The sequence below is a fragment of the Callospermophilus lateralis genome, chromosome 1 (assembly GCF_048772815.1).
Source record: "Callospermophilus lateralis isolate mCalLat2 chromosome 1, mCalLat2.hap1, whole genome shotgun sequence".
Taxonomy (NCBI): domain Eukaryota; kingdom Metazoa; phylum Chordata; class Mammalia; order Rodentia; family Sciuridae; genus Callospermophilus; species Callospermophilus lateralis.
The window spans coordinates 213,405,766-213,463,735 of NC_135305.1; the positions used below are offsets into that span (position 1 = coordinate 213,405,766).

General features: G+C 46.9%; 2 protein-coding genes and 2 pseudogenes across 2 annotated transcripts; all 4 read left to right on the top strand.

Moving 5' to 3' along the window:
- Window positions 1-344: 344 nt before the first annotated feature.
- Window positions 345-1,295, top strand: LOC143400342 (olfactory receptor 7C1-like). Its single transcript, XM_076857613.1, has one exon. It carries the CDS (start codon window positions 345-347, stop codon window positions 1,293-1,295), a length of 951 nt encoding a protein of 316 aa, XP_076713728.1.
- A 5,625-nt stretch (window positions 1,296-6,920) lies between these two features.
- LOC143411687 (olfactory receptor 7A17-like) lies at window positions 6,921-7,813 on the top strand (annotated as a pseudogene).
- Window positions 7,814-11,916: 4,103 nt separating this feature from the next.
- On the top strand, window positions 11,917-36,485 carry LOC143410323 (adhesion G protein-coupled receptor E2-like). Its single transcript, XM_076871130.2, has 18 exons — window positions 11,917-11,974; window positions 13,567-13,620; window positions 13,795-13,917; window positions 14,425-14,580; window positions 20,166-20,282; window positions 20,521-20,651; window positions 20,763-20,840; window positions 21,247-21,424; window positions 24,415-24,522; window positions 24,852-25,075; window positions 25,268-25,444; window positions 27,518-27,715; window positions 29,045-29,280; window positions 31,520-31,586; window positions 32,136-32,227; window positions 33,199-33,367; window positions 33,450-33,560; window positions 35,390-36,485. The coding sequence occupies exons 1-18, from the start codon at window positions 11,944-11,946 to the stop codon at window positions 35,396-35,398; spliced, it is 2,259 nt and encodes a 752-aa protein (XP_076727245.2). The 5' UTR covers window positions 11,917-11,943; the 3' UTR covers window positions 35,399-36,485.
- A 403-nt stretch (window positions 36,486-36,888) lies between these two features.
- On the top strand, window positions 36,889-37,835 carry LOC143400353 (olfactory receptor 7A17-like; annotated as a pseudogene).
- The last annotated feature ends 20,135 nt before the right edge of the window (window positions 37,836-57,970 follow it).

The following is a 57,970-nucleotide window of genomic DNA, read 5'->3' on the forward strand; positions in this document are numbered from 1 at the left end:
AACATTTTACCTAAATGGTGGTTATTACCAGGACATTTAAAAGTGAAGCACAAAGTCATTCCAAAGACACCTGAGAACAGGAAGGCTCTGACCAGGTGCAGGAGAGTCCCCAGGTCCACTCAGCTTTGGGAACTGAATTAGGTTTGCTGACTGAGATTTCCAACTGGTGGTGGCAACAAAAGGGAACTAGTGTCACTAAGGAACCCCAGTGTGACCCACAGCAGAGGAGGGGCCACCAAGCCAATGCCTCCTAGAGCACTGGGTCCACGTCCCAGGCAGCCAGGGTCCTGAGGTGGCCGTGACTTCCTCTAGCTGTCCTACTCCCCTGGGGACATTTACTTTACATGGAACCAGAAAACCACACGGGGACTCCAGGATTTCTCCTCCAGGGACTTTCTGAGGAGCCAGAGATGCAGTCGGTTCTCTCTGGGCTGTTCCTGTCCTTGTACCTGGTGACCATCTTTGGCCACCTGCTCATCATCCTGGCCATCATCTCAGACGCCCACCTGCACACACCCATGTACTTCTTCCTCTTCAACCTGTCCTTTTCTGACATCTGCTTTACCTCCACCACCATCCCCAAGATGCTGGTGAACATCCAGACACAGAGCAAGGCCATTACCTACGCAGGCTGCATCACCCAGATGTACTTCTTCACTGTTTTTGGACTGCTGGACAATTTACTTCTTACTGTGATGGCCTATGACCGCTTCGTGGCCATCTGCCGGCCCCTGCACTACACGGTCCTCATGAGCCCCAAGCTCTGTGCTCAGCTGCTTCTCCTGAGCTGGCTCATCAGTGTGCTGGGAGCCCTTCCTGAGAGCGTGAGTGTACTGAGGCTCTCCTTCTGCACAGACGTGGAAATCCCACACTATTTCTGTGAATTCCCTGAGGTCCTCAAGCTTGCCTGCTCCGATACTTTCATCAATAATGTCATATTGTACTTAGTGACAGGCATCATGGGGTTTTTCCCTCTTGCTGGGATCATTTTCTCTTATTCTAAAATTGTGGCTTCTGTCCTGCGGATATCCACAGTGGGAGGCAAGTACAAGGCCTTTTCCACCTGTGGTTCTCACCTCTCAGTTGTCTCCCTGTTCTATGGAACCTGCCTGGGGGTCTACCTCAGCTCCACAGGGTCACGCACCTCCTGGACAGGGGTGTTGGCGTCCATCCTGTACACCCTGGTCACCCCCATGATGAACCCCTTCATCTACAGCCTGAGGAACAGGGACATGAAGAGGGCCCTGGGAACATTTCTGTGCAGCTCCTTGTCCTCCAGCAGACAGGAATACTGACCCTGTGCCTGCACAAATGTGGTGAAGAGTGACGGAACAGGGTGCTTCACAGTGTGGACGCTGCCTCTCCTGGCTGGGCTCCAGTGCAGGTGCTTTGCTTTTTGTGCTTCTTGGTCATATTCACGGATTTTATGAAAAAGGGTGTCTATAAGTCTGTTGCCAATTTTGTATTTTTTTCTTCCTTTCAATCTGTAGAAGCAATTACTTGTTGGTTTGACTGTTATTGTTGTTATTTTCTTTTGTTTTTGTTTGAGACAGGATGTCTCTGGGTTGCCCAGACTGGCCTTAAACTCACGATTCCCCTGCCTCTGCCTCCCAAGGAACTGGGATGACAGGTGTGCACACCATGCACAGCTGCAGTTAACGTGCTCTCAGATTTGTGTGTGTGTGTGTGTGTGTGTGTGTATGTGTGTGAGTGTGTGTGTGTGTGTGGTGTCTTTTTCTAACCTGGGGCCTTCCTTTTCCAGTATGTTCATGGCTCACCTGTACATTTTCAATGAAATCCAATGTTGCTCCAATTTTAAACTTACTTTTTCATACTTTAGATCACAATTTCGAATCACAAGAACTATTTGAGCTCAGGAGGTGATAGACATGGACCCCAACTGTGGGGAGCCCCTCTGAATGCCTTGCACCTTCCATCCTGAAGTGACAGGCTCTGACCCATCACTACATTTCCTGGTGACTTGGGCATTGTCCCAGTTCAGGAAGTTGAGGGCCTGTCTTCAGATGTAGGTGATGCCCCTTGGGTTGAATCACACCCACCTGTCCCTTGTAACCCTGCCCCTTCTGGCCTTTTTGGTATAGAACTTTCTAAGAACAAGGGTCCCTCCAATACAATCCCACTTCTGAATGTGCTCGCTCTCTCTCATTTGTGACTTTCTCTTGCTCTCCCATTGGGAAGCCTGAGGCCAAGAGTGGAGAATATGTGGGTGTGATGACTAATTGTAAAATTTGTAACCAGTTCTCTGTGGTGCAGAATCAGAGAGGAAAACAGTTTATATTCCTGGTGACATCAAAAGTTTATTGACTAGGGGCAGGCGTCATGGCTCAGTGGTAGGTCGCATGCCTAGCACGTGTGGGGCACTGGCTCAAGCCCCAGCACCACTTTAAAAAACCACATAAACAAAATAAAGGTATTGTGTCCAACTAGAACTAAAAATCTCTTCTTAAAAAAAAAAGCGTATGAATTATACTTTACGGATTTGAACCAGAAATAGTAAGATGCAATGGGGAAATAATTTGATGTGCCAAGAAACATCAGTTTTATACATTTTCCCAAGAGTGGAACATGTTAAAATAGCATTAAAGACTCTGAAAACCCTTACTGTGCCTACTTGGAGCCTTCATGAGTGGTTCAAGATGATGTCCATGAGTCTAACACAGGTGGTGGACAAAGGCTCTGAGCTGCCTGCCTGGGTCCTAGGACGCTGTCCCCCACACCACCACCTCTGTCTCCCAGGAGCTGCTCAATGCTGTACTCCCTGTGCCAGGAAACCCTTGTGACATCACAGTGACCTGGGCCAATGAGGAACAAGGTGATAGTCACAATGACTGCTATCCCTGGAGCATCTGATCTGGGCAGGTCATTTCCTGTGAGCTATAACCTACAGCTTAGTTCACACAGAAACACCATAAAGAAGGGGGAATGACCCAGTTTGTAAATAAGGAGCCAAGGTCAGTAGGTTGGACTTCCTGTCATGAGGGAAACATTCAGGATGCAAATGTCAAATTGTTTAGGCAGAAGCTGAGCTCAACAGGGTCCACATCTGACCACCTAAATTCAGAACTGAGGTAGTGGAGACGTTCACGGTGGAGACAGCCTCAGAACACCTGCACCTAACCCTGACGCTGGACCACAGCCTCAGTGCTCAATAATGGAACCACCATGTGACCCCGCAGTCCCACCACTGGAAAAGGTCACCCAAAGGAAGTGAAGGTGGCATCTCAGAGACTTCTGCACTTCCATATCTCTGCAGCATTGACCAGAGTAGGCAGATATGGAATCCACTTAGGTGTCTATCCATGGATGGATGGATACAGAGAACGTCATAAGTATACTCAGGGGAGTATGGTTCAAGTACAAAAATGGAAGAACTTCTGTCAATTGTGAAAGCACAGATGGAAATTCTAGTTTACAGGGAAGTGAAAGTGAGTCAGCAAGACAAATGCTGCATGATCTCACTCACATGTGTAATCATAAAATGTTAATTCATAGAAATAAAAAAGTGAAATGGTGGTCACCCGGGACTGATGTGGTTGTGGGGTTGTGGGGAGAGTTGTTGGTCAAAGGATCTGGGGTTCAGCTAGACAGGAGGAAGAGTTCAGAAGACCTACAACCTGGTGACCATAGTTAGCAACAGAATCATTAACAGTGGTGAGTGGACATTGAGTGTCTCAGCACAGAAATAATAACCACATGAAGTGATGCTCATGATGATTAGCTGAAGCAGTCACTCCACAGTGCATGTGTTCTTAAAACATTCTGTTATAGGCCATTATCACAATTTTTCTGTGTAGTATCAAAAAACAAGAGAGTTCACCAGCCAGGACTGGCAGACTCAATGCCAACTGGGAGCTCTTACAAAACCACAACCTCTGGCCACACCAACCTGCCCCATCACAACCTGCATTTCAACCAGATTCATATTCTCACTGAAGTTGGAAAGATTCTGGTGTGGAAAAGTGTTTCTCAAACTCTCCACTCTCAACCTGTTTCTCTGAACTATTGCCTTTTGCCCTTTGGTTGGTTCTGTTTTCATGAGCAGCAATCACCCTCTGCCCTTTTGTAGAACGCACTCTATTGCATTCAAGTGAACATCTCCCGTGTCCTTCTCATGAGCACATGTTTCATACACAGGAGTTTCATTACATCTGCAGAGATGTCCTCTCTGCACAGTTGGAATAGGCACCTGGCCTCATGGGATTCCTGCTGGGAATAGGTGGGAAGATGCAGGTGACATTCCTGGTGGGAACTCATGAAGGGAGCGGTGGTGATGCTCTAACCTTGGTGGTTACACTCCTTCGCTCCTGCCACTATGTCCACTTTCCTAAGCACATTTGTACACACTTATGCTTTTACAGGATGAAATTGTACCTTTGGACTCCACTTCTTTCACTGCTCCTAAAAACGAATGTTTTTATCATTTTATATCCGGGTGTTTTATATTCTCAAATTACTCATGATGACGGAATTAAATAATTATTGTTTTAGTTCTTTGATAAAAAATTTATTCTATTTTTTAATTAATTTCTTTAAAAATAAATGACAGTAGAATGCATTACAATTTTATTACATGTATACAGCACAATTTTTCATATCTCTGGGAAATTTTATTTTAGATTTTCAATCAATTTTGTTTAAAGATACTGTTTTGAAAAGATGTGTTGATCTGGGTAGAAATCTATATTTCTTTAATTTTTCTCTATATAAATGCCAACCTTTGAAAACACAAAATAAACAGAACATGGAGAATCTCTTCTTGTTTGGACCTTACATTATAATGGAAAATGTAGAATACACAAAAATAAATGCATGTATGTTATGATGTCCCTAGGGAAAAATCCTCTGTAGAAAGATGACAGAATGTCAAAATAGGTTCAGGATTTTATGGAGATCAGTCTAGATCAGGGGCACTTCAGCTCATATATTCCAAGTTGGGAATGATCCTTTTAACACATCATTGAACTCATTTTTGCAATTCTTTTGTTGCAGAATCTAAGCTTCAGTGTTCATCAAGGATATGGGGCTGTAATGTTTCCTCTTGTATGGTGCTTGTCTGCTGAACTGAAACTTTGATAATACAGATCCCTGGTCCTAACTAACAGGGAGAAACGAGGAGGCACCCACTCTGGTCCACAGGATACCTTTGACATCAGAACAATGCGTGATTATGCATCCATGAGATACCTCAAGTTGTCAGACCCATAGATACACAGAATAGAACAGTGGTGTCAGGGCCTGGAGTAGGGGACATGTGGGCTGTGTGTCCATGGTGTAAAGTTAAAGTTGTACATGGGATTGATATCCAGACACCTGCTGTACAACATAGAACCAGCACAATGATTGTAATGGTATAATATCATAGAGGAGAAAATTCACTGTTGGTGTGGACCTTAGGGTAAGAGGTCCTGCCAAAGGGAAAAAAACACAAAATAAGAAGCACAAGGGATCTGAGGACACTTGTGGAGGAGATGGGCACATCTATGACATTGAAGTGGTAAAGGGACAGCCAGGGTCACGTGTGTCTGAATTTATCTTCTCATCCACATAAAGTATGCGCAGCTGCTCAGGGGTCAGCCACCTCAGGAAAGCTGCCTCCAGCAACAGTCACAAGAGGGCAGGGGAACAAAGGCCCCTCCTGAGGATCTCAGCATCTCCACAGCAGCCAGGAGGCAGCTCCCCCCTCAGCATTCGCAGACGGGGCCTCCTGTGCACCCACCAGCTCACGCTTGCTGCCCCCGGGGCTCCTTTGAAACTTGGATGTGCCAGGCCAGCGCCATCCTCAGGACCCTGCCCTGTCGCCCCTCCCACCAGGTGCAGGCCTATGCAGACCACCTGAGGGACCCTCCTCTCCTGCAGGCCTCTGCTCAAGGGTCACCTTTTGCCGCAGTCTGACTGGGCACAAAATCACGAGCCACTCACAGCTTTGTAGGTTCAAACAGCAATTCTTTATTCCCGAACTCACACCGGCCCGTCTACAAACACGTTCTGGGGAAAAACACGTTCTCTCCCAAGTTCCACGTTCTGGATCTCAAATACTCTCTGAATCCCAGGAGAACTCAACGGGAACTACAGGAGCGGGCACGCCTGAGGCAGCAGGATATGCCCTATTCCCAGCAGGGTACACCTTAAACCTGGAACCGCCCTGAACCCAAGGAGAGCCCTAAACCCTGATCCGTCCTAAACCCGGATCCGCCCTGGTCCTTGAGCAAGGTCACCTTACATGCAATGTCACTGCAAAATGTCCAAGGCAAGTCCTATTTCCACGAGTCCTTCCTCTAAGCAACATGGGGTACGCTGGCAAGGAAATTGTCATACCTACTTGGCTAATGGCTCTCAGCAACCTTTCACCTCTCCTACTGGACCCCCAAAGGACAAGCACCTCCATCTTCTTCCCTTCTGACCTCTCCATGTCTGATTCATAGTGGTTATACCATCTGACATATTATGAGAATTTTTTTTATTTTTCACTGTTACATCCATTTACGCATATGCAAGGCATCATCACTCCAAAAGGGATCATCACTTTATGGAGAAAACATTGGAAATCCTCAGCTAGAGCTGTTATTTTTAACAGCTGTCTTTGTACGTTCTTTCTCCATGATGGGATCTTAAGGACTTTTGTTTTTGAGCATGCTGTGCCCATGGCCAAGCCAGTGCCTTGAACAGGATCAGAACTCAAGGCCCTTCCCCAAGGACATGGAAGAATTGCTCATTGAAACTGAAGAATACACAAAATCATGACAAAAAAAGGTAGCGAAGCTACCTTTTTCCTAATTCCAAATTAGGAATGAATCAACTAATTAGAGAAGGAGTCTCCTAAACAGGAATGAAATTGGGGTCACCCCAAAGGGGGCTAGGTGCAAAAACTACTCATGTGTTATTTTTTCTCTTCACAGTACATGGAACCAAAAAATTTCACAAAAATACAGAATTTCTTCTGCTGGGATTTTCAGAGGATCCAGATTTGCTGCCCCTCGTCTTTGGGCTTTTCCTGTCCGTGTACCTGGTCACTGTGCTGGGGAACCTGCTCACCATCTCAGACTCCCACTTGCATATGCCCATGTACTTCTTCCTCTCCAACCTGTCCTTTGTGGACATCTGCTTCACCTCCACCACCATCCCCAAGATGCTGGCGAACATCCAGACACAGAGCAAGGCCATTACCTATGCAGGATGCATCACCCAGATGAGCTTTTTTAAATTATTTATGAGGTTGGAAAACTTCTTCCTGGCCATGATGACCTATGACGACTTTGTGGCCATCTGTCACCCCCTGCACTACTCTGTCATCAGGAACCCCAGGTTCTATGGATATCTGGTTTGGGTGTCCTGGATCATGAGTTTTCTTCATTCCCTGTTACAAAGTTGAATGGCATTGCGACGGTCCTTCTGCACAGATTTGGAGATACCACTTCTTTTTTGTGAAACTAATCAGTTGGTTTATCTTGCCTGTTCTGACACTTTTTTAAATAATATAGTGCTGTAATTGTAGCCGACTGCTCCAAGTGGTCCCCTGGCTGACATCCTTCCCTTTTACTCCAAGATCGTGTCCTCCATCCGTGCAGTATCATCAGCTCAGGGCAAGTACAGACCTTTCTCCACCTGTGCATCTCACCTCTTCGTGGTCTCCTTGTTCTATTGCACACTCCTGGGAGTGTACCTTAGTTCTTCCATTGCCCAAAATGCACACTCAAGTTCAACAGCCTCAGTGATGTACAATGTGGTCACCCCCATGCTGAACCCCTTCATCTACAGCCTGAGGAACAAGGACATCAAGAGTGCTCTGAGATGACTCTGTGAGGAAGAAAAAATTCAAAGGCCCATTTTCCTGACTCTTAAATATGGCTTTTGATCACAGAGCTCAAGACTTAGAGCAAAAAATAAATTATAATATTTTGATCTGAGAGAGAGAGAAGTATGACTTGTTCCTTCTACTTGTTTTCTGGAGTTTCTCTTCCTTTAATTTCAACTTCCCTGTGAAAATAATAAAGGTCACCCTGCTAAGCTCTCTGCTCCGAGATCTGAGCAGTCTTCCTCTCTATCATCTGCATACTCTCTCAAAGTAATTTTCAGTCCTGGGTTAGAGATATTGGAACTTCACTTTCATCTCACAGGATGACATGCATTTCTGAAAACCATTTCTTCTCCCATAATGGTTCATTTCTTTTATTGAAATTAAAACACACAGTCGTGCATGGTACTCCTGTGGGGGAATGCATTTGACAGTTAAGATGGCCTGTGTAATAATCCTATACTGGAGGGAGTCCCACCAAATGGCTTTGCCCTGTGGGTCCCTCATGCCTCCATGCGTCCCCATCTCAGCTGCTCTTCCTGATGAGGCCAATTCTAACAGACCAGTGACCTTCATGGCTGAGCTTTGGCTTTTCTTCTCACCATTGGGATTCTTTTCTCTTGCCCAGCTTGGTGTCCACAGTCTCTACCATAATCACTGACAAATACATGTATTTTCAAATACATGTCTCCACTTGAAGTCTAGATGGAAAGAAAAACTTAAAATGAAAGTTTCGTTACTTAGGCCTCAGAATCAGAGAAGACTTTAAATATGATGATAAAAAATGTCTACATTACACATATTGCTATGTAAATGTGCCTTTTCATCTTGCAAATACAATCACTGAGGTGTGGAAGGTTGGTGTTCTTGTGTTGGGGGGATTTGCTCATTGACATTGGTCAGCATTTTGTAGGTTGCACTATTGAGTCACTGATATGCTTGAAAATGTCCAGTGCTGCCTAGAAATATTAATCCTTCCATTATTCTAAGTGAAATATTCCTCCCCTTTCTGAATTTTGCCAAAGCACTAGAAGGGAACTGAATGAGCAATACCTATATCCTCCATTATGTGTTTCCTTCAGTCTCAGAATGACTTCAGTACTCAAAATCAAAGGATGTCTCACAATGGAGATGAATTTCCTACCCATCATGTGATTTCTGGCCACAGACTCTCCTGTGAACATGCATATTCTTTTCCTGAGCCAGACTCAGAAAACCCCCAACAGATAGTCCCATTGGGTATTAAAAACCTTATTAAACCATTTGCATTGAGGACTGCTTGTTCTGCAGCAATAGCTAGACCTTGCAATAACTAAGGGAACAGAGCTGACGGTAATTGTAATAAAGTGCCAGTGCGCGCGTGCACACACACACACACACACACACACACACATACACACACTCACTAATATAGTTCTCACCTTGACTACTTGCTTGAGTGGAGGGCCCAGCAAACTTCTGTGAAGGGGCAGATAGACAATGTCTTAGGCTTCACAGGCCACATGGTCTCTCACAGAGATTCAGCTCTGCCATGAGGGTGGCAGCCATCATAGATAACAAAGGAGCGGGTGTGGCTGTCTCCAACGAAACTTTACTTATGGAGACCAAAATTTGAATCTGATGCAAAACCACAGTGAGATGCACTTCACAGCCCAGAATGAACATAGAGAGGCAAAGAGTGCAGAATCCCCCTTGAGGTGGAACCCAGAACTCCTGGTGTCTGGGGAGCAGAGAGGAGACTAATGGTTACCAGGGCTGGACAGGGAAGAGGAAGGGTAGTAGAGGTTGTCAACAGGCATAAAGTCACAGTCAGGAGGAATGCGTTCCGATGTTCTGTTGCATACTAGAGTGACTAAAGCTAATCAGAATGTATTTTTTTTTAACTAGAAGAGAAAATTTTGGGTGATCTCAACATGAAGAAATGATATGGATACATATCATACATTTAGGATACACAGATTGGCAATGGCCCTGAAATGATCATTACACATTATTGACAATCCTGTCATGAATAAGTAATATAAAAGTAACATTTCTTAAAAAAGAAAATAATAATAATGGTGAGGATGGGAAGAATCTGGAATCCTCATGCACTACTCCTGGGAATGGAAAATGGTCCAGCCAGTGTGGAAAACAGTTGGGCAGTTCCTCAGAAGGTTAAACATAGAATTATCACATCACCCAGCATCTTGACCCAATCCATGTGCACCCCAAAGAATGGAAAACTGGGGCTCAAATGAATGCCTACACACCAATGTTCATAGCACCTATTTAATGCTGAGTTGCAGAGGCTGGTTTTAAACTTGCAATCCTCCTGCCTCAGCCTCCTGAGCCACTGGGACAAAGAGAAATTTATATGTTATTTACTGAAAAAGAAAAATGAATGGCAAATAAATACCCAGCAATCAAGGAAACTGAAATTAATTTTTAAAAGAGAGCTAATATTTCAAGCATTAGTTCAGGAAAATCTGCCAAATTGATTATTATGAATAGTTGTTAGACCAGCAGTGAAATGGATATTCTTAAATGTTAGATTGTGGAGTCAATTTACATAGACGCTTTATTCAGCAATTTGGTACCAGTTATGAAAATTTAAGTGGTGCATACCTAAGGCCCAGCAAACACACTTCTTTTAATCTACATCACATTAAACAATCCCACTTTTACAGAAAGCTCTAAGGTTTGCTGCAGTATGTTTGCAAGAGTGAAAATTTTCATAATATACAAGCAACCATCAATAAAGTATAGCAAAATAAATAGGGTATGTCAGTATAGATTTTAAAAATAGCACATACCTGTCCAGAGTATAGATCATATTTTTTAAAATGTCCAATACAGAAAGTTGAATGGGAAAGGCCAGTCGAAATATAATGCATATGGTTTTATCAAGTTAATACTTACAGTATAATATTGTATCTTTACAGGTGCAAGGTGAGGAGCCTGAGTTTAGGAGAAGTGATTTGAAAATATAACAGTCCCCTTTGGGAATATAAGATTTTTTTTCAATAGTGCATATACTTATTAATATTATTTAGTTGTTACAAGTGTCAGCTTAGAGCTTATAAGGGAGAACAGACATCATATTCACAACAGATGAGATTTCTGCAAGTGAACTCAGATTGGGCCAGGAAGCAATACAAAATTTGGTGTATGCACGGCACACTAGCACAGTTAACAATAAAGACTGCAAAAAATAAGGTGTCTTCTGAGTATTCAAAAGAATAGTCTGGGGCTGGGGATGTGGCTCAAGCGGTAGCGCGCTCGCCTGGTATGCGTGCGGCCCGGGTTCGATCCTCAACACCACATACAAACAAAGATGTTGTGTCCGCCAAAAACTAAAAAATAAATGTTAAAAATTCTCTCTCTCTCTGTCTCTCTCCCTCTCTCACTCTCCTCTCTCACTCTTTCTTTAAAAAAAAAAAAAGAATAGTCTGATTTTTCACAGCAATTACCCATTTTTATTTCAATGTTATTATGTAAAGATAAATACAGAAAACACAATACTAAAATTTGTAACAAACAATTTGGGGGACCAGGTGGCTCTGCAGGACCTATCTTCTCAGACTTTCCAGGTGTGAGTGTTGGGAATGCCAAGTCTTGCCTCTGTTTGGGGACATGGTGCTTTTGGTGGAAAGGAAACAGTAAGACACAAACTTACACAGACACACCTTCTACCTGCCCCGGAGGAGAGTCATGTGTTGGGCTGTTTGACTTCTCCTGTCCCCATCTACTGAAGCCCTGAGTTCTATATTTAATCATGAGCCTTGTTTTCATGTAAGTTACACAAGTAAGTCTAGGGACAGGTAATAAATATATAAGTCTGTTCTGGGGCAAGAAGACCAGGAGAATGATCCTTCCTGCTTGAGCTTCTAATGCACAGTGTCCTACCTTCCTGTCTCAGAAGATGGGAGTCACCCCCAAGGAGATCTTCACCATGATTATTACCCAAACTAAGCAAATATTTGGAGTTCTGAGAAATTCACAGGGAACTGATCAGAGGAAGAAAGCATCCAGACTGAGATTTCCTCCCTGTGGTCAACTTCGTCACGAGTCATATTTAAACAGGAAGCATTCTGAACTCCAACCAGAACCAAATGTCCTCCGTCACTGGGCTGGCTGGTCTTGGCACCATGAGGAGCAGATGTCTAAGACTGCTCCAAGGTAAGTGGAATTGTGACATGTGACAGGCAAGAAAGGGAGCTAGGAGCCACCAGCAAGTCCTTTGCTTCATTTCTGGCTGGTTTTCTCACTGTCCCTTAAGGGAGAGCAGGGAGGGTATTTGTAAAGGATGTCAGCTCTTTTTTTTAAATCATTAAGTTCTCAAAGAAGAAAGTTATTCCTAGAAAATTACTCCCTAGTGCAAACTTTAGCACACGGGGGGGGGGGGGGGGTTCTCATTTATTCCCTGATGCAGCAGGGCTCTCCGGATAAATGAGACCAATGGGGCACTACAGAGAGAGGGGAAGATGGTTATTTTAAGGGCATGGCTCATGCAATTGTGCAGGCTGAGAATCCAGACTCTGCCAGGTAGGTGCAGGATGGATACCAGGGAGGAGGTGGCAGGATGGAGACCAGGGAGGAGGTGGCAGGATGGAGACCAGGGAGGAGGTACAGGATGGAGACCAGGGAGGAGGTGCAGGACGGAGACCAGGGAGGAGGTGCATGATGGAGACCAGGGAGGAGGTGCAGGATGGAGACCAGGGAGGAGCTGATGTTCCATCTCAGGTCCAGAAGCAGTCTGGGCCAGAACTCCGTCCTCCTCAGGGGGCCGGTCTTGGTCTCTTAGGGCCTCCATGGGTTAGATGAGCCCACACAGGAGAGGGGATTCTGCTTTACTTGCAGTCTTCACATTCAGTGGGGTCTCCTCTGGTGAAGGCCTCATGGCAATATTTAGAGCCTGACCAGCTGTCCGGGCAGCGCATTAGATAAATTGACCAGGAAGGAACCACCAATCCCCTAGACTTTATTTTAGGGATTGAGAACCAGACTCTCTTTGACTCCTCGCCTGTCTCTCTGTTGAACAGCAAGATGCTCATGTACCTAAGGCCCCATTGACTTGAGAAGGGTCCCCAGGATGTGCCCTGGGAGGGGGCAGCTGCTGAGAGGCAGGAACAGCAGGAGGAGGCCCCCAGCCTGAGCCCAGCACCTGCCCACAGCACCTTCCTGTTGGGGGGTAATAGGGCACCACAGGGTCCCAGGACAGGCCATGGGGCTGACAGTGGTGGTGGCAGATGTGGCTCTCAGGTGCCCCAGCTACAGCTGCAGTGTGGTGTGTGTCCCCGAGGAATGGGACAGGGCCAGAGCATCTGAGAGACCAGGCAGGGGACCTGAGAGACCAGCTGGCCCTGACCCTCCCTTCCTACGTAAAGGTCAGCAATGGTGGTAAACACCCTGACACACTGGGGTTTGTTCCCATGTGACCCTAGGACGTGGGTGTCATCTTGTCCCCACTCCACAGAAAGGGAAACTGAGGCCGGCAGTGAGGCAGCCTGCCTGTGCTCCAGGGTCTGAACCAGGGCCACCAGGCTCCAGTCCACCACCCACAGGCCAGGAGAGGCACGGCTGGAGCCCAGAGCTTGCCAGGCTCAGCCCCCTTCCCATCCCCCAGACCCTCTGGGAGGTGCCACCTGGGCTCCCTCTGAGGAGTGGACCAGGTCCAAGCCCAGGAGGGTCCTCAGCCCCTGCCCTGCAGTGCATCACCTCCGGCCTCCTCTGCCTGCTGGGCACACTGACCCGCCCTCTCTGTGTCACAGGGCTGCTGTGTGTCCTGCTGAGTCTCTCCAGAGCTGGAGCCCAGGGCTCTCAGGGTGAGTGTGTGGGGAGCAGCGTGTCCACAGCCAGAGCCTGGGAGGGGCCCTGCACCCGCAGCCCAGGGAGGAGAGGCCTGGGCAGGGAGGCTCAGGGCAGCTCCCCACCTCCTGGGACCTCCTCTGGGACCACATTGCCCCCTCCGAGCCTCTGACCAGTCTGTGTCCCCGCAGCCTGTGCCCCCTGGTGCCTTAGCAACTCCTTGGAATGTATCGTGACCCCCGCTTGTCGCTGCAACCTGACTTTGAACTCTTCGTCTGTAGAGATCTTCTCCCACCCCCTGGAGATCTGTCATGGTAAAGATGTTGGGGGAGGGGCCAGAGACTTCGGGTGCCCAGTGCCAGTGGGGGTCATGGGTAATGATCAAGGGCTGAGCCTTTGACCTCAAGGCCATCATCAAAGACAGAAAAGAGAAAGGAAAGAGTAAGATGGCAGAGAGACCAGGGAATTGCATGGCTTCTTGCACAGAGAGGTCCTGGGCCCTAGGATTTGGTCTCAGCCTGCCCTTAGGTCTGCAGAGGATGATGCTGATCTTCTAGTCCAACCCCCAACTTGGCATTGTCCCTGGTGTGCAAACTGGAAATCTCAGCCAGAGGACTGAGATGAACAGAGCAGACTGTGTGGTCTTCAGGAAAGGCTTGCTCCAGGCAAAGCACAGACTCAGCACTGAAGCCCAAGATTCTCTCCAATAGATACTAATTTCATGTCAGACCCCATACCGGAAGGCCAGTAGGGGACAGGAGTCTCTTGACTGAGAGACCACACACCTTTGAAAGGTGACCCTTGGTCCTTTTATGTTGCAGACATCGATGAATGTTTCCAGCCCTCGATGCTGTTCTGTGGATTTTCTTCTTACTGCCAGGGTGAAATAGGGAGAACCTACTGCACGTGCAGCCATGGATTCGATTTCCTTTCTGAATTAAAAAAGTTCACTGAAGAGAATGAGACCTTTTGTCTAGGTAAGGCCCACCCCTCACCCCCACCCACATGCAGTTCAGGACACCGGAGCTGATCTGGGGACAGCACCCAGTTATACCCTCAGCACCTGGACTGTGAGATGGGGCAGTTGTGCGTGCACCCGTCACCAGCACCAGAGGCGGGGAAGTGTCAGGGCACTCTGGGACCAGCTGCTTGGCCCCATCCTGATAGCTCTGCCTGTGACGATGGCCAGGGTGCTTATCAGGAAACCCTGTGGACATGAGAGATGTAATGACATTATGGTTGTTTTCTGTTTAAAAAAAAAAAAAATAGGGCTGGGGTTGTGGCTCAGTGATAGAGCCCTTGCCTTAGCAAGTGTGAGGCACTGGGTCTGATTCTCACAGGACATATAAATGAAGTCCATTGACAACTCAAAAAAAATTAAAAGAACAAACCAGGCACCTTGGCCTGTGCCTGTGTTCTCAGCTACTTTGAGGCTGAGGCGGGAGGATCACTGCAGCCCTGGAGTTCAACCCGGCAGGGGAAACAGAGTGAAGCCCCATTCCAAGGGGGAAAATGTGGCAGGGGGAGAGAAAAAAAAGAATAACCCACAAGAAGGAGCCCCTATCTTCTAAAGCTATAAACAAATGTAGAAGCTGGGGTGCAGCTCCCAGGCAGAGCCCTTGCCTGGCATGAGCAGGGCCCTGGGCCCCCTCCCCAGCACTGCAGAAAATCAAAACCAAAACCAGAGGTAGCTTTGCTCTTGGTTCACTGTGTGACTTCACACAAGTCACCTCACCTCTCTGTGTTTCAGTGTGTCCATCTGCAGAAGGGGAGTCCTGGACTGGGGCGTAGCTCAGTAGTAGACCACCTGTCTATCAGGTGCAAATCCCTGGGTCAGTCCCCAGCACCAGGGAACAAAGTAGGGGAAGGGAGAGTCATAAGGAGGGGAATGAGATCCAAAGGCACTGAGCAGGTCCTGGCTCCCAGAAAGTGCTGTTAGCAATGGCTTCTGAGCTGAACAGGGCCTGGGTCTAGGAGTTGTGCTCACCTGCCCTTAGGTCTGGGGGGTGGAGAGCTTCCAGCCCATGTCCACCTCAGCATTGTCCCCTGGGTCCAGATCCAGGGGTGTCAGCCAGAGTACTAGGACAGAGGTATCCTGTGGCATCCAGGGGCCAAGGCCCTGGCTGACACAGGTGGTGCCCACTCCAGGTCACTGTCCCACCAGCACAGAGAGGGAGGGTGGTGTGAAGGCCAAGGTCAGAGGCAGGGATCAGCTCCCTGGGTCCAAAGCCTGGACTGGCCACCCGTGAGCAGCATGGGATCAGCAAAACCACTTCCTCTCTTGGAGCCCTCCTTGCATCTGCCCCTAGGAGCCTGGAGCCCAGAGATCCCATGAGGTGGTGGCTCTCAGTGGCTCATTACTGGGGAACCCAGGGAGCTGGGGGGAGGCTGAGCCCAGGATGTGGGGAAATGTGGGAGTTGGTGGAAGGTCCCCTGGGGGTGCTGCTGCACCTCATTCCCAGCTGTCCCCATGCGACCCCACCCCACCTCGTCCCCTCCACCTACGGCACACCTCTGCAGCCATTGCTGCCAGCTGGGAACAGGGGAGGGGACTGTGATCGCCCCGTGGGGGCTGGACAGGGGCCCTTAGGGAGCATCAGCCCTGTCCTGGCCCGTCCTGCTGTTGATCCACAGCCCAGATGAGGGGTCCCAGCAGGGCATCCTCAGGTGCAAAAATGGGTCCAGGAGACCAGAAGCCCTCCCTGCCTCATCCTGACCCAGGAATCCTCTGGGCTCCGGGAATCTTTGGCCCCTTTCTGGGACACCCAGGGCCATCTGCCATGAGCTGTCACTCCCTCCTGTCCTGGGTTCTCTGAGGCTGCTGTGTGGCCATTCACCTCAGGCCTCTGTCCTGTGGGTCCCTGTGGCACTCAAAGGGGACCTGCTTCCTGAGCATGTTCCCCTCACGTTTAGAGACCAGGAGAGATAAGATGCCAGGAAACACCCCCAGGCCTCAGCTGGGAGCTGCTTCCAGAAGCTTCCTCATTTCGTGTCTGTGGCCCTCTCTGATAAGGGGGAACTTCCTCCAGGGGTGGGGACAGCAAGACTCCCCGGAGACAAGCTGGGCACCTTGGAAAGGCTGTCAGTGTCCACCCACAGTTCTGAGTGCCACACCAGGAGCTGGGGGATTCCTGGGGACGGTGGAGGGTGCATTTGTGTCACTGTGAGGAAAGGCAGGTGGGACCTGCTGGGCCTGGGCACCTGGGGCTTTTGGTTTTCTAGTTGTTTGTTTGTTTTGGTCCTGGGGGACCTAACCCTGGGGCCTTACCACTAACCACATCCCTGGCCTCCTGAGTCACTGGGATTACAGCCTGTGCCACCTCACCTGCTTGAGCACCTCGCTTTAGTTCTTCTTCTGCTGCTCAGTGGCAGGGTTTTTAAATTGTGATGAAACCTGCATCCATATAATTTATCATTTTAACCACGTTCCAGTATACTACTTCTGTGGCACTGATCCTGTTACACAGGCATCTCAGTCATCCCTCTCTACGAGTGTTTTCTTGTTTTTTTTTCTTTATTTCTTTAACTGAAAAATAAAAATACTGTACATATTCATCATGTACAGAATGATGTTTTGAAACATGTATGCACACTGGGATGGCTAAATGGAGCTGATTAGCATATGCAATGCCTCAGGTGCGGTGTTGATTTGGGGGTAAGAACACTTCAAATCTAATCCCTTGGTGATTTTCAAGAATACAGACCATTGGCCAGACCCAGTGGTGCATACCTGGGATCCAGCAGCTCTGGAGGCTGAGGCAGGAGGATCACAAGTTTCAGGCCAGCCTCAACAACTTAGCAAGGCCCTAAGCAACTTACTGAGACCCTAACTCAAAATAAAAAATAAGCAGGGATGGGATGGGCTGAGGGAGTTCTATTTTTATATCTGAGGACCATCCCCACTGCCTTCCGTCACAGCGGGGCTCACTTTCATTTCCAGCCATGGTGTGTACAGCGTCCTTTGCTCTGACTGCTGGCCACCCGTGTGCCCATCCGGCTTCCCCAACAGCCACCAGCAGGTGTGAGGTGACATTTCATCACAGTTCCTTTCTAGTCCCCTGAGGACTGGCGATGGCGGGGGATTTCTCCTGGGCCTCTGGGCCCTTCTCCTGTTGTCCTTTGAGAAGTGTCTGTTGAGGTCACTTGCCCATTTGCGGATGGGGTGAGCGGGTTTCTTACTGCTGAGTTGCTTGATCAAGCTCCTCATGACACTTTGCATATTGACACCTAATAAGATGCATGGCTTGTGAGTGGTCTCCTGTTCCCTGAGTTGTCCCTCACTCTGTCCAATATTTCCTTTGTTTTTCAAAAGCTGTCAGTTGGCTAGATCCCATTGGTCCATTTGTATTTTGCTGCCTGTGCCTTGGGTCCCGTCCAAACCACCACTGACAGGCCACCGTCCCACAGCTCTCCCTGTGCTCTCCGCTAAGCAGCTGGGCAGCTCCAATCTGACCTTCACTATTTAATCTGAGGTGATTTTTATGTGGTGTGAGGGGAGGGTCTGACGTCCTCCTGGTTGGCATGTCCAGGGCCCCAGACCTTTTACTGAAGAGTCCTTCCCATTGTGCGCTCTTGGCACCTTCATCAACAATCAGCTCTAAATACGTGGGGTTTTCTGGGCTGTCTGTCCTGCTCCGTGGCTGTGTGTCTGTCCCCATACAGAACCACACTGTGTTGTCACTACAGCTTCCCAGTAGATTCTGAAGTCAAGTCATGGGATGTGCCCAGCTTTGCTCTGTTTCTGAGCACCTGGCTTTATCCTCAGGTGTTAATGATGAGTGTCACTCTGGGAAGCCCTTGGCCATGACCTCCCACCCCCACTGCTTAGGCATCAAGGGTGGCCATCACTGCCACCTGCTCCCTGAGCGTAGACCACCTGTAGGATCCCAGTGGTGCAAAGATTCCCACAGGGGAGGGTCCAGGGAATGGCTGGGCCTCCCTCTGCCACTCCAGGAGGGAGAGGAGATGTAGATCCCTTGCCAGACCCCACCATGTCACAGAATCTGAACCCACATGTCCTTGGGCTCTGCTCCAGAGAGCAGAGTGGTCCTGGGACTTCCAGAGCAGCCCAGCCTCAGGAGGTCCACCTGGGGTCTTAGGTCTGTGTGTGTCTCACAGCAGGGTCAGGCTGAGCACCAGGGTCTCTTCCCTGAGAGAAAGCACAACTTTGGGAGGTGAGCCTCTGACCTGTCGTATTGCAGACATCACCAAATGAGGGCCATGAGAGTGCCCCGTGGAAAATCTGCAGACGGCCAGGTCATACAGGGCACAATTGCTGCACGTGCAGCCCAGGCTGTGTGCTCATTTCTGGAGCCAAGAATCCTTTATTAATGAGAGGAGAACAGCTGCAAGGTAGGCCCTTCCCCCACCTCCCCATCATCAGGGTTGAGGTTGCCAGACCCTTTCCTGTGACATCTAGACGGCAGAACCCTGGTTACAGGAGTGGTGCCCTGGTCTGAGGCAGGTGTGCATGTACCTGTCACCCAGCACAGAAGCAGGGTAGCATGAACGTCAGGGGCAGCTCTGTGACTGGCTGCCTGGGTCTAAAACCTGCCTGTGCCACCTGTTATCTGCATGTTATTAGTCAAATCCCTACCTCTCTTTGAACTTGGTCTACCCATCTGTATCATGAAGATGATCATAACAGTGCCTACCCCCTGTGTCTTCCAGGAGGATTATGAAATTTACAGGTGCCTGTAAGAGAGCCTGGCTAAACTGAGGATCAAGGGGACTCTGACCAGACAGGGTCCCCATGGGTGCACATTGTGTCATATGTACAAGCCTGGACCAAAGGGAAAAGGCTTTTTTTTTTTTTTTTTTTTGAATTTTCAAAAAGCTCCTCATCTCCAGGTGGACACAGCCACATCTGATGAATGGAAAGTGGGTTGGTTTTCAGCCCCTGCTTACCATGTGCTTGGGTACCCTGACGCAATGAGCAGCCTGGACAACTGCACTAAGGGTCAGGATCCTCCTAAGTACAAGCCCTCGGCCTCAGATGGTGGCTATTGTTCTTGGGGAGTGTGTAGCTAAGTTAGAAAGAAGCCAGGGCTTGTGGGGTGAGGAAGCAGAGCTCATTCAGGTGGATGGGAAGAGGCAGGGGTGAGCAGGGGTGAGGTGGAAGACACCCCCATCCCCCATGGGCCCCACTGGGAAAGAGCAGACTTCTGGCTTGGAAGACCCTGGAGGTGAAGCCTCAGCTCAGTGAGGGGCTCAGCTGGGCCCTACTCGTTCCCTCCTCACCCTTCAACACAGTGGTCTTTACTGCGACTGAAGATAGGACCACTGGCCTCACAGCCCATGGAGTCAGTGATGGGCAGACCTGGTACCCACTCCCTGGGCTCCTTGCCCCATCTTCTCCAGGCATCTGAGGACTGTGCAAGACACCTGGCTGCCCATCCCTGTTCACTCCTCAAGACTCAGAACTCCCCGCAGAGGGCCACTCTGGACCTTGAGAACACCCTGTTGCCCATCCGTTTTGCATGTACTGCAAGGGGGAGGGATCAAGATAAGGAGCCCACAGGGAGCTCATTCCAGCACCACTCTGTCTTCTCTCCCCTGCTAGAGACTGTCTGGATAAGTCTTGGCCCTCCCAGGGACCACAGGGAATCAGTCACACCTGGAACACTCAGTTTCCCCACAACCACGATGGACCCAGGGACCCAGCGGGGAAATTCAGTAGGTAGGAGACTTGAGGGTAGGACACGGTCCCAGCCAGCACCCGGCCCGGAGAGGACTTGCTCTGGGCCCCATGCTTCTTGGCCACACCCTCACAGCCACGCCCTTCTCCACTGCTTGGCCTCATTCATTTCTCTGCTCTACTCTCTCCATCCTGATTTTGATCTGCACGTGCACATGCTCCTGCACACACCCACACACTTGTGCACTTCTCCTAATGAACCACTGTCCTGTCCTGGCAGTCATGCCTGGCAACGCCCGGTCTCCGCACCGCTACAGCAGGACTGGGCCCCGCTACCCCGGAACTGGGCCCCGCTACCCCGGGACTGGGCACAGCTACACCTGGTCTCTGCCCACTGGAGTCCACAGCCAGGTGAGCCGCCCCAGCCACGATAAGGAGGTGGGAATTCATGGTGCAGCACCCTGTCCACCCCTTGGCCCAAAGCTTTGCACCCACCCGTGACTCCTCATGTCACCTCCCCAGAGACTCTCCCGCTTCACTGACAAAGTCAACAATCTGCACAAGGATGTCAAGCCAGATCAAGCCAAGGACAGCATGCAGGTAAGGGCAGGATCCAGGAGAAGCAGGGGAGACCTCCCACAGAGGGAGGTGGGGCAGCTTCGGTCTGGAGGGAGGGGGACAGCCCAAGCACAGTGGGGTCCTGCTCTGACTGGCCACTCTCCCAGGGCAGGTGGAAGAGGACACTGGGAGCCACACACACTGTTGGACACCCACGTGCACTGTCTGTCCTCTTGCTCTCATCCTGGTCTTTGGGTTTTGTCATCCTTGACAGTCACAAACCAGGGCTGACCTCTGATGAGCAAGGATCACCCAGGGAGTCCCAAACCATGCTCTCTCTATCCCCAACTGGACAGTGTCTGGGTCTGTTCTGTGGGGCTGAGTGGTCAAGCTCCTCATGTGGACCTTCTGGCCTGAGTCCACCTGCTCTGTGCCCCCATCCCTCCAGGGGATCATGCAGGAGGTGGATGAGCTGCTGGAGACCCCTGAGGACCTGGAGACCCTGCCTCCCTCACAGAAGCACTGCGTGGCCACTCACCTGCTGGCAGACCTGGAGAGTTCCCTGACACTCCTGAGCTGGGATCTGCCTGAGGGGAAAGTAACCTTCAATTATTCTGCAGGCACACGTAAGTCCCTGGGTCTGTGCCAGCCCCTGTTCCTAGCCTCATCCTCTTCTGATCCCACTAGAGCTGAGTGGCCACACTGTACCTCAGCGTGACTCACATAAATAATCACAACAGTGAAAAAGGCAGAAAAGCAAAATTAGTTCACATTTACAATATAGTATACATTATGAGCAGAAAATGACAATAAGGGGGGCTGGGGATGTGGCTCAAGCAGTAGCATGCTCACGTGACATGCGTGTGGCCCGGGTACGATCCTCAGCACCACATACAAACAAAGATGTTGTGACCGCCGAAAACTAAAAAAATAAATAAATATTAAAATTCTCTCTCTCTCTTTAAAAAAAAATGACAATAAGGAATTTTAGAGGGGCTGGGTTGTAGCTCAATGGTAGAGCATTTGCCTAAAGGTGTATGTGGTGCTCCTCAGCACCACATACAAATCAATAAAAGCAAAGGTATTGTGTTCATCTACAACTAAAAAAAACAAAACTTTTTTCCTAAGAATTTTAGGTAATGAAATAGAAACAGCTCCCAAAAGCTAATTTACAGTAATATAAACTAATGTTGCTTGATATGTAGGTATTAATTGTCTTATTGTGGTAAAATTCACTTAACAAGTTTCACCAATTAAGTTCACCATTTAAAATCCACCAGTTCAACATTTCATTGGAATCACAAACTGATGCAGCCATCACCTCCATTTCTAAGACAGTTTTCTCCAAAATCAAACGCAGTGCCTCCTCAGCTTTCATCCCTCATTCCTTCCCTCCCCCAACCCTGGTATCCACTCTCCTGCTTGCTGTCTTAATGGAGCTGCCTATTCCACCATTTGGTAAAAAGCAATCATACAAAGTGTGACCTGTCCCTCTAGCTTCTTTCTCCTAGAATAATGCTGTTGAGCACGGCATAGCATCACTCCATCCCTTTTCACGGCTGAATATGATTCCATCCTATGGGTGTTGAGCTGACCCACTCAGCCACTGATGAACATTGGGGTGGGTTCCACCTCTTGGCTATTGTGACTTACTACTAAGAATATTGATGTATATAAGTGTTTGTTTGAATAACTGTTCTCAGTGCTTTGGTGTGTCTGCCATAGACTGGACTTCATAGGTAACATGGTAATTCCATGTGTAGTTTGGGGGGAACCACCAGACTGCTTGCACACTATTTCATAGTACCACCAGCGGGGTGCAAGAGTGGCCTCTCCATGGCCTCAGCTAAACATGTTAACTCGATTAACCTGGTTTTTATCACAGCCATTCTAGTGCATAAGATGTGATGTCTCCTTGTCATTTTGAGTTGCATCTCCCTGTTGACTGTAATGATTCGCATCTTTTCATGTGCCTCTGGGCCATTTGTGTATCTTTTTGGAGAAATGTCTGTTCAGATCCTTTGTGCATCTGTGATTGGGTTGGTCCTTTGGTTGTTGAGTTGTAAGAGCTTTCCATCTACTTTGACAGGAGACCATTATGAGACGTGCAACTTGGAAATGCTTTCTCCATCCTATAGATTATCTTTTCACATCTGTGATAACCATTTCACTTTAATGCCAGATGTTTTGAGTTTTGAGGAAGTCTACTTTATCTACTTTCTCCTTCATGGCTTGTACATTCAGTGTCATATCTAACAATCCATTGCCAAATCCAAGGTCAGAATGATACCACTATATTTTCTCCTATGGGCTTTAGTTCTCAGATTGAGGCCTTTGTTCTATTTTGAGTTAATCTGTGTGTGTGGTGTGAGGTAGGGGTCCACATCCTTCTTTTTCCTTGGATATCCAGTAATCCCTCATCAATCATTGAAGAGACTGTTCTTATGCCCATTGAATAGCCTTGGTCCCCTGGATGAAAACCAATTGACTACAGAGGTTCAGGTTTATTCCTGGGCTCAACTTTCCCTCTGTCTTCATGCCAGTACCACGCTGCTTTGGGCTCTGCTCATTTGCTGTCAGTTCTGAAATCAGGAGTGTGAGTCTTCCGACTTTGTTGCTCTTTTCAGCCATGCTTTAACTACTTGGATCTTTTGCAATGCTGTGTTAGTTTTAAGGTGAGTTTTTCTATTTAAGCAAATTATAATATTAATGGCTGTTGGGACATTGATAGGGATGACATTGACTTTGTAGATGTCTTTGGGGCATGTCATCATCTTACCAATATAGTTTCCCCATCCATGAACACAAGGTGTCCTTCCCTTCATTTGGAGTCTTTAATGCCTTTCAAAACCTTCTGTAGTTCTCTATGTACAAGTCCTGAGTCTCTTAGTTAAATTTATTCCTAATATTTGTTAGAGATTGTTGTGTCCATGTTCATAAGAGATATAGGTCTCTTGTTTTCTTGTGATGCCTTTATCTGTTTTTACATCGGAGTAAGATTAGCCTCAAGGAATTACTAGATGCCTCTTCTGTTGTTTGAAAGAGTTTAGAAAGAATTCATTTTCATTCTTCCCTATATGGTTAGTGAAATTCAGCCATATGAATTGGCGAAAATCTGATCTCACATGTTCATTTAGGAGGTTTTTCATTATTGATTCAATCTCTTTACCCATTATAGGTCTCTTCAAATTTTCCACTTCTTCTTGAGTCACTTTTGGTCGTTTCTGTGTCCCTCAGAATGTGTCCATTTCATCTCAGTTATCTAATATGTTGGTGCACAATTGCTCCTACTGTTACAATTCGTCATAACTTCAGATTTCATATACATGTATGTATGTATGCACACATATGTATCCACAACACACACACACACACACACACACATATATATATATACATATATAATCTGAAATTACAAAGGATTATATACATACATGTATGTGTACACATGTGTGTCTATATATACACATATAAATGTGTGTGGTTTTAGTGAATTGGAAGTTACATATAGATCCTTGTTATATGAGATATAGCCATGTACATATACAATATCTATATACATATCTATATCTATATATATTCCTAACATAAAACTTCTACTTCCCATGACTCATAGAACTGTCCCTGGAGGTGCAGAAGCAAGGAATTTGCAATGTCACCTTGAGTCTGAATCAGGCAAAGATGCAGCTGAACTGGAATCTGGCACAGGAATCTTGTTACACAGGTAACATCTGAGATGGGGAGAAGGTGGGATGTCCACCTTACACCAGTACCATCCTGTTTGGAAGAGGCCTGGGGTGGGAAAAGATGCCAAAAATACAGAATTAAAGACTAAAGGGTGATTTGGGTGGAAAGAGGTCACTAGAAGAGCGTCCAAGTGGGAGGTTCTGGGGAGTGATGAGGCCACATTCTGTTGTGTGCACGTGTGAATGTGGAGCAGCAAGTCCCACTATTATGTATCATTATAATACAACAATTCAAAAAGGGGAGAGGCCATCTAAGGAGTAGGCCCTGGAAGAGACCCTGAGACTCACCCGTGACCTTGTCCTGCAGGCCCTTCTGTGGTGGGCTTGGTCTCCACCCCAGGGATGGGCAAGCTGCTGGCCGAGGCTCCCCTGGTCCTGGAGCCTGAGAAGCAGGTGGCTCCCCATGGGACACATGAGGACGTTCTGCCAAGAGTCTCCTCTGTCCTGCTCTCAGATGTCATCTCAGTCTTTTTGAGCAGCAACAACACCCAGAACCTAAGCTCATCAGTTACCTTCACCTTCTCCCATCCTGTGAGTGTGTGGTGGGGGAGGGTCCATGATGTGGGAAGAGCCCCAGGCCCAGGCACACCCTTGTTGTCCTCTTAACCTTGAGGTTCAGGGGATCTACCCACAGGTGCACCCCACACAGGAAAGCTATCCTTTCCTGGGTCAGCATCTCTGAGCGCAGGAAGACCAGCTCACACCCCTGTCCTGTTACTACAGCTGGTGACACCTGCACCAAGGCAAGAGGTGCTCTGTGTCTTCTGGGACCACAGCCAGAATGGGAGTCACTGGACCACTGCAGGCTGCAGGACAGTGAGCACCGGAGGTGGCAGCACCACCTGCCACTGTACCCACCTCAGCAGCTTTGCCATCCTCATGGTCCATTACCACGTGCAGGTGAGAGGCTGCCTTCAGCATTGATTGCTGCAAAACACACTTATGCAAATGTCGCTGCTGAAGTAAAACCAATCTGTTCCCTCGCGGTTTCTGTGGGTCAGCAACCCAGCACAGGGGGATGAGTTCCTTGTACAGGTTCTGAAAGACTGACAAGATCACATCAGCCAGGGCCGCAGTCTCTCCTGGGTCTTGCAGCCCTCTTCCAGCTCCCTGGTTGCAGGCAGAGTCCAGTTCCCTTCTCTTAGCAGCTGTCAGGGGGGACCACACTCAGTTCCTAAGAGCCACCCACATTTCCTCTCCTATGACCCCTGGTTGGCCTTCTCACAAAACACCAGTGTTCCTATCTGAAAACCAACATGAAAATATCCCTTGTATAGAATCCCTCTAAAGTTTTGAATGTTTTCCCAGGAAGAGTCCAGATCTTTAAAGCAACCACCTGATCACACCAAACCCAGAACAAACTCCCTAACCTAAAAGTCAACAGATGGAGCCCTAAATTCCACCTGCAAAATCCCTCTACAGCAACACCTAGTTTATCAGAGAATTGAATAATTAGAAGAAGGTTTGTGTAACAGCAGGGGGTGGACATACGAAGACCAAGTTAGAATTCTACTTACCACCAGGGTCTGTAAGTCAACCATGGTCGGTTTCAGGTTTACCAAAAAGGAAGGTCTGGTGAAGATGGAGGTCAGAGGGGGTCCGGGGAGTCAGGGAGGATGGCTGGACCGGTTGCTGTTTACCTCCTCCTCTAGCCTCCTTCTGCTTCCCCAGGTTCAGACTCTCAGGTGAGCCCACTTATGGGCATTTACTGTGAGCACCTGTGACCATGAGCATGACAAGGATCTCAGCCAAGAGCTTTTTCTATTTACGGAAATTAGATTTTGTCTTTACATCAGAAGTTCTCAAAATTCAGCACATGTTCATATCACATGTAGGACTGTTTATTTTTAAGTGTTTTCTTAGGAAACAATTTCAATTTTTTAGATACGTTTCAAGAACAAAAATAGAAGAAATAGATCAGATACCTGGTTAAAGGAAGAAAGTTAATGATGATGGTAACTTAAAATTTACACTTTCCCACCTATTTCTCCAAGTCCTCTTAAAACCATGAGGAAATAAAAAGAAAACCCACCACCCATTACTCTTTACCCAGAGGCATCTATTTTGAAAGTTTTGCCTCTGTTTCATTTATCAGGTGTCATTCTTTCCCTCTGCTCCTCCTCTGTCCTGCCTCCTAATTTCCCAATTTTGTCTTTGCACCAGAGTCTCAAATGTAGCATGCACAAATGTCACCTGCAGGGTTTGTACTTTCTTTTTAAACATTTTCTTGGGAAACCATTTCAAATTTACAGATATGTTGCAAAAACCAAATCCACACCAACAACATCTGTGTGCACGTGATCCTAATGCACCTGCTTTGAAATTTTACCTTCATTATTTACCATTTGAATATTTCCCCTCCCTCTTTCGTCTCCTCTCCTCTTTCCCTCAATTACATTGAAATAGAATTGATGGTGGGCTTTTAAATGTCCTCATGGCTTTAAGATGACTTTCAGAAAGAAATGGGGGAAAGGTGAATTTTAAGCTACTGTTATCATTAATTTTATTTTTAACCAAGTATCTAATTCTAACTTCACAGGGACTTGTGGGCAGTAAGGAACAGGCAGAGCTGGACTGAGGCCAGTGGAGTCTGGGATGGGAGGTTAACGCCTGGACACTGAGGTTCAGGTTCTGCCCTGTGGCCTCATGGGACAGGGACAGAGGGACCCTCAGCAAGGGCTTCACACACACTCACTTACATATCAACATACGCCTTACTGTGGCCCAAAGTCAGGAATCCCGGGTCTCCTCCTTGAGTAAGGACTCTACACATCCAGGCCCTTCTAGCCGCTTACCTGCTCCATTCAGAAAACCTTACAGTCCAACCTTCTGAACCTGGAGCCCATCCCCCATCAGCTTCACACCTGAACCCTGTCCCTCTATTCCTGAATCTGCTGCACCAAATGACAGATAGCGGAGGGTTCTTACCCCAGACAGGGCACGTGGCTGTGAAGGCTCCTCTTTCTGTCCCAGGACAACGACCCTGTGCTGGACTTCATCACGTGTGTGGGGCTGGGCGTGTCGCTGCTGTGCCTGGTCCTGGCGGCCCTCACCTTCCTCCTGTGCAGAGCCATCCAGAACACCAGCACCTCCCTGCACCTGCAGCTCTCGCTCTGCCTCCTGCTGGCCCACCTGCTCTTCCTCACGGCCATCGACAGAACCCAGCCCAAGGTACCCAGGTGTCCCTGCCCCACCCGCCCAGGGGTGCTGAACTCAGGAGCCAGGCTGCCCGGGCTCCTAATCAAACAGCCTGGGCCCCGGGGAAGGCCAGAGGGGGTCAATGCCCATTTCATGTTGATGGATTCAATGAGAAAACAAACCCTCTTTACAACCCCATCACCTACATCTCTTGTTGCTTAGCAACAGGGCTTGCATCCTGGGAAATTCCTTCATCAGGGGAGCCTTAGGATGAACTGATGCAAACTCTAGATGGCATCCGTCAATCACCGGACGTGGCTCCTGATTCAAAAAGGAGACACGAAGGAGGCAACTGGGCTGGCGTCACACGGCACCCCGTTTTACAGCAGACACTTTTTACCAAAAGAAAAAGGAGGTTCTACTGAAATTTTAATTTGGTTAATCAAGTCCTTCGTTTTCAGAATTTCTATTAGTTCATTTTTAGAATCTGGCTTTATTGAAATGATCTTCCACTTCCTCTATCTTCTCCAAATTCATTCCTTACATCTTCTTTTAGCTCATTCAACATTGTAACTAGGAACTTTCTAAATTCTTCCCCAACATTTCCTCTGCTATGGTGCCTACAGAGTCAGTTCTTGGAGTGCTGGGGGCTGTGTGGTTTGCTCCCTTGCTCTTTCCTACTGCTTGTAGGTCTGCCCACCTTCTGGGGTGATTATCTTCTCTGCTTTGATTCAAGGAATTACTTAATGAGCTTCTGTCTCTTAAGAGCCCAGGGATGGGAGAATATTCAGCTACTGATACTGTCATTCAATGTGCGCCCTCAGCTGTTCCCAGGATCAGCACCATTTGGAGAGAAGATATTGTGAACTACAGTCAATTCTAAAATAATGTGAAAAACATAGTGTAGTAAGTGCATAAGCCGCCACATGATCATTGGTTGCCATTTGTAAGTAGTAGGTCCTGCCCCTCCTCGTGACCCTGCTGTTCAGTAACCAGCAGCGCAGCAGGTTTGTTCACAAGAGCATCACCACTACTTCATGAGGAACGCTGTAGGGCAGCGCTGGGGGGCTGTGAAGTCACCACTACTGCATGAGAAACACAGAAGGGCAGCGCTGGGAGGCTGTGAGGTTCACCACTAAGGCATGAGGAACTCCACAGGGTAGCGCTGGGAGGCTGTGACGTCACTGGGCAGCAGGCCCTGTCCAGCTCTGCTGTGATCTATGGGAGCACACACGCAGCCCATGAGTGAAGCACCACAGTGCAGCTCCTGGTGCACAGCAGAATCCACCTCCACTGGGCACAGGGGGTGTCCCGGGCCACCCCCAGACCCTGACGCTGCCCCGGGGTCTCTCTCCTCCCCAGGTGCTGTGCGCGGTCACCGCGGGCGCCCTGCACTACCTCTACCTGGCCTCCTTCACCTGGATGCTGCTGGAGGGGCTGTTCCTCTTCCTCACCGCACGGAACCTGACTGTGCTCAGTTCCTCCAGCAGAAACAGGCTCATGAGGAGGCTCATGTTCCCTGTGGGCTACGGGGTCCCAGCCGCCATCGTGGCCGTGTCTGCAGCAGCCAGACCTCACCTGTATGGCACCTCTACTCGGTAAATGCGGACCCCACTTGTCCTTCTCCTCTCGAGCATGTCCACGGCCATCATTTGAACCAAAGTAGCATTTTGAGTATTTCAGAGCTTAAGATGCACAGCAACACTAACTAGTAACCCCTAGGCATCTTTCCTGTGGAAAATTATAGTAAGGATTAATTAACGAAGTCTCTCTCCTAGAAATAGCAAAGAAAAAAATCAAAAGAAAATTTTTCGTTTTCAACTTAACCTACATTTTAACCAAATCCTATAGAATGGCCCAATTCCTCATTTGGGAAAGTAGAGTTTGTTTAAATAATCAAACTAATAGACAAAGATAATCACCAAACTTGTGATTGTGGTTATCTCGGTGACAGGAAGGATCTGCAATCAGAAAGGGACAGTAGTCCTCATCTTCGGTGAAACTTCTTAATTGCTTAAGCTCACATGTCAGTCCTAGGGATTTCATTACAACAGGTTTAAACTTTAATGATGTAGAAAAAAATGACTTACTTACAAAATTAAAAATGAAACATAGTGCCATAGGTAAGATTTACAGGGTGCTTATTTCATGCCAGATGCTTCTCTAGCCACTTTTATATGTATTGACTCAAATAATCCTCACTTCTCTACTTACAAGTAGATGCTGTCATTAGCCTGAGTTCATCAATGAGGAAATAGAAGGACCATTTAGTTAAGTGCCCAAAGGTGGCAAAACTAGCAGGTATCCACACACTCAAGTTTGTTGCAGCACTCTCCACAATAGATGAGGCACGGAATCAGCCCAAGTGCCCCTCACAGATGAATGGAGAAAGAAGAGGTGATGTGTGTGTGTGTGTGTGTGTGTGTGTGTGTGTGTAATGAAATACTATTCAACCTTAAATAAGAAAATGTTTTTTAACATTTGCAGCAACAGGGATAAAAATGAGCCAGGCACCAGAAAGACAAGTACCACATGTTGTCTCACATTTGTGGAAGCTAAAAAATAAATCCACCTGAAAATAGAACAGACTGAATTCAAGAGATCCAGAAGAGTACAGGGCAGTGGCAAGGAAAGCAGAAAAGGGAGGTTGGGTTGAATCAGTGCACACTATGGGCCTGGGTGGAAATACCATGCTGGGCTCTTCTAATACAGACAATTAATATGTTCAGGGCGAATTTCATTTTTAAAATGCTGCATTATGAGTGAACCTTGAAATATCATGCTAAGTGAAAGAATGTAGTCATTAAAGATCACACATTTCATGATTCCATTTTGTGAAATGCCAAGAAGAAAATCGATAAGAGAAAATAGATTCCTGTGGCTGGGGGCAAGGTAAGAGGTGGGAGCAGGAGGGAGGAGCGGCTACTGATGTGGACATGATTCTTTCTGGAGCTGTGAGAATGTTCCACAGTTAGGTTGTGATGATGGCTACAGAGCACTGTTTTATTCAAACAGAAACTGTGCAGTTCATTCTTCTGCATTTTTATTGGTGCTTTATACTTGTACATAATGATGGGATTTGTTGCTACATATTCGTGCATGCACACCACATGACAATGTAACAATGAGTGAATTTTATGGTACATGAACTTCATGTCCATAAATCCATGAAAGAATTGTGGTCATTGGGTAAGTTTAGCAGCAGACAAAAAGCAACTCTATTGAATGGGGCAAGATAAGCCCTTAACACCATGTCAAGTTCACAAGACTCTCAAGCACTGTGACCATGTTCACAGTCCTCTGCCCTGCTCCAGAGCTGACTACCTCAGTAACACCCACCCATCTTCATGTCTCCATTAACATTTGATTTCCTTGGGGAATTCTCCTTAACCATCTTAATCCCACAGAACAAATCTTAATATGCCTCCAGGACTCATCCTCAGAACCTTCCATTTTTGTTTTATTGTTACAATGTGTCTACAGTGTGTGTCCTCCTGGAGGTGAGACTTGGGAGATATACAACCTTGTTTAATTTCTTGGTAACTTCAGAGCCAGATAGAAAGCCTACCACCCAGACACTCAACGTTTGTCGAGGAAAGGAAGGAAGAGATCGAAATAACTGCTCTCTGTCTTCAAGGACCAATGCACTTATTCTCTCTCTTTGTTAATTTTTCATTTGTTCTTTTTAGATATACATGGCAGTAGAGTGTACTGTGACATACCACACATACAGGGAGTCTGGCTTCCCGTCCTTGTGGTTGTGCATGTGTGGAGTGACTCTGGTCGTGGAGTCCTACATGAACACAGCAAAGTGATGTTGTTCTCTCTCTTGCTCAGGTGCTGGCTCAACCCAGAACAGGGGTTTGTGTGGGGCTTCCTTGGACCCGCCTGTGCCATCTCTTGTGTGAGTGATGTCATCAGAGTTCCTTGCTGTCCACATGAGGGTCACTAGAAGAGCAGGATTATAAGGATGGTGATGAGAACAGGACTATCCCTGGATTGTTAGGGGTTGGGTTGGGTTTTCCAAGACTTCTGCATCTACAAATTCTAACGTTATTGTCAAATACTAAAAGCTGCATGGGCTAGAATGGAGAGATAACAGATTTAAATTCTTATTCAATAAAACTTTGCTGTGGGGGATTTGGGTGTAGCTCAAAGGCAGAGAGCTTCCCTGCCATGCACTAGGGTCTGGGTTCCCTCCACAGCACTACAAAAGAGAAAAGAAGATATTCATAAACCTCCCACAGTTTTGGGGGGGTGTTCTTTTTAGTTATACGTGATGGTAGAATCCATTCTGATACAATTACACAAGCATGGAATATACCTTGTCTAGTTAGGAGCCCATTCTCGTGAATGTACATGATGGTGGGATTCACTGCGATGTGGTCATATATGTACACAGGAAAATTATGTCAGATTCATGCTGCTGTCTTTCCTTTGTGGTTTCTTGAAGGTCAATTTGGTTTTCTTCCTGATGACCCTCTGGATTTTGAAGAGCAAGCTGTCCTCCATCAACAGAGATGTGTCCACCCTCCAGAACACGAGGTGAGATGGACCAGGGGACATAGATGACAATGATGCCCAAGAGCAGAGCCATGTGCCTGGGCAGCCCCTCGTGTCCCTTCTTGAGGGCTTAGGGGTGGCCAAGAAATAACAAATGCAGCTGCCCTTCTACGGCTGCTATCTCAGACTCAGGGCTCTGCTGCTGATGCCCCAAAATGCCTCCATCTCTGATCCCAGCTTGTGACTCCCTCAACCTCAGGAGGAATTGGCGTTGGCTAATCAGCAATGCTTGGGCTCTTTTTCAGCTCTTCTACAGCAAAAGTGCCAAGAGCATTGTTGTTCTCCTGACAGTCCCCACATCTCAGGCTGCACTTTCTTGCCCCACCCTCAGCTCAGAATCCTTCCCACCCTATAAGTAACTGTTCCTCCCTGTAGATAAACGCTACTCCAGTTCAGTCCTCCAGGGGGCGGGGTTGATCCTTCACTCAGCATCTTGTGTACAATTCTTGCTCTTTCTTCTGGGTTCCTCTGATTAACCTTTCAAATTTTTGCATATCGCTATTCAGTTGTATTACCACTTGAACAGAGCATACGATTAATGAAAACAGAAATTCTGTCTTCTGTTTGTTTTCTAAGATAGGGCCTCACTATGTTTCCGAGGCTGTGTGATCCTCTTGTCTCAGCCTCCTGAGGAGCTGGGAATACAGGTGTGCACCCCTGCCCCCAGCCTCTCTTTGTGATTTATGTCCAAGCCCTAGCACAGGGCATCCTCAGTAACACTGGTTAATGAAATTTGGGATCTTCAAGGAAAATGAGTTTGGGGAACTAACCTTATGAAATATCGCTCTCCTGGACTCCAAATGGCATTTCTATTGTGGGGTATCACTGAGAGTAAAGATCAGAGTTCAGTCCAAGAAATCGCTTACAGGGGAGAGTAGGTGCATCCATGGGTGGAGAGAACAGCCTGATTTTGTTGTGGGTGCATTATAAGCCTCCATTCTGCCCCAACCTAGGATGCTGACATTTAAAGCAATGGCTCATCTCTTCATCTTGGGCTGCACCTGGTGTCTGGGTGTCCTGCAGGTGGGCTCCCTGGCCCCCATCATGGCCTACCTCTTCACCATCATCAACAGCCTGCAGGGTGTCTTCATCTTCCTGGTGTACTGCCTCCTCAGCCAACAGGTACCCTGCCCAGCTCCCACCCATGGCTCCCCACCCACACCCCTCTCTGTGAGCTGACCCAGAGTGTGGGTTGCCTCTGCAGGTCCAGGAGCAGTACAGGACATGGCTCAAGAGGATCAGGAAACGGACAACTGAACCTGAGTCCTACACTCTGTCTAGCAAGGCTGTGTCTGACACCTCCAGACCCAGCACGGTAGGGTCACTCCCTGCTCCCAGAGCTCACATTCCCTGGTATTGGCAGGATTTCTCTCCTCCTGTCCACAGACCATGTTTCCCCTGCCTCCTGGACTCCACCATCATTGCCTGCCTGTCCACTGACCTTACATGATTCTCTCTCCCTCCCTCCCATCCACCTCCTTCCCGCTTATTATCATTTGTCCCCACCCTTATCTGAGTCTCCTAAAGACCCTGGTGATGACCTTAGGCTCACCTGGACAATCCAGGATGATTTTCTCATCTCAAGATGCTTAACATTCATGATCTCACTGATATGTGAAATGCAAACATTGATCTCATAGAAACAAAGTGTAGAACAGTGGTTCCCAGAGGATGGGGAGGAGGGGGTGGGAAAAGCTTGACCAGTGGGTACTAAGTTACAGTCAGGAGAAAGAAGCTCTGTGGTGTGGCGCACAGTAGGGCCACTAGACCACAAAGTGTGCTGTGCCTTTCCAACAGCTCTGAGGGGCTAGGGGCCACTCAGTGGGTGGGCTCTTGCCTGGTACGTGCAAGGCCCCAGGCTCCATCCCAGCACCAAGTCTCTTTAAATTATAAAGAAAGGATTTTGAGATTTTTTACCACAAATAACTAATGCATGTTGGAGGAGATAGTTATGTTTAATCTGATGTAAACACTCACACTCTAGACAGGCAGGGAAACATCACATTATAACATAAATATCTGCCATCTAAGTAGATTAAATGTAAAATTAGATTTTTTAATCTTTAACATACTCCTTCTTGAGAAGTTCCTTTTCCAGGCCTGGTGACACTCACAGGCTATGGGGGTAGGGTGTGGATGTCTGTGGGGTCATTATTTTGTCTATCACAACAGTTAGATAGGTTGGCTTTCTCTCTCAGGGAGCTGTCAAAATCTGCATCTGGTTGTAGATAAATGAATAGGTTCACCACCCCCTCCCTCCACCACAGCCCTAGGAATGATACACACATTGAGGAAAGGAAACGTCAACTTTTTATCTAGAAAATAGGAAACCATCAGATAGGGAAGGAAGGCTTCTGAAATTCAGATGATCTGATCAGCTGTTTCTACCATCTTGGGCACTGGACTGCGAGGGTCCACTCTGTTGGTGGCCTGATGTCATTTTATCTTCCAGTGTCTCCTTAAACGGGGCATCTCCAGGGTTTCAGTTGCTGGACTCTCTTCCTCTCATTTTGGAATCCCTGCCTTGGCTCATTTCATAAAAACAAAACATTTTGTCTTGTAACCAGTTTTCTGAATAATTTTCTGAAGCACAGCATTCATAAGGCTCCAGTGAATCTGAGAAGGTCCAAAATCAGCAAAATAAAATCTCATGTGGCCTCTTGATCATGCCCTGATAAATCCATTGGGCAAGAAAATTATGTGATTGAAGTGTGTGTGTGTGTGTGTGTGTGTGTGTGTGTGTGTGTGTGTGTCTGTGTCTGTGTCTGTGTTTCTGTGTCTGCGTGTGTGTGTGTGTGTGCATGCAACATCATACCCCATATAAAGGGAGGATTATTATTTGTCAATTGAAATTTTTAAAAATTAGGAGCAGGATTGTTGCTAAGACCCTCCAGTACTCATTCCCCAGGCACAACGGCTTAACAAACTCATTGTGTATTTTTGGGGTGTGTCCCATGAATATACAGAAAATAAAATGTTTTACTATAATAATGGAAATTAACTTACCCATCATCTCACATTCTTGTTTGTACATGTGCAGCTGAAATCTCTTTATCTAACAAATATTTTCTTTCCTTTTTTAAATGGAAGCTGTGAGTTATTTTTCAATAATCTTATGTTATTTTAAAATAATTATCATTCCAGACTGATTAGAAAGATCATGGGAGCTACATCCTCCTTCCCCATGGAAAATCTGAACCGCCATTTATTAGCCATTAGGACAGGACAAAGACTCTGTGCTGTGTGTTTCAAGAAATCCATGGTGCTGGCCATGTGAAGGGATTCTTGGAGGACATGATCAACATTCAATTCCTGCAGAACCTGAAATCTGTCCATGCCCTACATGGTGCTGAGCAAACTCAACATCCAGATGCCATCTGCAGCCCAATTCCTCAGTTTCTCTGTTAAACGTTCTTCTACTGCCCACCCTTCCTATGAGGCCTTGTCCATGCAAAAATTCTAGGAAAAAAACCAGCCTCTCAGGATGCTCACATCAACAACATTCAAAAGGAATAGAACCCGCCTTAAACTTTTTGACAAAAAATAAAATATAAATAGAAAAACAATTATAAAAATAAAGTATTGTGAGCCTACAAGGAAGAGACCTTGCTCTATGTGGGATGTGGGCTTCTGAGGATGTGGAAGATCTTCATAGTCATGTAGTGGCCAAATTGCCAAGAAAATTGATCCCCAGATAATTTCCTGACAGACATGTTAGTAAGTAAGAAGTAAAGAGTAAGAGAGAAGACTGGGAAGACAGGGAGATGGGCCTGGGTCACTTCCTGGGCAGTGAGTACAAACAGCACCTGCAGATATTTGCTAAGAAACTTACAAAAAGGCTATAATTAAGTCAGGACCTATGTGACTCTGGTCCATGCCTCTCCAAAGAAGGAAAAAGGCCCAATGGACATCTTGATTGGACAAAAGGCTTCATGCACAACTCGTGGATACTGCATGAATATACATTGTGACTTTTTCTATTTGTGCTAATTAATGCAAGTAATGGCTTCTTTGTCTTGTAGGGCTTCTACAGAACAAGCAGTTGTCATTTGGTATCAGGATTAATATAGACTTGGAAAATTCCTTGGCAAATTTATTTCCATGTGATTTCCAATACTTTATATGCATTGCAAATAGGTGAGATTTCAAAATTACTGATGATATTTCTGAGTGATGAATTGGGTGAGTCAATTTCTTCATTGATTGGTCCATTATACTTTTTAATTAAAAATTAACCAAGCCTATTGAAAATGTGGCTTTGTCATCATTAATGGGAATTATGCAGACCCAGCTTTTAACATTTCACCTAAATGGTGGTTATTACCAGGACATTTAAAAGTGAAGCACAAAAGTCATTCCTAAGACTCCTGAGATCTGGACGGCTCTGACCAGGTGCAGGGAGTCTCCTAGGTCCACTCAGCTTTGGGGACTGAATTATGTTTCCTGACTGGGATTTCCAGCTGGTTGTGGCAACAAAAGGGAACTAGTGGCACTAAGGAACCCCAGTGTGACCCTCAGCAGAGGAGGGGCCAGCAAGCCAATGCCTCCTAGAGCACTGGGTCCACGCCCCAGGCAGCCAGGGTCCTGAGGTGGCCGTGGACTTCCTCTAGCTGCCACTTCTCCCCTGGGGACATTTACTTTACATGGAACCAGAAAACCACACGGGGACTCCAGGATTTCTCCTCCAGGGACTTTCTGAGGAGCCAGAGATGCAGTCGGTTCTCTCTGGGCTGTTCCTGTCCTTGTACCTGGTGACCATCTTTGGCAACCTGCTCATCATCCTGGCCACCATCTCAGACTCCCACCTGCACACGCCCATGTACTTCTTCCTCTCCAACCTGTCCTTTTCTGACCTCTGCTTCACCTCCACCACCATCCCCAAGATGCTGGTGAACATCCAGGCACAGAGCAAGGCCATTACCTACGCAGGCTGCATCATCCAGATGTACTTCTTCACTGTTTTTGGACTGCTGGACATGGGACTTCTTACCGTGATGGCCTAGGACCACTTCGTGGCCATCTGCCGGCCCCTGCACTACATGGTCCTCAGGAGCCCCAAGCTCTGTGCTCAGTTCTTCTCCTGAGCTGGCTCATCAGTGTGCTGGGAGCCCTTCCTGAGAGCGTGAGTGGACCGAGGCTCTCCTTCTGCACAGACGTGGAAATCCCACACTATTTCTGTGAATTCCCTAGGTCCTCAAGCTCGCCTGCTCATACCTTCATCAGTAGCGTCATATTCTACATAGTGACAGGCATCATGAGGTTTTCCCCTCTTGCTGGGATCCTTTTCTCTTATTCTAAAATTGTGGCTTCTGTCCTGTGGATATCCACAGCAGGAGGGAAGTGCAAGGCCTTTTCCACCTGTGGTTCTCACCTCTCAGTTGTCTCCCTGTTCTATGGAACCTGCCTGGGGGCCTACCTCAGCTCCACAGGGTCATGTGCCTCCTGGACAGGGGTGTTGGCCTCCACCCTGTACATCCTGGTCAGCCCCATGGTGACCTTACAGGTTTTCAGCTCCTTCCAGTTTTTGAACAGGTTAACAAGCAAAATGATTGTGTCTGCATATACGCTATCATTCCTTTTAAAACCTTAAAAGAATTAAAAATGCTTGTGGTACTTATCGCCCTAATTCCAATTTTTTTACAAAGCTTGCTCAACTCGGATTTCCAAAAACCCCTTCCACCCAATGACTGGGTGTCCATGGCCAGGGCTTGTCTGACTGGCGGTGACTGCCTCCTCTGAGCGTCTAACTGGGCCAATGTTTGTACTGAGCATTTTGAGAGAAACACGAGTCAGAATCTTGAGACCCCCTTTGGAGATGTTGATGGGAACGGGTGAATTTGCAGATTTAGAGAAGCAGCTAAACTATTATTTGGCGGCTTATGATCAGAATAATTCACATGCAAACAAGGCCTGGCAGCCAGTTTCTTCCCGGGATCAGTCAAATCTAGTTTGACTAAGATAAAACAGGGCTCAGAATATCCATTCTCCAACTTTGTAGAGTGCTTGTACCAAGCAGCTCACAGGTCCATGGGGGACTCAGGTGCCTGTGATTTGGTTGGTAAGCAGCTAGAATTGGAGAACGCAGGTAAGGCCTGCCAGGACATCCTCCTGCCTCATAGGGAAAAGGGGACCATCTCAGAATTTGTTTGCCTTTGTCCAGTCGTGGCCCAAGTCAATGAAAAGGTTTTACACTCACCATGGGTTTGAAGCAGGTACTGCACCCCCAAACACAGGGATGCCATTCTCACAGATGTTGGTAAAGATGGTGCCCCCAGCGCTTCTGTTCCAGGAGCTTAGGTCTGTGATGTACTGAATGGCGGGATCTTTGAATGGTGCGCAAACCATCACCTCCAATCCCTATGAATGGCGCATCTCCAATCCCTGAAGTGGCGCAAACTCTCAGACAATAAAGAAGTAACAACCACTCCCCCCCCCCCGCTCCTCCTCACCCCACATTGAGCTCATAAATATCAACACCCAGTTCATTCTCTCTCTCTCTCTCTCTCTCTCTCTCTCTCTCTCTCTCTCTCTCTCTCTCTCCCCCCCTTCTGGCACTCTTTGTCTCTCTCTCTCTCCCTCCCTTCCCCTCTCCCTCCCCCTCCCCCTCCCCCTGTCCCTCTCCCTCTCTCTCTCCCCTCCCCCTCCCCCTTCTCTTCTGTGACTGGCCACTATGGTCCTGCTAATAAAATCTCAGGCAGGTAAATGTTTATTTAGCTTGTTGAGTTTATGGAGCTTTTCTGAAGTTCCTACATTGGTGCCGAAACCCAGGATGTGGATCCCCATTGCTAAAGATGGAACGCCATTCCCAAACTCCATGCCTGACAATTCCTGTCACAGTCCACTCCTCTGATCGCCTGCCTGACATTCACCACTGACCTGCAGATAGATGAGTGCCCCCCTCCCATGAGCTCCTGAATCCCAACTCAACAGAACCAGGGAATTGGCCCTTGAGAGTCCGGCAATCACCCACCCCACTCAGACCCACCTGAGAAATGCACCCCACTCAGACCCACCAGGGTTGCGGTGGACCCCAGGTGCTCTGCTAGGACACCCCTGGGAATCCGCCACCTGGAAAGTAGGATGAATTCTCCTTTTCTGACTCCTCCATCTCCCCTTACTTTCAGCTCCTGTGGACGGGTTAGCGCAGTTGCTGCAGCCCATTTCACTGGAGTTCTGACTCTGTTTCACCCAGAAATCCTTCAAACACTCTCCTTCTGACTCTTTCATTCCACTCGAAAAACTCTCCTGACGTCAAGTTGCCCACGGCCTCGGCCCTATTTAGGTCTCACAGATTGCACTCCCCTGGTGATGACCAGGCAGTGCCCTCTATTTCCCTGTGGCGGTCAGCCATTCTAAGAACACCCACAAGACCCTCCGTCCACTTGAGAGCTTCCAGAAAGTTTTTTACAGCCCGGGCGCGCGCGTGTGCGCTCGCTCTCTCTCTCTCTCTCTCTCTCTCTCTCTCTCTCTCTCTCTCTCTCTCTCTCTCTCTTTTTCCCTGATTCCCATCTCGCCCTTCCAGCATGGGATATTCCTCATCCCTCCTGGCCGATTCTCCCTTGTGGGGCATCTTAGATAATTTGAAAACCCTGAGCCTGGCCCCTGATATTAAACTGAAAAGGCTCATAGTATTCTGTACCCTGGACGGGCCTGCACACCCCCTGGACAACCAAAACGTTTGGCCCATGTGATCTCTGGATCCCAGTTTACTCTGCAATCTTTTAATTACTGTGAATGATAAAGAAGTAGAAGTAGATTCCCTACATGGAGGCTTTTTCCTGCTAGGATCTCACCCAAATCTCTGCACACAGTGCAAGCCTCAGCACCTACCCTTTGCTCTCAAGCCTCCTTCCTCCTCTTCTCCTCCACTCTCTGCCTCCACACCTCCCCTCTTCTTCCTCTTCTCTGCTCTCCACCTCCACTCCCCACCTGGCTGATGAACCCCTCCATACCACTCCCCCCGCCCTCAGGCCTGCTCTCCCCACTTTCACCCCCTCCCACTTCCCCATCCTCTACATCTGCAGCTTCTTCTTCTGTGGAGACTCCTCCTCCTCCTCCTCCTCCTCCTCCTCCTGCTGACACTCCCCCACATCCTCCTCCCACTTCTGTTCCTTCCCCCCGGGTCCCTCCACCTCAGTTTAGTCCACCCGCCAACCATTCATGCACTAATGCAGCACCTAACCCACAAGTCACCACATCTCATCACCCGACTCACACGTCACAGGTTGTGGCCCCACTTCAAGAGGTCACCAGGCCAGATGGGATTTTTAAGGGTTTATGTTCCTTTTTGTAAGCTTGATTTTTCTCAACTAGAAAAAAAAATTCTGATCTTATACTGCAAAGTGTCTCTTACAGTAAAGAGTTTCAATATTAGCCCAAGCCTACAGCCTCACCTTTCATGATCTATGATTCTGTCCAATACTCTCCTCCCTGAGGAAAGGAGAAGGGTCTGGGCCAGGCTAGGGCCTATGCACACCAGGTTCATCAGACTGAAGTCCACCATCCCCTAGGGGCCCAGGCAGTTCCAGACCAAGACCCCGTTGGGGTTATAATGACCCCCAAGACCTAGGACACAGAGACCACCTCATTACCTGTCTGACGGCTGGCCTAAAGGTGGTGACACAAAAGGCTATTAACTTTGATAAACTCCAGGAAGCTATCCAGGAGAAGAAGGAAAACCCCTCGGCCTTCCTAGATGGACTAACAAGGCTCTCTTCAGTTCACTAACTAGGACCCTGAATCCCCGGATGGGAGGCAACTTCTTATGACCTGTTTTTTCTCACAAAGCTACCCTGAAATATGGGCAAAGCTAAAAACAGTTGGAGAGGGTCCCTTCACTCCTCAGACGGAGGTGCTGGCCACGGCCTTCAAGGTCTACCACCACAGAGATGAAAGAGCAAAATACCCCAAAATGCCAGATGTTGGCCCAGGTGTCACAGGGCTCCTTCCAACCTATGGAAAGGGGGACACAACAACCCCCACAATGAGGAGCCCCTGGGCCCTGCTGTAAGTGTGGTAATGAAGGACACTGGGCCTCAGCTTGCCCTAACCCCAGGGCAGCGCACAGACCATGCCCCAGGTGCTGACATCTTGGCCACTGGGGATCGGACAGCCCCAATTCCCAGAGGGCAGCTGAAGTCAGCTCCTCGCCAGGGACTTGCTGGGCCTAGCAACCAAGGAATGACGGGGCCCTGGGTCTTCTGTCCCCACCTACTCAATCACCAGCAGGAACCCAGGGTGGTCATCTGAGTGGATGGGCGTCCCATAAACTTTTGGGTAGACACCAGGGCCACAGTCTCGGTTATGAGAGAGTTTTGAGGAACCACCTATCCCCCCAAATCTCTGATTGTCGGGGTAGGGGGTCAAATCATCATCCCACCCAGAACTCCTCCCCTTCTCCTTTTCACACCATTTTTAGGTTATGCCTCAGTGTCTGGTCCCCTGGCTGGGAAGGGATATATTATCCATCTTGAAGGCCTCCAAAACCTTACCTTTATTGTCCCCCTACTCTTATCTTTGTCATGGCTTTACTCCCTGATGAAGAAGAGACTTTACCTCTTTGTGTCTGGTGTAGAGACCCCAAGGACCACCAGAACACACATTTTCCCCTCCCCTGTAAAAGAGTAGATCCAATTGTGTGGGACACTGAAACCCCGTCCTCGGCAACTTGCTCTCCCATGGAAGTGCATCTTAAAGACCCTAACCACTTCCCAAACCAGGCCCAATACCCACTGCCAATGGCCACTCTTAAGGGCCTAAAGCCAATCATTCAGAGCTTATTAAGAAACGGTTCCTCCATCCCACACACTCTCCATTCAACACCCCAATTTTAGCAGTAAAAAAACCCTAATGGAACATTCTGTTTGGCGCAGGAATCAAGATTAATAAATTGTTCAACCAGCCCTATACATCACCTGGTTCCAAACCCTTCTACTATCCTTTCCTCCATTCCTGCAAACTCCATCTGTTTTTCAGTTACCAATCTTAAAGATGCCTTCTTTTCAATTCCACTTTCTGTCTCTTCCCAAGACATATTTGCCTTCACCTGGACTGATCCAGAAACTAGACATTCCTGACAGTTAACCTGGACTGTCCTGCCCCAGGGGTTTTGAGACAACCCACCTATTTTTGGACAAGTCCTCGCTGGAGATCTTGAGGATCTTTTCCCTCTATGCCCCGAATCAACCCTCCTACAATATGTTGATGACCTCCTCCTCTGAAGTCCCTCATTAGAAACCTCAAAGTCTGACACAGCCACCCTCCTGAACTTTCTTGATCACTGAGGATATAGGGTTTCTCCACAAAAGGGGCCTCTCTCTCTTTCTCTCTCTCTTCTCTCTTCTCTCTTCTCTCTTCTCTCTTCTCTCTTCTCTCTCTCTCTCTCTCTCTCTCTCTCTCTCTCTCTCTCATTGTTTACTTACGGTTCCACATTTCCCCAGGGAAGAAAGCTATCACAACCAATAGAAAAGGTCACACTACAGCTGAGTGCCATATGTCTTTCACAGCAACGGGCCCTTTAGGCCAAGTTTGGGGGAAGGACTTACAGACTGGTCAGTGGAAAGGACCAGATCCAGTGATTATGTGGGGAAGAGGTCATGCTTGTATTTTTCCAGAAGGTGCTTGTCATCCTATTTGGGTACCTGAAGGTGCCATCAGGTGTGGAGGGACCTATGGAAATTGACACTATGAGCCACAAAAATGATTCGACTCCAAGGGAGAGCTAAAACTCCAATGATGAGGCTTGCTGCAGGAATAGCCCTGTTGGTCTGTCAGGTAAAAGGGAAGCAGGGATAAAACTATTGGACCTATTTTCCAGATCCACCTCTAGTACACCCAGCAGTGGACTGTAGAATCCATTCTAGTAATTACTCATGACTCATATATGATGGGAGGATTCACAGACACTCATATTACCCCCAATCATGTGACTGGATTTCATTATTCTGACTATAGCGCCCACCTACCCTTGTGTTGGTCCCACAATAAACATGCTGGCTGCCTAAATTTGTCTTTTGAGGAAAAGACAGCAGTTGGGAGACCCAGATCAAATAATCCTACTGTTAATGGAGAATCAAAATGAATTCAGCAAAGTGGCAGGATATAAAATCAACATGCATAAATCAAAGACATTCCAGTATATCAGTGACAAATCTTCTGAAATGGAAATGAGGAAAACCACCCCATTCACAATATCCTCAAAAAAAATAAAATACTTGGGAATCAACCTAATAAAACAGGTGAAAGATTTATACAATGAAAACTACAGAACCCTAAAGAGAGAAATAGAAGAAGATCTTAGAAGATGGAAAAATATACCCTGTTCATGGATAGGCAGAACTAACATCATCAAAATGGCGATATTACCAAAAGTTCTCTATAGGTTTAATGCAATGCCAATCAAAATCCCAACAGCATTTCTTGTGGAAATAGATAAAGCAATCATGAAATTCATATGGAAAAATAAAAGACCCAGAATAGCAAAAGCAGTTCTAAGCACGAAGAGTGAATCAGGTGGTATAGCGATACCAGACTTCAAACTATACTACAGAGCTATAGTAACAAAAACAGCATGGTACTGGAACCAAAACAGGCAGGTGGACCAATGGTACAGAATAGAGGACACAGAGACCAAGTCACAAAATTACAATTATCTTATATTTGATAAAGGGGCTAAAAGCATGCAATGGAGAAAGGATAACATCTTCAACATATGTTGCTGGGAAAACTGGAAATCCATATGCAACAAAATGAAACTGAATCCCTATCTCTTGCCATGCACAAAAGTTAACTCAAAATGGATCAAGGAGCTTGATATCAAAACAGAGACTCCGCATCTGATAGAAGAAAAAAGTTGGCTCCAATCTACATATTGTTGGGTCGGGCTCCAAATTCCTTAATAGGACACTCATAGCACAAGAGTTAAAAACAAGCATCAACAAATGGGACTTACTCAAACTAAAAAGTTTTTTCTCAGCAAGAGAAACAATAAGAGAGGTAAATAGGGAGCCAACATCCTGGGAACAAATTTTTACTCCTCACACTTCAGATAGAACCCTAATATCCAGAATATACAAAGAACTCAAAAAATTAAACAATAAGAAAACAAATAACCCAATCAACAAATGGGCCAAAGACCTGAACAGACACTTCTCAGAGGAGGACATACAACCAATCAACAAGTACATGAAAAAATGCTCACCATCCCTAGCAGTCAGAGAAATGCAAATCAAAACCACCCTAAGATACCATCTCACTCCAGTAAGATTGGCAGCCATTAGGAAGTCAAACAACAACAAGTGCTGGCGAGGATGTGGGGAAAAGGGTACACTTGTACATTGCTGGTGGGACTGCAAATTGGTGCAGCCAATTTGGAAAACAGTATGGAGATTCCTGGGAAAGCTTAAAATGGAACCACCATTTGACCCAGCTATTCCCCTTCTCAGACTATTCCCTGAAGACCTAAAAAAAGTGTACTATAGGGATACTGCCACATTGATGTTCATAGCAGCACAATTCACAATATCTAGACTGTGGAGCCAACCTAGATGCCCTTCAACAGATGAAACAGGAGGTTCTACTGAATTTTTAATTTGGTTTATCAAGTCCTTCATTTTCAAAATTTCTATTTGGTTCATTTTTAGAATCTGGCTTTATTGAAATGATCCTCCACTTCCTGTATCTCCTCCAAGTTCATACCTTACATCTTCTTTTAGCTCGTTGAACATTTTAACTAGGAGCTTTCTAAGTTCTTCTCCAACATTTCCTCTGCTGTTGTGCCTACAGAGTCAGTTGTTGGAGTGCTGTGGGCTGTATGATTTTCTCTCTTGCTCTGTCCTGCTGCTTTTAGGTCTGCCCACCTTCTGGGTTGATTTTCTTCTCTGCTTTGATGCACAGGATTATTTAGTGACTTTCTGTCTCTTAAGACCCCAGGGATGGGTGAATATCCAGCTACTCATACTGTCATTCAATGTGCATCCTCAGCTGTTCAAAGGATCAGCACTTTTTGGAGAGAAGATACTAAACCCTTTGAATACAGTCACTTCTAAAATAATGTGAAAAGCATAGTGTAGTAAATGCATAAGCAGTCATATGATCATTGGTTGGCATTTGTAAGTATTAGGTCCTGCCTGTCCTTGTGTGGCCCTGCTGTTCCATAACCAGCAGCACAGCAGGTTTGTGCACAAGAGCATTCCCACTACTACATGAGGAACCCCTCAGGGCAACACTGGAAGGCTGTTATGTCACCACTATGGCATGAGGAATACACAGGGCAGCACTGGGAGGTAGTAAAGTCACTGAGCAGCAGGCCCTCTCCAGCTCTGCTATGATCTATGGGAGCACACATGCAGTCCGTCGCTGAAGCACCACAGTGCAGCACCTGGTGCACAGCAGAATCCCCCACCACTGGGCACAAGGGGCATCCCGGGCCAAGCCCAGACCCTTCCTGCTGCCCTGGTGTCTGTCTCCTCCCCAGGTGCTGTGCACAGTCACCACAGGTACCCTGCACTACCTCTACCTGGCCTCCTTCACCTGGATGCTGCTGGAGGGGCTGTTCCTCTTCCTCACAGCACGGAACCTGACTGTGCTCAGTTCCTCCAGCAGAAACAGGCTCATGAGGAGGCTCATGTTCCCTGTGGGATACAGGGTCCCAGCCGCCATCGTGGCCGTGTCTGCAGCAGCCAGACCTCACCTGTATGGCACCCCTGCTCGGTAAATGCGCACCCCACTTGTCCTTCTCCTCTCGAGCATGTCCACGGTAATCACTTGAATCAAAGTAGCATTTTGAGTATTTCAGAGCTTAAGATGCACAGCGACACTAACTAGTAACCCCTAGGGCATCTTTCCTGTGGAAAATTATAGTAAGGATTAATTAATTAATGAAATCTCTCTCCTAGAAACAGCAAAGAAAAAAATCAAAAGAAAATTTTTCATTTTTGATTTAACCTACATTTTATCCAAATCCTATAGAATGCCACAATTCCTCATTTGGGAAAGTAAAATTGATGTAAATAATCAAACTAATAGAAAAATATAATCACAAAACTCGTGATTGTGGTTATTGCAATGACAGAAAGGATCTGCAATCAGAAAGGGAGAGTCGTCCTCATCTTCTCCCGTGAAACATCTTAATTGCTTAAGCTCACATGTCAGTCCTAGGGGTTTCATTATAACAGTTTTAAGGTTTAATGATGCAGAATGAAAATGTTTTAATTACAAAATTAAAATTAAACATAGTGTCATAGTTAAGATTTACAGCGTGCTTATTTCATCCCAGGTGCTTCTCTGGAGATATATATATATACCTCAAATCAGAGAAGATAATCAACCCAGAAAGTGGGTAGACCTAAAAACAAATAATCCTCACATCTCTACTTTCAAGGAGATGCTGTCATTACCTGATTTTATCAATGAGGAAATAGAGGTACAATTGAGTTAAGTGCCCAAAGGTGTCATATCCAGCAAGTATCCACACACTCATGGTTATTGCAGCACTCTCCACAATAGCTGATTCACTGAATCAGCCCCAGTGCCCCTCACAAATGAATGGAGAAAGAAGAGGTGGTGTCTATACACAATGCAATACTATTCAGCCTTAAGCAGAAAAATATTTAACATTTGCAGCAACAGGGATAAAGCTGGAAGACACTATATTAAGTTAAATGAGCCAGGCACAGAAACACAAGTACCACATGTTGTCTCACATTTGTGGAAGCTAAAAAATAAATCCACCTGAAAGTACAACAGAGTGAATTCAAGAGATCCAGAAGGGTGCAGGGCAGTGGCAAGGAAAGTAGAAAAGGGAGGTTGGGTTGAAACAGTGCACACGATGGGCCTGGGTGGAAATACCATGCTGGGCTCCTCTAATACAGACAATTAATATGTTCATGGACAAATTCATCTTTAAAATGATGCATTATGAGTGAACCTTGAAATATCACGCTAAGTGAAAGAATGTAGTCATTAAAGATCACACAATTCATGATACCATTATGTGAAATGCCAAGAAGAAACAAATCCATAAAAGAAAATAGATTCCTGTGGCTGGGGGCAAGGTAAGGGGTGGGAGCAGAAGGGAGGAGCAGGTGCTGATGTGCACATGTTTCTTTCTGGAGCTCTGAGAATGTTCCACAGTTAGGTTGAGGTGATGGCTATACAGCACTGTTTTGTTCAAACAGAAACTGTGCAGTTCATTTTTTTGCATTTTATTGGTGCTTTATAATTTTACTTAATGATGGGATTTGTTGCTACCTATTCGTGCATGCACACCACATGACAATGTAACAGAAGTGTGCACTTTCTTTTTTTTTAAAGAGAGAGTGACAGAGAGAGAGAGAGAGAGAGAGAGAGAGAGAGAATTTTTTTAATATTTATTTTTTAGTTCTCGGCGAACACAACATCATTGTTTGTATGTGGTGCTGAGGATCGAACCCGGGCCACACGCATGCCAGACGAGCACGCTACTGCTTGAGCCACATCCCCAGCCCAGAAGTGTACACTTTCAATGGAGTGAATTTTATGGAACATGAACTCCATGTCCATAAATCCATGAAAGAATTCTGGTCATTGGGTAAGTTTAGCAGCAGAAAAAAAGCAACTCTATTGAATGGGGCAAGATGAGCCCTTAAAATGATGTCACGTTCACAAGACATTCTAGCACTGTGACCATGTTCACAGTCCTCTGCCCTGCTCCAGAGCTGACTACCTCAGTAACACCCAACCATCTTCATGTCTCCGTTAACATGTGATTTCCTTGGGGAATTCTCCTTAACTATCTTAATCCCACAGACCCAGACTTTAATATGCCTCCAGGACTCATCCTCAGAACCTTCCATAATTGTTTTGTTGTTACAATGTGTCTACAGTGTGTGTCCTCCTGGAGGTGAGACTGGGAGATATACCACCCTGTTTACGTACTTGGTATCTTCAGAACCAGATAGAAAGCCTACCACCCTGACACTCAGTGTTTGTTCAGGAAAGGGAGGAAGAGATCGAAATAACTGCTCTGTGTCTTCAAGGATCAATGCACTTATTCTCTCTCTTTGTTAATTTCTCATTTGTTCTTTTTAGATATGCATGGCAGTAGAGTGTACTGTGACATACCACACATACAGGGAGTCTGGCTTCCCATCTTGTGGTTGTGCATGTGAGGAGTGACTCTGGTCGTGGAGTCCTACATGAACACAGCAAAGCGACGTTGTTCTCTCTCTTGCTCAGGTGCTGGCTCAATCCAGAACAGGGGTTTGTGTGGGGCTTCCTTGGACCCGCCTGTGCCATCTCTGTGTGAGTGATGTCATCAGAGTTCCTTGCTGTCCACATGAGGGTCACTAGAAGAGCAGGATTATAAGGATGGTGATGAGAACAGGACTATCCCTGGATTGTTACGGGTTGGGTTGGGTTTTCCAAGACTTCTGCATCTACAAATTCTAATGCTATTGTCAAATATTAAAAGCTACATGGGTTAGAATGGAAAGATAACAAATTGAAATTTTTATTCAATAAAACTTTGCTGTGGGGGATTTGGATATAGCTCAAGGGCAGAAAGCTTGCCTGGCATGCACTAGGGTCTGGGTTCCCTCCACAGAACTGCAAAAGAGAAAGAAGATATTCATAAACCTCCTGCAGTTTATTTGGGGGGGGGGGGTTCTTATTAGGTATATGTGACGGTCAAATCCATTCTAATACAATTACACAAGCATGGAATATCCTTATCTAGTTAGGAGCCCATTCTCATGAATCTACATGATGGTGGGATTCACTGCAATGTGGTCATATATGTACACAGGAAAATTATGTCAGATTCATGCTGCTGTCTTTCCTCTGTGGTTTCTTGAAGGTCAATTTGGTTTTCTGCCAGATGACCCTCTGGATTGTGAAGAGCAAGCTGTCCTCCATCAACAGAGATGTGTCCACCTTGCAGACCATGACGTGAGATGGAGCAGGGGACACAAACCCACAGACATGAATGATGCCCAAGAGCAAAGTCATGTACCTGGGCAACCCCCTCGTGTCCCTCCTGGGGGGGCTTCTGGGTGGCCCAGAATTAACAAATACAGCTGCCCTTCTACGGCTGCCATCTCAGACTCAGGGCTCTGCTGCAGATGCCCAAAAAATGCCTCCATCTCTGACCCCAGCTTGTGACTCCCTCAGCCTCAGGAGGAATTGGCGTTGGCTGATCAGCAATGCTTGGACTCTTTTTCAGCCTTTCTACAGCAAAAGTGCCAAGAGCATTGTTGTTCTCCTGACAGTCGCCACATCTCAGGCTGCACTTTCTTGCCCCACCCTCAGCTCAGAATCCTTCCCACCCTATAACTAACTGTTCCTCCCTGTAGAAAAACGCTACTCCAGTTCAGTCCTCCAGGGGGTGGGGTTGTTCCTTCACTCAGCATCTTGTGTACAATTCATGCTCTTTCTTCTGGGTTCCTCTGATTAACCTTTCAAATTTTTGCATATCATTATTTAGGTGTATTAGACACTTGAACAGAGCAATCGATTAATGAAAACAGAAATTTGTCCTGTGTTTGTTTTCTAAGATAGGGCCTCACTGTGTTTCCCAGGCTGTGTGACCCTCTTGCCTCAGCCTCCTGAGGAGCTGGGGCTACAGGTGTGCACCCCTGCCCTCAGCCTCTCTTTGTGATTTATGTCCAAGCCCTAGCACAGGGCATCCTCAGTAACACTGGTTAATGAAATTAGGGATCTTCGTGGAAAATGAGTTTTTGGAACTAACCTTATGCAGTATCACTGTCCTGGACCCAAAATGTCATTTCTATTGTGGGGTATCATTGAGAGTAAAGATCAGAGCTCAGTCCAAGAAATCGTTTACAGGGGAGAGTAGGTGCATCCAAGGGTTGAGAGGTGAATACCGTGATTTTGTTGTGGGTGCATTATAAGCCTCCATTCTGCCCCAACCTAGGATGCTGACATTTAAAGCAATGGCTCATCTCTTCATCTTGGGCTGCACCTGGTGTCTGGGTGTCCTGCAGGTGGGCTCCCTGGCCCCCGTCATGGCCTACCTCTTCACCATCGTCAACAGCCTGCAGGGCGTCTTCATCTTCCTGGTGTACTGCCTCCTCAGCCAACAGGTACCCTGCCCAGCTCCCACCCATGCCTCCCCACCCACACCCCTCTCTGTGAGCTGACCCAGAGCGTGGGTTGCCTCTGCAGGTTCAGGAGCAGTACAGGACATGGCTCAAGAGGATCAGGAAACAGAAAACTAAACCTGAGTCCTACACTCTGTCTAGCAACGCTGTGTCTGATGCCTCCAGAACCAGAACGGTAGGGTCACTCCCTGCTCCCAGAGCTCATGTTCCTGGTATTGGCAGGATTCTCTCCTCCTGTCCACAGACCATGCTTCCCCTGCCTCCTGGATCCACCATCATGCCTGCCTGTCCACTGACCTTACATGATTCTCCCTCCCTCCCACCCACCTCCTTCCCTCTTATTATCATGTGTCCCCACCCTTATCTGAGTCTCCTAAAGACCCTGGTGATGACCTTAAGCTCATCTGGACAATCCAGGAAGATTTTCTCATCTCAAGACCCTCTCAGAATTTGTTTGCCTTTGTGCAGATGTTGGCCCAACCCTTTTACACTCACCATGGCTTTGAATCAGGTACTGCAGCCCCAACCCCAGGGACGCCGTTCTCACAGGTGTTGGTAAAGATGGCGCCCCCAGTGCTTCTGTTCCAGGAGCTTAGGTCTGTGATGTACTGAATGGCGGGATCTTTGAATGGCGCGAGAACCATCACCTCCAATCCCTAGGAAAGGCTTGAACTTTGAATGGCCACCTCCAATCCCTGAAGTGGTGTGATCAGACTGCCCCAATTCCTGGAGGGCAGCTGAGGTCAGTCAACCCACCAGGGACTTGCTGGGCCTACAGCCGAGGATTGGCGGGGCCCTGGGTCTTCTGTCCCGACCTACTCAATCACCAGCAGGAACCCAGGTGGTCATCCGAGTGGATGGGCGTCCCATAAACATTCTGGTAGACACTGGGGCCACATTCTGGGGTCTGAGAGAATTTCCGAGAACTACCTATCCCTCTGAATCTCCTCTGTTAGGATAGGAGGTCAAACCTTCATCCCACGCAGAACTCCTCCCCTCACTTGCTCCGTCTCTGAGTTCTCCTTTTCACACCATTTTTAGGTTATGCCTCAGTGTCTGGTCCCCTGGCTGGGAAGGGATATATTATCCATCTTGAAGGCCTCCAAAACCTTACCCTTATTGTCCTCCCCTACTCATATCTTCGTCATGGCTTTACTCCCCGATGAAGAAGAGACGTTACCTCTTTGTGTCTGGTGTGGAGACCCCAATGACCACCAGAACACACATTTTCCCCTCCCCTGTAAAATAGGAGATCCAATTGTATGGGACACTGAAACCCCGTTCTCGGCAAATTGCTCTCCCGTGGAAGTGCATCTTAAAGACCCTAACCACTTCCCAAACCAGGCCCAATACCCACTGCCAATGGCCAGTCTTAAGGGCCTAAAGCCAATCATTCAGAGCTTACTAAGAAAGGGTTCCTCCATCCCACACACTCTCTATTCAATACCCCATATTTAGGCAGTAAAAAAGCCTAACGGAATATACCATTTGGTGCAGGACTAAAGGTTAATAATTTCTTCAACCAGATGCATACACCCCCTGGTTCCAAACCCTTCTACTATCCTTTCCTCCATTCCTGCAAACTCCACCTGTTTTGCAGTTACTGATCTTAAAGATGCCTTCTTTTCGATTCAACTTTCCATCTCTTCCCAAGACATATTTGTCTTCACCTGGACTGACCCAGAAACTAGGCATTCCCGACAGTTAACCTGGACTGTCCTGCCCCAGGGGTTTTGAGACAGCCCACCTATTTTTTGACAACACCTCTCTGGAGATCTTGAGGGTTTTTTTCCCTCTATGCCCCAACTCATTCCTCCTACAATATGTTGATGACCTCTGTAGTCCCCCATTAGAAACCTCAAAGTCTGACACAGCCACCCTCCTGAATTTTCTTACTCTCAGAGGATATAGGGTTTCTCCACAAAAGGTGCAGCTCTCTTTCTCAGGTTGTTTACTTAGGGTTCCACATTTCCCCAGGATCCGCATTTCTATCACAACCGATAGAACAGGTCACACTGCAGCTGAGCACCATATGTCTTCCACAGTAACAGGCCCTTTATTCTGAGATGGGGTGAGGTACGTACAGACTGGTCAGTGGAAAGGACCAGATCCAGTGATTATGTGGGGCCGAGGACATGCTTGTATTTTTCCAGAAGGTGCTTTTCATCCTATTTGGGTACCTGAAGGTGCCATCAGGCATGGAGGGACCTACGGAAATTGACGTTACGAGCCACACAAATGATTTGGCTCAGAATACTTCCAAGGCTCCTCGTAATAAAATAAATATTTTTTTTGGTGTAAAGTCCGTCTTTTTTTTCTTGGTTGTTCAAAACATTACAAAGCTCTTGACATATCATATTTCATACATTTGATTCAAGTGGGTTATGAACTTCCATTTTTACCCTGTATACAGATTGCAGAATCACATCAGTTACACATTCACGTTTTTACATAATGCCATATTAGTGACTGTTGTATTCTGCTACCTTTCCTATCCTCTACTATCCCCGCTCCCCTCCCTTCCCATCTTCTCTCTCTACCCCATCTGCTGTAATTCAATTCTCTCCCTTGTTTTTTTTCCCTTTCCCCTCACAACCTCTTACATGTAATTTTGTATAACAATGAGGGTCTCCTTCCATTTCCATGCATTTTCCCTTCTCTCTCCCTTTCCCTCCCACCTCTCGTCCCTGTTTAATGTTAATCTTTTTCTCATGCTCTTCCTCCCTGCTCTGTTCTTAGTTGCTCTCCTTATATCAAAGAAGACATTTGGCATTTGTTTTTTAGGGATTGGCTAGCTTCACTTAGCATAATCTGCTGTAATGCCATCCATTTCCCTGCAAATGCCATGATTTTGTCATTTTTAATGCTGTGTAATACTCCATGGTGTATAAATGCCACATTTTTTTATCCATTCATCTATAGAAGGGCATCTAGGTTGGTTCCACAGTCTAGCTATTGTGAATTGTGCTGCTATAAACAACGATGTGGCAGTATCCCTATAGTATTCTCTTTTAAGGTCTTCAGGGAACAGTCCAAGAAGAGCAATAGCTGGGTCAAATGGTGGTTCCATTTCCAGATTTCCCAGGAATCTCCATACAGCTTTCCAAATTGGCCGCACCAATTTGCAGTCCCACCAGCAATGTACAAGTGTACCCTTTTCCCCACATCCTCACCAGCACTTGTTGTTGTTTGACTTAATAATGGCTGCTAATCTTACTGGAGTGAGATGGTATCTTAGGGTAGTTTTGATTTGCATTTCTCTGACTGCTAGAGATGGTGAACATAAAATAAATACTGATAAAAGGATGGAGACTAAGCTAAATGCCTTAGAGGCAACTATCATGAATATAGGTAATGAACTTTCAGCTTTGAAGTTTAAGGAAAGACTTAAATGTCATGCTAGCTGTGAGTATGTGTGTGTTACTGCAGCCAAATACAATGCTTCACAATGGGATTTGGAGAAGGTTAAAAACCATTTTGGGGGTCTTTGGCAAAATAATAACAACTTGGATCTTTTGGAGCTCCATCATCATATTCAAAACATACAAAAAGTAAGATTGATTTTCAGATCCTACTTCCTTAGCTAATCAAAAATTAAAAGAATTAAATGGCTTTAACCCTGGGAACATTCATACACTCTGCATGGTATATTCTTGTATTGTTCTCTTCCTGTTAATTCTCTTTTGTATTGTAATTGTAGGGTGGCCAGTCTTCAAATAAGGATTCAGGGACACCAAAAAGTGACCCATCACCTGCTTTTTTTAAGTAAAAAAGGGAAAATATGTGGGGGGCTATCACAGCATGTGACCAGCATTTTTCTTTCCTGATGAGGCTCTGTTGGTCACTTCCCGTAATCTGGCCACATAAAAGTGGACACAGACCAAGGCCCCAATCTTGAAAGTCATAAAAATATCACCAAATGTGTGTTCGTGCGTGGGCATGCCTTCCTACATCCCCAGGGATCCAGTTACCTTACCTGTCCTTGTAACCAGCCCCTCTTGATCGTTATTGGATGGAAGTTTCTGAGAGTCTCACAGATAGAGGACCACTCCTGAACCTGCTCGCTGTCTCTCTCACCAGCCTCTTGTGACATTCCTCGCTGTCCATTTGGGGAGCTTGAGGCCAAGGTTAGAGGAGCCTTCCCGGGACTTGAATTAAAGGTAAATTGTGTGTCTGTGGTTTATTTGGTACCTTAGGAAACTCACTCCAGGGACCCTTAGTTTAACTGCCCAGGCTGGTCAGGGTGGCAGCTCCATTTTTTAAATTACTCTTCCTTCTTTTAGATCAGAATTTCAGATCACAAGAACTATTTGAGCTCAGGAGGTGATAGACATAGACCCCAACTGTGGGGAGCCCCTCTGAATGCCTCGCACCTTCCATCCTGAAGTGACAGGCTCTGATCCATCACTACATTTCCTGGTGACTTGGGCATTGTCCCAGTTCAGGAAGTTGAGGGCCTGTCTCAGATGTAGGTGATGCCCCTTGGGCTCAATCACACTCACCTGTCCCTTGTATCCCTGCCCCTTCTGGCCTTTTTGGGATAGAACTATCTAAGAACAAGGGTCCCCCCAATACAATCCCACTTCTGAACGTGCTCACTCTCTCTCTCTCTCGTGACTTCCTCTTGCTCTCCCATTGGGGAATCTGAGGCCGAGAGCAGAGAAAATGTGGGCGTGATGACTAATTGTAACCAGTTCTCTGTGGTGCAGAATTGGAGAAGAAAACAGTCTATATTTCTGACGACAACAAAAATTTACTAATTAGGGGCTGGCGTTGTGGCTCAGTGGTAGAGCAATTGCCTAGCACACATGAGGCACTGGTTCAAGCCCTGCACCACATAAAAAAAAACTAAATAAACAAAATAATGGTATTGTGTCCAACTAGAACTAAAAATATCTTTTTAAAAAAAAAGGGGGTATGAATGATATTTCATGTATTTGAACCAGGAATAGTGAGAAGCAACAGAGAAATAATTTATGTGCCAACAAACATCAGTTTGGTACATTTTCCCAAGAGTGGAACATCCTAAAATACCATTAAAGAGTCTGAAAACCCTTACTGTGCCAACTTGGAGCCATCATGAGTGGTTCAGAGACGATGTTCAAGAGTCTAACACAGCACAGGGTGGTGGACCAAGGCTCTGAGCTTCCTGCCTGGGTCCTGGGAGGACATCCCCTCAACTCCCTGTCTCCCAGGAGCTTCTCAATGCTGACCTTTAGTGCCAGGAAACCCTTGTGACATCACAGTGACCTGGGCCAATGAGGAACAAGGTGATGGTCACAATGGCGGCTATCTCTGGAGCATCTGATATAGGCAGGTCATTTCCTGTTGGCTTAACATACAGCTTAGTTCACAGGGAAACTGCATGAAGAAGGGGAAACCATCCAGTTTGTAACTAAGGAGCCAAGATCAGTAAATTGGACTTTGTGTCATGAGGAAAACATTCAGGATGCAAGTATAAAATTGTTTAGGCACAAGCTGAGCTCAACACGGCCACATCTGACGACCTAAATTCAGAACTGAGGAAGTGGAGCTGCTCACGGTGGAGAAGGCATCAAAACACCTGTGTATCTAACTCTGATGCTGGACCACAGCCTCAGTGCTCAATAATGGAACCAGCATGTGACCCCGAAGCCCCACCACTGGAAATGGTCATCGAAAGGAAATGAAGGTGACAACTCAGAGACTACTGGAACCCCATATCACTGCAGAATTCACCAGAGTGGGTAGATATGGGATCCACTTAGGTGTCTATCCATGGATGGATGGATACAGAGAACGTCATAAGTATACTCAGGGGAGTATGGTTCAAGCACAAAAATGGAAGAACTTCTGTCGATTGTGAAAGCACAGATGGAAATTCTAGTTTACAGGGAAGTGAAAGTGAGTCAGCAAGACAAATGCTGCATGATCTCACTCACATGTGTAATCATAAAATGTTAATTCATAGAAATAAAAAAGTGAAATGGTGGTCATCAGGGACTGGTGTGGTTTGTGGGGTTGTGGGGAGAGATGTTGGTCAAAGGATCTGAGGTTCAGCTAGACAGGAGGAAGAGTTCAGGAGACCTACAACCTGGTGACCATAGTTAGCAACAGAATCTTTAACAGTGGTGAGTGGATATCGAGTGTCTCACCACAGAAATAATAACCACAGGACGTGATGCTCATGATGATTAGCTGGACCAGTCACTCCACAGTGCATGTGTTGTTGAAAACATTCTGTTATAGGCCATTATCACAATTTTACTGTGTAGTATCAAAAAACAAGAGAGTCCACCAGCCAGGACTGGCAGACTCAATGCCAACTGGGAGCTCTTACAAAACACAACCTCTGGCCACACCAACCTGCAACATCACAACCTGCATTTCAACCAGATCCCCAAGTGATTCATATTCTCACTGAAGTTGGAAAGATTCTGCTCTGGAAAAGTGTTTCTCAAACTCTCCACTCTCAACCTGCTAGGCCCAGTGCAAATCCCAAGTTGTAACAACCCCAACTTCCTCAGCCATTGCCACCCGTCTCCAGGAGCCCTCATCCTGCCTGGTGGAAGGCCAGTGCCCTGGAGCAGGAGAATTGGGAGGGCCAGGAGGAAAGCTCATGACTCAGTTCATCACTGGAGGCAGGTCCTGCAGGAAACGTTCAGCAAGAACAGAAGCTGACAACATGACCCACCCAGCCCAGAGCTGAGAGAGCTGAGTGCTGACTCACCCATCTGCCACTGGTTAACATGTTAAAAAGAGAAGCGACTCTCAGACTCTGCAGTGCTTAGATCATTGCTGACAACATATAATGGGAACAGAGTCCCATTGGACAAGACTGGGAAAGTGTATCAAGTATTTTCCTTAAAATGAGAACATATCCAGGGAGCTCCCCAGTAGCAGGTTGGGCAAAATGAGTCTCAGGGGTGGCGGGTTGTGCTGTGAGTTGAGGGGGTTTCTTTCTTTAATTTCAGCCTGAAGTGTATTCAAGCCATTTTCATATTCATTACAAAGAGGAGACAAATGGGCTGCTTACAAATACTGCCTTGCCACCCTCCTTCAGGGGACACACTTCTCTCAGCATCCTCTCATGCTGGGTGTTCATGAAATAAGTTTTGTATGATAGGTTAAAGTAGAATATTGAAGGGCTTTAATTGCAATTCTTTCCTACTGTACAGCCTGAACACAATTTTTAGATTTTTAGCCTTTTTCTCTCTTTGGGATTGCAAATTCTTTGCTTTTATGGGAACAGGCATCTTTATATTCTGAGTTCAAAGATAGAATTGGAAGTGATTTTCACTAAGATCCTGTTTGCCTTGTTGTTCTTTATTTATGTTTGGCATTTTGAGGGGAACTTGTGAGCATATGAATTTTATGTGGCCAAACCTATGAGTGGGTCCCCTTGCTGACTGCCCCCCCATTGCTTTTTATATTTAAAGTTCTGCATGATCCATGCTGATCAAGTTCCTCTTACACCATTTTCATATTATTTCTCATCTGTTTCTCTGAACTATTGCCTTTTGGCCTTTGGGTTGGTTCTGTTTTCATGAGCAGCAATCACCCTCTGCCTTTTTGTAGAACGTACTCTATTGCATTCAAGTGAACATCTCCCGTGTCCTTCTCATGAGCACATGTTTCATACACAGGA

Excerpts from the sequence above, each read along its gene's own strand:
- LOC143400342 (XM_076857613.1), top strand. The coding sequence starts at position 345 with ATGGAACCAGAAAACCACACGGGGACTCCAGGATTTCTCCTCCAGGGA.
- LOC143410323 (XM_076871130.2), top strand. The coding sequence starts at position 11,944 with ATGAGGAGCAGATGTCTAAGACTGCTCCAAG. Across the intron at positions 20,841-21,246 it reads AAGCCAAGGACAGCATGCAG|GGGATCATGCAGGAGGTGGA; the intron begins GTAAGGGCAGGA and ends CCATCCCTCCAG. Across the intron at positions 21,425-24,414 it reads CAATTATTCTGCAGGCACAC|AACTGTCCCTGGAGGTGCAG; the intron begins GTAAGTCCCTGG and ends CATGACTCATAG.